We start from the raw sequence: 72,089 nt of genomic DNA on the forward strand, positions 1-72,089 counted from the left end.
AATGTTTACAACTTAGTTATAGTTATTAGTCTACAAGACATACAGGGCAGAGCCTTTGTACACACAGCAGAGGGGGGTTCTTGTTTTCTTTGGTGACTGAGGTTTCCCCAATCCTAATGACTGTAATTATTTTCTTCTTCAAAACACAAAAACAAAAGCAAATTAAAGCGGAATAAGGAAGATGTAGAAGAAGGGACACGAGGGCTTCACTTGTGCGGCTCCACTTTGTCACCGCATTATCTGATGGGACTAATTGGGTGGAAAAAAGTAAAAATGCATGTGCTAAATATAACCTCCCCCTCCTGTGTTGATGCTGAGCGCGTGTACTCTACTCCTCCAGTTGTCAACACAGGAATCTCTGCGATATATTTGTCCTTCATCATTTCCAGTAAAGTTGCTGCAGTTTCAGTTCTGGAGCAAACAAGTAGTTATAGCTGAAATCTCCTCTTCACCGAAAGAAAAGGCTCTAATCAATGAGGTGCTCAGAGTAGTGCTTCACACTGTGTAAAATTTGGTGCGTCACCTTGCCATAAAAATACGGCTGTAATCTGTAAAATAGAATACCTGCCAAGACTTTGACACTGTGTGAACCCAGCCTAACATTCCGCGATGTGAACTTAACATTAGTGTGAATGCGAGAGACCCGTTCACACTGCGGAATTTCAGCGGCGGACAATTCCGCAGTAGAAATTATTCCGCGCAAAAAGCACTGCACAGCCATCAATGGTGACAACTCAGTGCCCCGCGGCCCTAGCGCCGAAGTGTTTTTGGCGGTGGCCGCCAGAAGGAATCTCTGTTTGCTAAATTCAGCGAGCCGAGATACCGCAGTGTGACTGCACCCTAACTGTGTTTATACCTATATTTTTGTACATAGTGGCAGTATTATAGTAGTTATATTCTTGTATATAGGAGCAGTATTATAGTAGTTATATTCTTGTATATAGGAGCAGTATTATAGCAGTTATATTCTTGTATATAGGAGGCAGTATTATAGTAGTTATATTCTTGTATATAGAAGCAGTATTATAGTAGTTATATTCTTGTATATAGAAGCAGTATTATAGTAGTTATATTCTTGTATATAGAAGCAGTATTATAGTAGTTATATTCTTGTATATAGGAGCAGTATTATAGTAGTTATATTCTTGTATATAGGGGCAGTATTATAGTAATTATATTCTTGTATATAGGAGCAGTATTATAGTAGTTATATTCTTGTATATAGGAGGCAGTATTATAGTAGTTATATTCTTGTATATAGTAGCAGTATTATAGTAGTTATATTCTTGTATATAGGAGCAGTATTATAGTAGTTGTATTCTTGTATATAGGAGCAGTATTATAGTAGTTATATTCTTGTATATACGAGCAGTATTATAGTAGTTATATTCTTGTGTATAGGAGCAGTATTATAGTAGTTATATTCTTGTATATAGGAGCAGTATTATAGTAGTTATATTCTTGTGTATAGGAGCAGTATTATAGTAGTTATATTCTTGTATATACGAGCAGTATTATAGTAGTTATATTCTTGTGTATAGGAGCAGTATTATAGTAGTTATATTCTTGTATATAGGAGCAGTATTATAGTAGTTATATTCTTGTATATAGGAGACAGTATTATAGTAGTTATATTCTTGTATATAGGAGCAGTATTATAGTAGTTATATTCTTGTATATAGGAGACAGTATTATAGTAGTTATATTCTTGTATATAGGAGCAGTATTATAGTAGTTATATTTTTGTATATAGGAGCAGTATTATAGTAGTTATATTCTTGTATATAAGAGAGGTATTATAGTAGTTATATTCTTGTATATAAGAGGCAGTATTATAGTAGATATATTCTTGTATATAGGAGCAGTATTATAGCAGTTATATTCTTGTATATAGGAACAGTATTATAGTAGTTATATTCTTGTATATAGGAGACAGTATTATAGTAGTTATATTCTTGTATATAGGAGCAGTATTATAGTAGTTATATTCTTGTATATAGGAGCAGTATTAAGTAGTTATATTTTTGTATATAGGAGGCAGTGTTATAGTAGTTATATTCTTGTATATAGGAGCAGTATTATAGTAGTCATTTTCTTGTATATAGGAGCAGTATTATAGTAGTTATATTCTTGTATATAGGAGCAGTATTATAGTAGTTATATTCTTGTATATAGGAGCAGTATTATAGTAGTTATATTCTTGTATATAGGAGCAGTATTATAGTAGTTATATTCTTGTATATAGGAGCAGTATTATAGTAGATATATTCTTGTATATAGGAGCAGTATTATAGTAGTTATTTTCTTGTATATAGGAGCAGTATTATAGTAGTTATATTCTTGTATATAGGAGCAGTATTATAGTAGTTATATTCTTGTATATAGGGGCAGTATTATAGTAGTTATATTGTATATAGGAGCAGTATTATAGTAGTTATATTCTTGTATATGGGGCAGTATTATAGTAGATATATTCTTGTATATAGGAGCAGTATTATAGTAGTTATATTCTTGTATATAGGAGCAGTATTATAGTAGTTATATTCTTGTATATAGGAGCAGTATTAAGTAGTTATATTTTTGTATATAGGAGGCAGTGTTATAGTAGTTATATTCTTGTATATAGGAGCAGTATTATAGTAGTTATTTTCTTGTATATAGGAGCAGTATTATAGTAGTTATATTCTTGTATATAGGAGGCAGTATTATAGTAGTTATATTCTTGTATATAGGAGGCAGTATTATAGTAGTTATATTCTTGTATATAGGAGCAGTATTATAGTAGTTATATTCTTGTATATAGGAGCAGTATTATAGTAGTTATATTCTTGTATATAGGAGCAGTATTATAGTAGTTATATTCTTGTATATAGGAGGCAGTATTATAGTAGTTATATTCTTGTATATAGGAGCAGTATTATATTAGATATATTCTTGTATATAGGGGCAGTATTATAGTAGTTATATTGTACATAGGAGCAGTATTATAGTAGTTATATTCTTGTATATGGGGCAGTATTATAGTAGATATATTCTTGTATATAGGAGCAGTATTATAGTAGTTATATTCTTGTATATATGAGCAGTATTATAGTAGTTATATTCTTGTATATAGGAGGCAGTATTATAGTAGTTATATTCTTGTATATAGGAGCAGTATTATAGTAGTTATATTCTTGTATATAGGAGGCAGTATTATAGTAGTTATATTCTTGTATATAGGAGCAGTATTATAGTAGATATATCCTTGTATATAGGAGCAGTATTATAGGAGTTATATTCTTGTATATAGGAGCAGTATTATAGTAGTTATATTCTTGTATATAGGAGCAGTATTATAGTAGTTATATTCTTGTATATAGGAGCAGTATTATAGTAGATATATTCTTGTATATAGGAGCAGTATTATAGTAGTTATATTCTTGTATATAGGAGCAGTATTATAGTAGTTATATTCTTGTATATAGGAGCAGTATTATAGCAGTTATATTCTTGTATATAGGAGCAGTATTATAGTAGTTATATTCTTGTATATAGGAGGCAGTATTATAGTAGTTATATTCTTGTATATAGGAGCAGTATTATATTAGATATATTCTTGTATATAGGGGCAGTATTATAGTAGTTATATTGTACATAGGAGCAGTATTATAGTAGTTATATTCTTGTATATGGGGCAGTATTATAGTAGATATATTCTTGTATATAGGAGCAGTATTATAGTAGTTATATTCTTGTATATATGAGCAGTATTATAGTAGTTATATTCTTGTATATAGGAGGCAGTATTATAGTAGTTATATTCTTGTATATAGGAGCAGTATTATAGTAGTTATATTCTTGTATATAGGAGGCAGTATTATAGTAGTTATATTCTTGTATATAGGAGCAGTATTATAGTAGATATATCCTTGTATATAGGAGCAGTATTATAGTAGTTATATTCTTGTATATAGGAGCAGTATTATAGTAGTTATATTCTTGTATATAGGAGCAGTATTATAGTAGTTATATTCTTGTATATAGGAGCAGTATTATAGTAGATATATTCTTGTATATAGGAGCAGTATTATAGTAGTTATATTCTTGTATATAGGAGCAGTATTATAGTAGTTATATTCTTGTATATAGGAGCAGTATTATAGTAGTTATATTCTTGTATATAGGAGCAGTATTATAGTAGTTATATTCTTGTATATAGGAGCAGTATTATATTAGATATATTCTTGTATATAGGGGCAGTATTATAGTAGTTATATTGTACATAGGAGCAGTATTATAGTAGTTATATTCTTGTATATGGGGCAGTATTATAGTAGATATATTCTTGTATATAGGAGCAGTATTATAGTAGTTATATTCTTGTATATATGAGCAGTATTATAGTAGTTATATTCTTGTATATAGGAGGCAGTATTATAGTAGTTATATTCTTGTATATAGGAGCAGTATTATAGTAGTTATATTCTTGTATATAGGAGGCAGTATTATAGTAGTTATATTCTTGTATATAGGAGCAGTATTATGGTAGATATATCCTTGTATATAGGAGCAGTATTATAGTAGTTATATTCTTGTATATAGGAGCAGTATTATAGTAGTTATATTCTTGTATATAGGAGCAGTATTATAGTAGTTATATTCTTGTATATAGGAGCAGTATTATAGTAGATATATTCTTGTATATAGGAGCAGTATTATAGTAGTTATATTCTTGTATATAGGAGCAGTATTATAGTAGTTATATTCTTGTATATAGGAGCAGTATTATAGTAGTTATATTCTTGTATATAGGAGCAGTATTATAGTAGTTATATTCTTGTATATAGGAGCAGTATTATAGTAGTTATATTCTTGTATATAGGACCAGTATTATAGTAGTTATATTCTTGTATATAGGAGACAGTATTATAGGAGTTATATTCTTTTATATAGGAGCAGTATTATAGTAGTTTTATTCTTGTACATAGGAGCAGTATCATAGTAGGTGTAGTCTTCTAGTTAAGAAAATAAAAGTCAAAACTTTTGGAAAGATATGATGAATGAAGTGATTCTGATTCAGAAACATTGCTGTATACAGAAGTTTTAAGTTGCAAGAAAATAAGCGGTAGAATAATTGAAATTTTCAACACATTTGGAAATTTGACTCTCATTTTCTAATATGTTATGTTACTAATCCTTATGTACATACAATTATTATGTTTCTAGCACCTATATTTCTCTCACAAATACCTTCTGTTGCTCACTTGGTTTGTCATTCTGTGCTTAAGGAGGGGGCGTCTCCTTACTCACCATGCATTCACTTCCTCCCTGAGTCTGCTGTGCTGAGCTGGGTCACTTTATCCAATCACTGCAGGCTGCTCTGTAACCCCCTCCTCTCTGTTTTCATGCTGCAGTCTGATAGGACAGGAGTGAGCACAGAGGAGTACTAGTCCTGTCCTCATTTACTAGACTTTGTCCTAGCCTGTGCTTCAGCTGGGACAAAAATGATGCTGCAGCCAGACAGGATTATGTTCTGGATGGTATGGGGACCTCTAGTGGTCTTTTTTTATAAGCCATAATTTCTATAAAAAGGAGATAACATTTTCCTATGAAGTATTAGGTTAAGGCTAATGTTTTGCCAAGATGAAAATATATATATATTTTTTTTAATCTGACAGTGCCCAATTAAGGCTTCATACCCCTCAAATAAGATGAAAATTAATGTGATATATATATATATATATATATGTGTGTGTGTGTGTGTATATCCATTGTACCAACTCACAGTCTTGAACATATTACATTTTAATAGAACAAGCCGTCTCCACAAATATAAAGTTTCACTTTTTTTTTTTTATTGTTTCATAAACTATTTTGTTACTGAAATGTAATCGTCTTTTGTTCCTTTGGTCTCATTGAAATATAAAGTCAGACAGTGTAACCGTCAATAATAACCCTATTGTTCTACTGGAAATTAACTGGAAATATTTGGGAATTTTTCCGAGAAAAAAAGGGTCAAATTCATTTTGAGTTGTTTTCCGAAGTCAGTGCCAAAGTCTTCATTACCTCAAAGAATAATCCCCTCTGGAAATGAAATGTGAGTGATTGTAACCTCTTTTTTGTAGACTTAATCCGGCATCTGATTGTACAGAGATTCTGGATCAGTGATTCCGAGGTCCAGCAAAAAGCGAACCCATCTGAATATCCCTGTGGAGGAAATCAATTGTGTTTAGAGGTTTATTTATATTGTTTTATACAAGTATTAAACACAGAGCCTGATAGTGATTTCAGGCATGGTGCCCCATAATAATGTCAGCTACAGTGCCCTATAATAATGTCAGCTAAATGGCATCATAATAAATCAGCTACAGTGCCCCATAACAATGTCAGCTACAGTGCCCCATAACAATGTCAGCTACAGTTCCCCATAACAATGTCAGCTACAGTGCCCTATAACAATGTCAGCTACAGTGCCCCATAACAATGTTAGTTACAGTGCCCCATAATAATGTCAGCTACAGTGCCCCATAATAATGTCAGCTACAGTGCCCCATAATAATGTCAGCTACAGTGCCCCATAAATCAACTACAGTGCCCCTTAACAATGTCAACTACAGTGCCCCATAATAATGTCAGCTACAGTGCCCCATAAATCAGCTACAGTGCCCCATAACAATGTCAGCTACAGTGCCCCATAATAATGTCAGCTACAGTGCCCCATAATAATGTCAGCTACAGTGCCCCATAAATCAGCTACAGTGCCCCATAACAATGTCAGCTACAGTGCCCCATAATAATGTCAGCTACAGTGCCCCTTAATAAATCAGCTACAGTGCCCCATAATAAATCAGCTACAGTGCCCCATAACAATGTCAGCTACAGTGCCCCATAATAATGTCAGCTACAGTGCCCCATAATAAATCAGCTACAGTGCCACATAACAATGTCAGCTACAGTGCCCCATAATAATGTGAGCTACAGTGCCCCATAATAATGTCAGCTACAGTGCCCCATAATAAATCAGCTACAGTGCCCCATAATAAGTCAGCTAGTGCCCCATAATACATCAGCTACAGTGCCCCATAATAAATCAGCTACAGTGCCCTATAATAATGTCAGCTACAGTGCCCCATAATAAATCAGCTACAGTGCCCCATAACAATGTCAGCTACAGTGCCCCATAATAATGTCAGCTACAGTGCCCCATAATAAATCAGCTACAGTGCCCCATAATAAATCAGCTACAGTGCCCCATAATAAATCAGCTACAGTGCCCTATAATAATGTCAGCTAAAGTGCATCATAATAAATCAGCTACAGTTCCCCATAATAATGTCAGCTAAAGTGCATCATATTAAATCAGCTACAGTGCCCCATAATAATGTCAGCTACAGTGCCCCATAATAATGTCAGTTACAGTGCCCCATAATAATGTCAGCTAAAGTGCATTATAATAAATCAGCTATAGTGCCCCATAATAATGTCAGCTACAGTGCCCCATAATAATGTCAGTTACAGTGCCCCATAATGATGTCAGCTACAGTGCCCCATAATAATGTCAGCTACAGTGCCCCATAATAATGTCAGCCACAGTGCCCCATAATAATGTCAGCTACAGTGCCCCATAATAATGTCAGTTACAGTGCCCCATAATAATGTCAGTTACAGTGCCCCATAATAATGTCAGCTACAGTGCCCCATAATAATGTCAGCTACAGTGCATCATAATAATGTAAGCTACAGTGCCCCATAATAATGTCAGCTACAGTGCCCCATAATAATTACAGCTACACTGCCCCATAATAATGTCAGCTACACTGCCCCATAATAATGTCAGTTACAGTGCATCATAATGTCAGCTACAGTGCCCCATAAATCAGCTACAGTGCCCCATAACAATGTCAGCTACAGTGCCCCATAATAATGCCAGCTACAGTGCCCTATAATAATGTCAGCTATAGTGCCCCATAATAAATCAGCTAAAGTACATCATAATAAATCAGCTACAGTTCCCCATAACAATGTCAGCTACAGTGCATCATAATAATTTTAGTTACAGTGCCCCATAATAATAACAGCTTCGAGAGGAAAAAAAGTGGGACTGGAGGGTTATATGAATTGTTATTTCATGGGGAATACAAGTATTTCCTTAAAATAGTGAGGTCAGGAGGTCAGGAGGTCAAGAGAGGTGACAGATTCTATTTAAAGGGGTTTTCATGGGAATTTCCTTTATATATGGTGACAAAACCCCCTCAGGTGCCATTCCAAGGGCTCCTAGTCCCCCCTCAACACCGCTTCTTCCTAGTTCTGTCCCTACAATAACTACCCCACTCAGCCAATCAGTGACTGGGACAGGACTCCACTGCTGCCAGTCGTGGCTGAGCAGAGTCATTCCTCCCGTTCCGCCCATCCCTATTAATGGTAATCTGACAATGCTAGTTCCTAATGTCAATGCCCCCCATTCACCGACACATAGGAAATGCCCACTCAACTATTCATTGAGACAGGTGGCCGCTGTGACCAGGGATTGGCCGAATATGTTTCAGTACAGATAACAGAATCTTTGAGTAGCCAGGGAGGGACCACATAACGGCACCGCCAGGGGATCAGCGGGGATCAGCGGCTTAAAGGGGTTATCCAGGAAAAAAATTTTTTTTATATATCAACTTGATCCAGAAAGTTAAAGATAAGTAAATTACTTCTATACTTTTTTTTATCCTTTCAGTACTTATGAGCTTCTGAAGTTGAGTTGTTCTTTTCTGTCTAAGTGCTCTCTGATGACACGTGTCTCGGGAACCGCCAGTTTAGAAGAGGTTTGCTATGGGGATTTGCTTCTAAACTGGGCGGTTCCCGAGACACGTGTCATCAGAGAGCACTTAGACAGAAAAGAACAACTCAACTTCATCAGCTCATAAGTACTGAAAGGATTAAGATTTTTTTAATAGAAGTAATTTACAAATCTGTTTAACCTTCTGGAGCCAGTTGATATATAAAAAAAAGTTTTTTCCTGGATAACCCCTTTAAAGTAAGCTATGAAAATGTTTATCCGGAGAACCCCTTTACCTTTTTTGTAGCTTTAATATTGGCCTCACATCTCACACTGCTAAAGTAAGAAGAAATTTTATTTATTTTTTTTCGAAAGAAACTTTTAATTTGCATTCTGAATCTATCAGTCAGCTAAAGAACGGATTTTGCGAGTGGCGCCCATTATTTAATAGGTTCACCTCATGCGTGCGCCGCGCTCTTAACAATGCTCTTTGAAGTGGAGCCGGCTCATTCTCATTAATTTGCTGCAGGTTTAAAGGATTTGTATTCTTTTTGTAGATAGATTTTTACATATGTAACTCCTTAACCACCATCGTAGTCAGGAAAGATTCCTTCATCCGGCAAGTGATGGTGGAAAACAAAAAATTCTGACAATCTGGAACTTGTCACAGAAATAGCAAAAAGTTACCAAAAAGTCCAGAAAGGAGCTTCTGCTCTTAGATGTTATTGGCCATGGCAACAGAAGCAGAACCAAAGGAACTGTGTGTGGTGTCCCAAAGTGGGATATGTCCTGTCAGGTAAATGCTGCCTCAGGTGCTACCCTAACAACCCGACACTGCTCCGTGTGCTGTATTATATTGTGTTCCGATTTACAGTACCATGTTTTCTATGTATGTGTTATGTTGTCTTTATTCAATGTTATTGTGCCTTTAAGATGGTGTAATGCAGAGGAGCAATGTGATCTTTATGCCCAATTGGATGCCCCTGGCATTAAGGCATAGCTTAAGACTTCTAGGGGGGAGAAGTTAGTTTAGTTTTAGGAGCGGAGGAGAGCTCAGGTAGCAGTGCAGAGAGGGGTAAGGAGAAGTCTAAAAATCAACAGCCACGCATCTACAAGCATCCTATTGTACAGGACCTGTTTGGAAGTCTAGGATAGCAGAAGATAGAAAGCCACAGGCAACTCTTGGTCCAAAATACTAAAGTCTAAATCCTGGCAGCAGAAAATTCAATAGGATAGCTCTGTAGAGTGTGTTGTCTCAAGTTAATATTCAAAGTCTCCAGCAACTAAACTCAGTCAAGTCAAGTGTCAGATAAGAAAGTCTACTATAAGTCCCAGCAAGGCTTAAGTATTCCCTGCATTCCCCCTGCTATGATCTGCATTGCTAAGGATTGAAACATCTGTCCTGATCATCAGTAAATGCAGTTTTCTGTAACCCTGTGTCGGGGGATAATTATTACCTCATTGCTTTGCCCAGGAGGACTGCAACCTTGGAGCATGGCGAGTTACTCTACCCTGGCATCCCGAGTTACTGTTTTGTTACACCCCGCAACGCCCCTAAATGCCATTTTAGCTCAGCTTATCACAAGTGCTCATACTGACCCCCACTCCATGCCATGCCATGAAGTGCCTTAACCTAATAATGTCCATTCATCGAGACTGTCCAATCACCTCAGTATCTCCATTCTGCTATGGATGTATGATGGTGGTGTGGACACACGTGGATGTGAAATGTCTGTCATTTGGAACACATTCGCCTGAGAGATCAATGGTCTTGAAACCCCTCATGGGCCATGGGTAGTCAGTAAAACATGATCTAGTGGTGGGAACCATAATCTGGTCATCTCCATCCTCTCCTGACCATGCATACGGTTTCTCTAGGTAGCGATGAAAGTGTGTAACTGGGGAGGTTTATACCTAATGGCACTACTGGAGGAAAGCTAATTAGCATTTTTTTTTTACCCAGGAAACATTGCCTGCACGTGTCCATACACCAGGTAGATCTCTCCAATGAGAACCAGTAACCCCAAGAATTATTCATGTGTTGTAAGGATCCATAACAATCGTGAAAATGATGGGTGTGGTGATACTCACCTAGGATTTGTAGGGATCTTCTCTAGTGTCCAGTTATCGGACCCATTTTCAAAGCGGGTGAGTTCTTATTTCTCTATTTTAAAGGGATATTCCAACCACTAAAAATGTTACCCCCATCCATAAGATAATGGAAAATGGTCTGATCGGGGGTGGTCTGACGTCTGGTACCCCTTTGAGATCCCCTGATCGGTGACCTGGCTATCCTCGAAGAATGGAGCCATGGGCCAGTAACTTCCTCTTTGGCAGCTCCATGGAAAATAAATGGAGCATGTGCCGACTCATCTCTCCATTCAGGTAGAGTTGAGTCCCCATTTAGAGGATTGTGGGGGAGGGGGGTTTGGGGGGCTTGAGAGATCGGTATGCTCTATCCTGTTGATAGGGGCTTAGTTTTTAGTGGCTGGAGTACCTTATTAAAGGGATACTCTGGGTAACTGAACTTATTAGACACTTATCCCCTATCAATAGAAAAGGGGATAAGTGTCTGATCGTAGAGGGTCCAACAACTGGGACCCCCGTGATCTCCTCTATGGTGCCCCGACTATTTTACCATCCTCTGTGCACTCTGAACTCCACCTTTATGGACAAGAGCAAGTGACGGCCAGTTCAGCCAAGCATTGCCTGTGGCGGATCTTTGCTGCGACCATCAATTAAATAAGTGGTCCATCACTTGCGCTATTTCAGGAAGGTGGGGGCCGGAGCGTGCCATGGACGGTGTAAGTTGATGGGGTCCCAGGTAGTTGGACCTCCACAATCAGACACTTAGACCCTATCTTATGGATAGGGAATAAGTTTAGTCATCCAGAGTACCCCTTTATATACAGCAGTCCACGTAGTACCACATGGCCGCTTTCAATGTCATCAGCAATATGATGAACTATTGTGTTCTAAGGTTATAGGCTCCTGAGTGCTGAAATGCGTGGAGCCCAAAAAGATCCCATTTAGCATTTAGAGCAGAAATAGCTCAGATGAGACATAAGGTATAAAATATCTGGTTACATTTTATTCCACCTGTGACTATGAGGTAAGAATTCTTCTTCAGGGATTTTTACTTTCTTTCTATTTTTAGTCTTTTATTCAAAAGTATAAAAATGATTGCGGGAAAAATTGAGGCAAATAAAATACAGTCCAATGTATGCCCTTTTAGGACCTTATTAGTTTCTTTCAGCTTGGTAATTCAGCTCTGCTCTACTGACATTAATAGGGCTGAGCTGCAATACTGCACACAACCTGAGGACAGGTGTGGCGCTGTTTTGGAGGAAATCTGCCATATTTCTCCAGTTCCGTATAAATGTATTATCATAGAACAGCTTTGGCCCTTCAAGACTCTAAAAAAACAATTTATGACAATCCCCAAGGGCGAGACTACAGATGTTATTGTCTTAAGGGGAATACACACGTATTTGTGACTTAAAGGCACAAGGCTTCATATGAAATTCTGATTTATTTCACAAGATTCTTTTACACAAAGATGTTTAAAAAGAGAAGTTCAGATCTTCAATTGTTCCCAGATGTCTCCAGAGAGAGAATCATCAGATCAAAGGAATAAAACATCTTATATTTACAACGAACTGCGGAGACCGGGAGAGAAGGAGAAAGACCAATACTCATATCCAAGAGAAAAATTACTATAATAATAAAATAAAAAAATAAAAATTAATAATATACAAATAATATGTATAGTATTATAGTAGTTATATTCTTGTATATAGGAGGCAGTATTATAGTAGTTATATTCTTGTATATAGGAGCAGTATTATAGTAATTATATTCTTGTATATAGGAGTAGTATTATAGTAGTTATATTCTTGTATATAGGAGCAGTATTATAGTAGTTATATTCTTGTATACAGGAGGCAGTATTATAGTAGTTATATTCTCGTATATAGGAGCAGTATTATAGTAGTTATATTCTTGTATATAGGAGCAGTATTATAGTAGTTATATTCTTGTATATAGGAGCAGTATTATAGTAGTTATATTCTTGTATATAGGAGTAGTATTATAGTAGTTATATTCTTGTATATAGGAGCAGTATTATAGTAGTTATATTCTTGTATACAGGAGGCAGTATTATAGTAGTTATATTCTCGTATATAGGAGCAGTATTATAGAAGTTATATTCTTGTATATGGGAGCAGTATTATAGTAGTTATATTCTTGTATATAGGAGCAGTATTATAGTAGTTATATTCTTGTATATAGGAGCAGTATTATAGTAGTTATATTCTTGTATATAGGAGGCAGTATTATAGTAGTTATATTCTTGTATATAGGAGCAGTATTATAGTAGTTATATTCTTGTGTATAGGAGCAGTATTATTGTAGTTATATTCTTGTATATAGGAGGCAGTATTATAGTAGTTATATTCTTGTATATAGGAGCAGTATTATAGTAGTTATATTCTTGTATATAGGAGAAGTATTATAGTAGTTATATTCTTGTATATAGGAGGCAGTATTATAGTAGTTATATTCTTGTATATAGGAGGAAGTATTATAGTAGTTATATTCTTGTATATAGGAGCAGTATTATACAAGTTATATTCTTGTATATGGGAGCAGTATTATAGTAGTTATATTCTTGTATATAGGAGCAGTATTATAGTAGTTATATTCTTGTATATAGGAGGCAGTATTATAGTAGTTATATTCTTGTATATAGGAGCAGGATTATTGTAGATATATTCTTGTATATAGGAGAAGTATTATAGTAGTTATATTCTTGTATATAGTGGACAGTATTATAGTAGTTATATTCTTGTACATAGGAGCAGTATTATAGTAGTTATATTCTTGTATATAGGAGCAGTATTATAGTAGTTATATTCTTGTATATAGGAGAAGTATTATAGTAGTTATATTCTTGTATATAGTGGACAGTATTATAGTAGTTATATTCTTGTACATAGGAGCAGTATTATAGTAGTTATATTCTTGTATATAGGAGCAGTATTATTGTAGTTATATTCTTGTATATAGGAGGCAGTGTTATAGCAGTTATATTCTTGAACAGAGGGGCAGTATTACTGTAGTTATCAAGTAGAGAAAAAATATGCACAGTGATCTAAGGCTTCTCAGCAAAATTTATTGAACCAACTGTAAGTGACTGTACTTTATGATCATGAAGTGTAAGCCCGCTAGGCACGTCACAGCCACATGTAAGTAGCTGGTCTCTAACATCCCTAGCATAAAATGGGCCACACTGAGCGGCGACCACCACCACAACACCAGTGCCCACAGGGGGAACCATCCACTGGCATAGAAACCCCAGTGCCGCCTGACTGGGAGCACATGGTAAGTGAGTTTTTACACCTGTTCACACTGGGGCTGCGCTGTGCGGCATCCATTGCTGCTGCGGCCCCATGTCTGTGGGGGCGGTACAACCCAGGGACTGGTTTGGGCAGCATTGGGGCTGCTCTGCCAGTGGGTTGTTCCTCCTGTGGGCACTGGTGTTGCGGCAGTGGCGGTGCCATTTTATGCTAGTGATGTTAGGTACCTGCTACTTACAGGTGACGTGGCTAGCGGGCTGCACTTCATGAACATTAAAGGGGTACTCCACTGAAAAACATTTAGTAAATTACTTCTATTTAAAAATCTTAATCCTTCCAGTATCCGCTGCTGTATACTACAGAGGAAGTTCTTTTCTTTTAGAATTTCCTTTCTGTCTGACCACAGTGCTCTCTGCTGACACCTCTGTTCATTTTAGGAGCTGTGCAGAGTAGGAGCAAATCCTCATAGCAAACCTCTCCTGCTCTGGTCAGTTCCTGACATGGACAGAGGTGTCAGCAGAGAGCACTGTAGTCAGACTGGAAATAACTACCCAACTTACTGTGGAGCATACAGCAGCTGATAAGTACAGGAAGGATTAAGATTTTTAAATAGAAATAATATACAAATCAGTTTAACTTTCTGGCACCAGTTGATTTAAAAAATTTTTTTTCCTGTGGAGGACCCCTTTAAGTACACTAATGACCTGTAAATTATGCTGAGTAGCCTTAGATCAATGTGAATGTTGTAGATGGGCGACCATGTCTGTTTCTCTGCTTGAATTTTCATTATTGTAATTATGTTTTTGTTTATTGGAGGCAGTATTATAATATACAAAAAAGAAGATTGCAGCAGCACTCTTGCTCAAAAAATGGAGGCTCTTAGCGCACTTTGTGATCAAAACGTGTCCCCCATCCACCACACGGAGGTGGCCTCTTGTCGAATGGGACCCCAACACTCATTTCACTCACCTCTGCTGGGCATATGGCCTCTGACTGGGTGACATGCTGGATCCACTATCAATTTAAAAAAACCTCCTGTAAATCAGGGAGGGGTGCATGGCTACAGAGGGGGTCACTCCACCTAAATAGCACAGCAAAAAACAAAAGAAAAATAGCCAGCACTAGCTATTTTTCTTTTTGTTTTTGCAGTATAAGGGTACTTTCAGACAAGCGGATTTTCCGTGCGGATTTCGCTGCGGATCCGTCGCTGAAGGACCTCTGTATGCTGCCTTTATATGTGCCTGCTCGGAGCGGCAATATGCCGCTCCGAGCAGACACACTGCAATGTGCGAGTCGCCGCGTTCATGCGCAGTATACTCGCACATCCTGGCAGCTCTCGGCCTAGCTCATAGAGAAGGGGGGTGCAGCCGCGATGCGTGCGAGTACATCGCGCATGCGCGGCGAATCGCACATCACTTCAGTGTGTCTGCACGTAGCGGCGTATTGCCACCCTGAGCAGGCACATGTAAAGGCACCATACAGAGGTCCTTCAGTTGCGGATCTGCAGCGTAAAATACGATGTAAATCCGCTCGTCTAAACGTACCCTTAGAGTAGTTTTATTGTTGTAAATAAGAAGCAGTGTTATAGATAATATATTTTTGTATATGGGGGCAGTATTGTAGTTATATATTCGTGTAAATAGACGGCAGTATTATAGTTTTATCTTAGTATACCCCATCATAGACAGTAAAGATTTAGAGATTTTTCATAGCATACTCAAGCACCCCTATGTGCAAACATGAAAACATTTAAAACAAGACAACATACTGAGGCCAGAAATTGTATCAATAGAGATGGGGTGTAAGATTGAGCAAATATGGCTAGAAGAATGACCCCAAAACACCGGAGGACAATCACAAAATCCTGCTTGTAAAGCACAATAAACAAGATATGTCTCAGATATCTCAATGTGTTTCCCCGTTGTATAGTTGTTCACAATAATGGGGTTCATCAGGGGACCCAAACAGCAGGATAAACTGACATCAGTTATATGGCTACAACAGAAGGAGAGGAGACCTCATATCCGGGATCCCTCTTTTATGAACATTCCATCTTCACAGGGTCTGAGTGAGTGGTCCTTAACGAACCAAGGTTTTTATTTTGACTTTTTAACTTTTGTCTTATCTATAATTTGCAGTGGGGCAAAAAAGTATTTAGTCAGCCACCAATTGTGCAAGTTCTCCTACTTAAAAAGATGAGAGAGACCTGTAATTTTCATCAAACACGATGAGTTAAGTTTTTTCCAAAAAGTTCTATTTTGGTTTCATCTGACCATATGACATTCTCCCAATCCTCTTCTGGATCATCTAAATACTCTCTAGCAAACTTCAGACGGGCCCGGACATGTACTGGCTTAAAGGGGGTACTCCGGCCCTAAGACATCTTATCCCCTATCCAAAGGACAGGGGATAAGATGTCTGACCACGGGGGTCCCGCTGCTGGGGATCCCCGCAATCTTGCATTCTGCACCCACCTCTTTGAGCTGCACACCGCGTGCCGACGACAGGGCCGGAGTATCGTGACGTCATGACTCCGCCCGTAGACTTGCATAGCGGGGGCAAGGCGTGACATCACATGGGGCGGAGTCGTGACATCACAATACTCCGGCCCCATGGTCAGCACCCGGCAGCGCGGCGTGCAGCTCAAAGAGGTGGGTGGCGAATGCAAGATTGCGGGGGGTCCCCAGCAGTGGGATCCACGCGGTCATACATCTTATCCCCTATCCTTTAGATAGGGGATAAGATGTCTTAGGGCCGGAGTACCCCTTTAAGCAGGGGTACACGTCTGTTACTGCATGATTTGAGTCCCTGGTGGCACTTGTGTGTTACTTGTGGAAGCCTTTGTTACTTTGGTCCCAGCTCTCTGCAGGTCATTCACTAGGTCCCCCCGTGTGGTTCTGGGATTTTTGCTCACCATTCTTGTGATCATTTTGGCACCATGGGGTGAGATCTTGCGTGGAGCCCCAGATCAAGGGAGATTACTAATGCTCTTGTATGTCTCCCACAGTTGATTTCTTCACTCCAAGCTGCTTGCCTATTGCAGATTCAGTCTTCCCAGCCTGGTGCAGGTCTACAATTTTTGTTTCTGGTGTCCTTCGACAGCTCTTTGGTCTTGGCCATAGTGGAGTTTGGAGTGTGACTGTTTGAGGTTGTGGACAGGTGTCTTTTATACTGATAACAAGTTCAAACAGGAGCCATTAATACAGGTAACGAGTGGAGGACAGAGGAGACTCTTAAAGAAGAAGTTACAGGTCTGTGAGAGCCAGAAATCTTGCTTGTTTGTAGGTGACCAAATACTTATTTTCCACCATAATTTATAAATTCTATAAAAATCAGACAATGTGATTTTATGGATTTTTTTTCTCATTCTGTCACTCATAGTCGAGGTTATAACCTATGATGAAAATTACAGCCTCATCTTTATAAGTGGGAGAACTTGCACAATTGGTGGCTGACTAAATACTTTTTTGCCCCACTGTATGTCAATTTATCCTGCAGTTTGGGTCCCCTGATGAACCCACATTATTGTGAGCAACTATACAAGGAGGAAACATGTTGGGCCATATTTGATGCATTGTGTTTTATGAGCAGGAATTTGTGATTCTACTCCGGTGGTGTTTTGGGGTCATTCTCCCAGCCATCATTTTCACGTTTGCCCACAGTGGTGCTTGAGGAATTAATTTTTTAATTGAGTACACCCACTTTTGTATATGGGGATGATGGTGGGGATACAAGAACCCCAACCTACTAACATGTGGAGCCTTGTACTCTGGTTTTAGTTCTTACTGTTGACTTTGCTTTGTGTAAACAGACAAATTCCCAGAAATGTCATAAACCTTCTGTTGTTTTTGTGTCTTTGTTGTCTTTTTTTTCTTCAGTGTTTTTTAACATTATTGTTTGTTTTCCCACATATCACAAGCGCTTCACATACCTGTGAGATCCCATGTCATGAACACAACCTGACATTTTCAGCATCACATATTCCCATATACTATAAAATAAAATCACAAATCATACAAACACAACAAAATACATATGAGGTGTTGGGTGGAATTTATTATTTTGCATGCATCACATTGTTATACTCTAGTGTGCCATGCATCTTAAAGGGGTTATCCAGGAAAAACTTATATATAGATAGATAGATAGATAGATAGATATATCAACTGGCTCCAGAAAGTTAAACAGATTTGTAAATGACTTCTATAAAAAAAATGTAATCCTTTCAGTACTTATGAGCTGCTGAAGTTGAGTTGTTCTTTTCTGTCTAAGTGCTCTCTGATGATACCTGTCTCGGGAACTGTCCAGAGTAGAAGCAGATCCCCATAGCAAACCCCCTCTACTCTGTGTAGTTCCCGAGACAAGCAGAGATGTCAGCAGAGAGCACTGTTGCCAGACAGAAAAGAACAACTCAACTTCAGCAGCTGATAATTATTGGAAGGATTAAGATTTTTTTAATAGAAGTAAATTACAAATCTGTTTAACTTTCTGGAGCCAGTTGATAAAAAAAAAGTTTTTTTTCTGGAATACCCCTTTAATTACTAATATACCATACTAATAGAACTACAAATAGAAAAACTGGAAGTTAAAACCCACAAATATACTGAGCTATATAATACTATAAACTCCAACAGAAAGAGCTCAGGCCAAAAACTTAGCACAAAATAAGATAAACAAATCTTTATTAAAGGGGTACTCCAGGGGAAAACATTTTTTATTTTTCAAATCAACTGGTGCCAGAAAGTTAAACAATAAATTAAATTACTTCCATTAAAAAATCTTAATCCTTCCAGTACTTATCAGCTGCTGTATGCTCCACATGAAGTTCTGTAGTTCTTTCCAGTCTAACCCCAGTGCTCTTTGCTGACACCTCTGTCTGTTTCAGGAGCTGTCCGGAGCAGGAGAGATTTGCTATGGGGATTGGTTCCTGCTCTGGACAGTTCCTGAAATGGACAGAGGTGTCAGCAGAGAGCACTGTGATCAGACTGGAAAGAACTACACAACTACTTTTGGAGCATACAGCAGCTGATAAGTACTAGAAGAATCAAAGGGTACTCTACTGGAAAACATGATTTTAAATCAACAGGTGCCAGAAAGTTAAACAGATCTGTAAATTACTTCTATGAAAAAATCTTAATCCTTCCAGTACTTTTCAGCTGCTGTATGCTCCACAGGAAGTTATTTTCTTTTTCAATTTCCTTTCTGTCTGAACACAGTGCTCTCTGCTGACACCCCTGTCCATTTCAGGAACTGTCCAGAACAGGAGCAAATCCCCATAGCAAACCTATGCTGCTGTTCCTAAAATGGACAGAGGTGTCAGCAGAGAGCACTGTGTTCAGACAGAAAGGAAATTGAAAAAGAAAATAACTTCCTGTGGAGCATAACAGCAGCTGATAAGTACTGGAAGGATTAAGATTTTTTTTAATAGAAGTAATTTACAAATCTATTTAAAGGGGTACTCCGGTGGAAAACTTTTATTTATTTATTTATTTTTAATCAACTGGTGCCAGAAAGTTAAACAGCCTGTAAATTACTTCTATAAAAAAAATCTTAATCCTTCCAGCTGCTGAATACTACATAGTAAATTATTTTCTTTTTGGAACACAGAGCTCTCTGCTGACATCACGAGCACAGTGCTCTCTACTGACATCTCTGTCCATTTTAGGAACTGTCCAGAGCAGCATATGTTTTCTATGGGGATTTTCTCCTACTCTGGACAGTTCCTAAAATGGACAGAGGTGTCAGCAGAGAGCACTGTGCTCGTGATGTCAGCAGAGAGCTCTCTGTTCCAAAAAGAAAAGAATTTCCTCTGTAGTATTCAGCAGCTAATAAGTACTGGAAGGATTAAGATTTTTTAATAGAAGTAATTTACAAATCTGTTTAACTTTCTGGCACCAGTTGATTTAAAAAAAAAAAAAAAGTTTTTCTGTGGAGTACCCCTTTAAGATTTTTTAACAGAAGTAATTTACAAATTTGTAAATTTTCCACCAGAGTACCCCTTAAAGTATCCGTAAAATACATTAAAAAAATGTGTTAAATATTTATCATTAATGCACCATGATGTACACATAGATAGGGCAGGCAAATAAATGATGGCAGACAAAAGTGTAACATGAACCCACATAGAGGCCTCATACTTATAAAGACAGATAGGAAGTCCTACCCATAATACATAGTTAGAGCAAACAAATAAATATAGGAAGGAGAAGAACAACTGCCGACACAATATCTTACCACACCAAATATGTATCCCAACGTACATTTCATTCTATTAGGCTTCATCAGGGGACATACTAGAGCGAAACTTATTGTCACGATTCCGGCTGGCAGGAGGTGGATCCTCTGTGCCAGAGAGGGATTGGCGTGGACCGTGCTAGTGGACCGGTTCTAAGTCACTACTGGTGTTCACCAGAGCCCGCCGCAAAGCGGGATGGTCTTGCTGCGGCGGTAGTGACCAGGTCGTATCCACTAGCAACGGCTCAATCTCTCTGACTGCTGAAGATAGGCGCGGTACAAGGGAGTAGACAAAGCAAGGTCGGACGTAGCAGAAGGTCGGGGCAGGCAGCAAGAATCGTAGTCAATAAGGCAAGCAGGAGGTCAAGTACACGGTATGGATAATCACAGTAACGCTTTCATTAGGCTCTAAGGCAACAAGATCCGGCAGGGGAGTGCAGGGGCAGAGGTAAGATATAGTCTGGGAGCAGGTGGAAGCCAATTAAGCTAATTGGGCCAGGCACCAATCATTGGTGCACTGGCCCTTTAAGTCTCAGGGAGCTGGCGCGCGCGCGCCCTAGAGAGCGGAGCCGCGCGCGCCAGCACATGACAGCAGGGGACGGGAACGGGTAAGTGACCTGGGATGCGATTCGCGAGCGGGCGCGTCCCGCTGTGCGAATCGCATCCCCGACGGCCATGACAGTGCAGCGCTCCCGGTCAGCGGGACCGACCGGGGCGCTGCGGAGAGAGAGACGCCGTAAGCGCTCCAGGGAGGAGCGGGGACCCGGAGCGCTAGGCGTAACAGTACCCCCCCCCCTTAGGTCTCCCCTTCTCTTTGTCCGGTAACTGCCTCCCCTGGGATGAGGACACCGGGAAAGAATGGAGGGTTTCCTCAACGGCAGGCAGTACAGCAGGAGTGGGAATGGGGAGGGAGGGCAGAGGGCGAGGCCTGGCACGGGGCAGTGTGACACCAGGACGGGGGCCATGAGGAGGCACCGAGGCTTGCCTGACTGGACTGGGAGGGGGGGAGAGGCACTTCTTATTGCAGGACGGCAGACCGGTTACAGGGGGAACCGCAGGGTCACGGCAGGGAGTACTGGGAACCGGTTTAAGGCAGTCCTTGAAACAAGAGGAACCCCAGCTCTTGATCTCCCCTGTGGACCAATCCAGGGTTGGGGAATGGTGTTGAAGCCAGGGTAGTCCAAGGAGAATTTCGGAAGTGCAATTGGAGAGGACCAAAAACTCAATTTTTTCGTGATGAGGTCCGATGCACATTAGGAGGGGCTCCGTGCGGTAACGCACGGTGCAATCCAACCTGACTCCGTTGACCGCGGAAATGTAGAGTGGCTTGACGAGACGGGTCACCGGGATGCGGAATTTATTCACCAAGGACTCACGAATAAAATTCCCAGAGGCACCAGAGTCCAGGCAGGCCACGGCTGAGAGGGAGGAGTTGGCTGAAGGGAAAATCCGCACGGGCACCGTGAGACGTGGAGAAGCCGACTTAGACTCAAGAGACGCCACACCCATGAGAGCTGGGTGCGAGCGTGCGTTTCCCAGACGTGGAGGACGGATAGGGCAATCCACCAAAAAATGTTCGGTACTGGCACAGTACAGACAAAGATTAGCTTCCCTACGGCGATTCCTCTCCTCCTGGGTCAGGCGAGACCGATCCACTTGCATGGCCTCCTCGGCGGGAGGCCTAGGCATAGATTGCAACGGAGACTGTGGGAGAGGTGCCCAGAGATCTAAGTCTTTTTGCTGGCGGAGCTCTTGATGTCTCTCAGAAAAACGCATGTCAATGCGAGTGGCTAGATGAATGAGTTCATGCAGGTTAGCAGGAGTTTCTCGTGCGGCCAGAACATCTTTAATGTTGCTGGATAGGCCTTTTTTAAAGGTCGCGCAGAGGGCCTCATTATTCCAGGATAGTTCAGAAGCAAGAGTACGGAATTGTATGGCGTACTCGCCAACAGAAGAATTACCCTGGACCAGGTTCAGCAGGGCAGTCTCAGCAGAAGAGGCTTGGGCAGGTTCCTCAAAGACACTTCGAATTTCCGAGAAGAAGGAGTGTACAGAGGCAGTGACGGGGTCATCGCGGTCCCAGAGCGGTGTGGCCCATGACAGAGCTTTCCCAGACAGAAGGCTGACTACGAAAGCCACCTTAGACCTTTCAGTAGGAAACTGGTCCGACATCATCTCCAAGTGCAGGGAACATTGCGAAAGAAAGCCACGGCAAAACTTAGAGTCCCCATCAAATTTGTCCGGCAGGGACAAGCGGAGGCTAGGAGTGGCCACTCGCTGCGGAAGGGGTGCAGGAGCTGGCGGAGGAGATGGTTGCTGCTGTAGCAGAAGTTGCGACTGAAGTTGTTGCACTATGGTGGACACTTCCGACAGCTGGTGGGTTAGATGGGCGATCTGTCGGGCTTGCTGGGCGACCACCGTGGTGAGATCAGAGATGGAAGGCAGGGGAACCTCAGCGGGATCCATGGCCGGATCTACTGTCACGATTCTGGCTGGCAGGAGGTGGATCCTCTGTGCCAGAGAGGGATTGGCGTGGACCGTGCTAGTGGACCGGTTCTAAGTCACTACTGGTGTTCACCAGAGCCCGCCGCAAAGCGGGATGGTCTTGCTGCGGCGGTAGTGACCAGGTCGTATCCACTAGCAACGGCTCAACCTCTCTGACTGCTGAAGATAGGCGCGGTACAAGGGAGTAGACAAAGCAAGGTCGGACGTAGCAGAAGGTCGGGGCAGGCAGCAAGAATCGTAGTCAATAAGGCAAGCAGGAGGTCAAGTACACGGTATGGATAATCACAGTAACGCTTTCACTAGGCTCTAAGGCAACAAGATCCGGCAGGGGAGTGCAGGGGCAGAGGTAAGATATAGTCTGGGAGCAGGTGGAAGCCAATTAAGCTAATTGGGTCAGGCACCAATCATTGGTGCACTGGCCCTTTAAGTCTCAGGGAGCTGGCGCGCGCGCGCCCTAGAGAGCGGAGCCGCGCGCGCCAGCACATGACAGCAGGGGACGGGAACGGGTAAGTGACCTGGGATGCGATTCGCGAGCGGGCGCGTCCCGCTGTGCGAATCGCATCCCCGACGGCCATGACAGTGCAGCGCTCCCGGTCAGCGGGACCGACCGGGGCGCTGCGGAGAGAGAGACGCCGTAAGCGCTCCGGGGAGGAGCGGGGACCCGGAGCGCTAGGCGTAACACTTATTAGACTGATACCTGCACTAAGTTTTTGATGTTCAAAAAAGGGTGTGGCTAGAGACGTGTGTGTTTTCCCTAAAAAGTTTACTAAGGAAAAACTGGACAAGGATTTACCAATCAGCTTGAGCCCGAATAATAAACATTACCAAAAAAAAAAAAAATTTGTACTATACATTTACTGGCCATTTTTGTAGTTACATCTGTTCCTTTGCTTGTTAACACAATTAGATAACTAGCCAATCACATGGCAGCAACTCAATGCATTTAGGAATGTAGACGTGGTCAAGACAACTTGCTGAAGTTCAAACTAAGAAGAAGAATGGAGAAGAATTTTTTTTATTTGACTATGCTACAGGGGCTGTAAAGTTAGTGTAGTACATAATATAGTGTCTGTACCTGTGTGTGACGGTGGTCTCACCATTCTTCTGTGATTTTCACTCCAATATTTTTTTTTTACCAGCATACAAAATTACTGTTGTCTCAGATTTTTCCCAGGTTGCAATGCGGCCGTGAACTGACATCACTAGTCAGCTGATGACAGGGAGCCTGTCTGCTTCAATGGGTGGAGCGATCGCTTGGCAGGAGAGAGATCAATCTGCAACTAATGCAACAGCTGGAGGCACCTTGATTGAAAACCACACTGATTTGAACGTATGCAGCTCATTTATGTTTCAATGGGTGGGGTAGCTGATGTGTTGGAGGGAGGAAAATGGAATTATGGGATTTGTAGGCAAAAGAAGAAAACTCAAACAGGAAATACCAGTTCACAAAAAGCTAGTCACAGTGTTATGGTAATCTCACAACATAGCCATTTAGCCCCAGGACAAGCGCAGATCCTTCCTAAGCATGTGCATTACTGTCTCCCAGGTACGTACTAAAATCACCTTATGGTGGAGAACCCCTTTAAGAGACGTTGAACCTGGCATGGTTGTTGGTGCCAGAGTCTGAGTATTTCACAAACTGCTGATCTACTGGGATTTTCACGCACAACCATCTCTAGGGTTTACAGAGAATGTTGTCCGAAAAAGGGGAAATATCCAGTGAGCGTTAGTTGTGTGAAAATGACAATGTCTTGATGTCAGAAAAAAATGGGCAGACTGGTTCGAGATGACAGAAAGGCTACAGTAACTCAAATTATCACTAGTTACCACCAAAATATGCAAAATACCATCTCTGACCGCACCACATATCCAACAGTGAAGCGGATGGGCTACAGCAGCAGAAGACCACATTAGAGGTGACTCCTGTCAGCTAAGAACAAGAAACTGAGGCTACAATTCACCAAAACTGGACAATACGAGACTCGGAGAACATTTTCTGGTTGGATGATTCTCCATTTCAGACATTCAGATGGGTCAGAATTTGGTGTAAACAACATAAAGCCTGGATCCCTCCTGCCTTGTATCAGGGTCAGGCTGGTGGTGGTTTTATGGTGGAGGGGACATTATCTGGACACTTTGGGCTCCTTAGTACCAATTGATCCTGGTATAAACACCACAGTCTACCTGAGTATTGTTACTGACCATGTCCGTCCCTTTATGACCACTGTGTCCCCTGTATCTTCTGATGATACTTCCAGCAGGATAATGTCCCAAGTCACATGACATCATCTCATACAGGACAATGAGGTCACATGACATCATCTCATACAGGACAATGAGGTCACATGACATCATCTCATACAGGACAATGAGGTCACATGACATCATCTCATACAGGACAATGAGGTCACATGACATCATCTCATACAGGACAATGAGGTCACATGACATCATCTCATACAGGACAATGAGGTCACATGACATCATCTCATACAGGACAATGAGGTCACATGACCAGGGCCAGATTAAGACTGCCTGGAGGACGGATCACTTCATTATGACTCACAGGAGACGTCTTCTCTGTTGTCTTTCCTTTTCTTCTTCATCTGGCCCAGACGCCAGGTCTTCTTCCAGATCCATCTTACTCTGTAAAGTTTGACGCCCGGACATCATTGCTTCCTCACTCTGCCAGCCGCTCCTCATCCTCTGTATAAAGACAACAATCATTCTAACCCTTCAAGAGACTGTGCTTCCTAAATATAATACTGCCAAACCCTGTGTACCCTGTATATTATACTGCCAAACCCTGTGTACCCTGTATATTATACTGCCAAACCCTGTGTACCCTGTATATTATACTGCCAAACCCTGTGTACCCTGTATATTATACTGCCAAACCCTGTGTACCCTGTATATAATACTGCCAAACCCTGTGTACCCTGTATATTATACTGCCAAACCCTGTGTACCCTGTATATTATACTGCCAAACCCTGTGTACCCTGTATATTATACTGCCAAACCCTGTGTACCCTGTGTATTATACTGCCAAACCCTGTGTACTCTGTATATTATACTGCCAAACCCTGTGTACCCTTTATATTATACTGCCAAACCCTGTGTACCCTGTATATTATACTGCCAAACCCTGTGTACTCTGTATATTATACTGCCAAACCCTGTGTACTCTGTATATTATACTGCCAAACCCTGTGTACTCTGTATATTATACTGCCAAACCCTGTGTACTCTGTATATTATACTGCCAAACCCTGTGTACCCTGTATATTATACTGCCAAACCCTGTGTACCCTGTATATTATACTGCCAAACCCTGTGTCACGATTCGGCTGGCAGGAGGTGGATCCTCTGTGCCAGAGAGGGATTGGCGTGGACCGTGCTAGTGGACCGGTTCTAAGTTGCTACTGGTATTCACCAGAGCCCGCCGCAAAGCGGGATGGTCTTGCTGCGGCGGTAGCAACCAGGTCGTATCCACTAGCAACGGCTCAACCTCTCTGACTGCTGAAGATAGGCGCGGTACAAGGGAGTAGACAGAAGCAAGGTCGGACGTAGCAGAAGGTCGGGGCAGGCAGCAAGGATCGTAGTCAGGGGCAACGGCAGGAGGTCTGGAACACAGGCTAGGAACACACAAGGAAACGCTTTCACTGGCACAATGGCAACAAGATCCGGCGAGGGAGTGAAGGGGAAGTGAGGTATAAATAGGGAGTGCACAGGTGAACACACTAATTAAGCCAACTGCGCCAATCAGTGGCGCAGTGGCCCTTTAAATCGCAGAGACCCGGCGCGCGCGCGCCCTAAGGAGCGGGGCCGCGCGCGCCGGGACAGGACCGACGGAGAGCGAGTCAGGTACGGGAGCCGGGGTGCGCATCGCGAGCGGGCGCCACCCGCATCGCGAATCGCATCCCGGCTGGGAGAGGTATCGCAGCGCACCCTGTCAGCAGGTCTGACCGGGGCGCTGCAATTGCGAGGATGTTGCGAGCGCTCCGGGGAAGAGCGGGGACCCGGAGCGCTCGGCGTAACACCCTGTGTACCCTGTATATTATACTGCCAAACCCTGTGTACCCTGTATATTATACTGCCAAACCCTGTGTACCCTGTATATTATACTGCCAAACCCTGTGTACCCTGTATATTATACTGCCAAACCCTGTGTACCCTGTATATTATACTGCCAAACCCTGTGCACCCTGTATATTATACTGCCAAACCCTGTGTACTCTGTATATTATACTGCCAAAAACTGTGTACCCTGTATATAATACTGCCAAACCCTGTGTACTCTGTATATTATACTGCCAAACCCTGTGTACCCTGTATATTATACTGCCAAACCCTGTGTACCCTGTATATAATACTGCCAAACCCTCTGTACTCTGTATATTATACTGCCAAACCCTGTGTACCCTGTATATTATACTGCCAAACCCTGTGTACTCTGTATATTATACTGCCAAACCCTGTGTACTCTGTATATTATACTGCCAAACCCTGTGTTCCCTGTATATTATACTGCCAAACCCTGTGTACCCTGTATATAATACTGCCAAACCCTGTGTACTCTGTATATTATTCTGCCAAACCCTGTGTACTCTGTATATTATACTGCCAAACCCTGTGTACCCTGTATATTATACTGCCAAACCCTGTGTACCCTGCATATTATACTGCCAAACCCTGTGTACCCTGTATATTATACTGCCAAACCCTGTGTACTCTGTATATTATACTGCCAAACCCTGTGTACCCTGTATATAATACTGCCAAACCCTGTGTACCCTGTATATTATGCTGCCAAACCCTGTGTACCCTGTATATAATACTGCCAAACCCTGTGTACTCTGTATATTATTCTGCCAAACCCTGTGTACTCTGTATATTATACTGCCAAACCCTGTGTACCCTGTATATTATACTGCCAAACCCTGTGTACCCTGTATATTATACTGCCAAACCCTGTGTACCCTGTATATTATACTGCCAAACCCTGTGTACCCTGTATATAATACTGCCAAACCCTGTGTACTATGTATATTATACTGCCAAACCCTGTGTACTCTGTATATTATACTGCCAAACCCTCTGTACCCTGTATATTATACTGCCAAACCCTGTGTACCCTGTATATAATACTGCCAAACCCTCTGTACTCTGTATATTATACTGCCAAACCCTGTGTACCCTGTATATTATACTGCCAAACCCTGTGTACCCTGTATATAATACTGCCAAACCCTGTGTACTCTGTATATTATACTGCCAAACCCTGTGTACTCTGTATATTATACTGCCAAACCCTGTGTACTCTGTATATTATACTGCCAAACCCTGTGTACCCTGTATATTATACTGCCAAACCCTGTGTACCCTGTATATAATACTGCCAAACCCTGTGTACCCTGTATATTATACTGCCAAACATCCTGCCCTCTACAAATAATACTACCACACACTGTGTCTTCCGTAGTGTGCACAGAGCAGCAGCGTCCCATTGAAAACAAGCAAAATTCTGCTGGCGGAGGTTCGTAGTGTGGACGAGCCCTAATTCCCCCAGACCCCACTGCATCCCCCCCCCAGACCCCTAAGTCCTCCTCCAGACTCCTGCTTCCAGAGGCCCCTAAGGCTAGGTTTCCCCATTTTTTTACCAGCAAAAACACAGAAAACTGCTACTGCTTTTTCCTGTGTTATGGTAATTTTTTGGCATTTTTTTCTTGTGCTTTTGCCTTCTCTGGAAACTTAGCCTTAGTCCTCCCCTGGTCCTTAAAGGGGTACTCCACCCCTAGACATCTTATGTCTAGGGGTGGAGTACCCCTTTAAGTCCCCCCCCTTCAACACTCCTGGTCCTTCTCCACTATTCCACTTTTCTGCATCCCCTACCCCCCCTCAGTCCCCTTCACACTCCTCTGCCCCCTTTACCAAATCCACACTTACCTTACATCACCCCCCCCCCCACCCCAAACAAAATCACTTCAGCCCCCCATGCCCTCCTGGTCCTTCTCCACTTCACTTTTCTCCACCAACCCCACCCCCAGTTCCCCCACATTAGTCCATATGGGGGAACTGTGTGATGTCATCATGTCTATATGGAGGAATTGTGTGATGTCATCATGTCCATATGGAGGAACTGTGTGATGTCATCATGTCCATATGGAGGAACTGTGTGATGTCATCAAGTCTATATGGAGGAAATGTGTGAAGTCATCTTGACCATATGGAGGAACTGTGTGATGTCATCATGTCCATATGGAGGAACTGTGTGATGTCATCAAGTCTATATGGAGGAACTGTGTGATGTCATCATGTCCATATGGAGGAACTGTGTGATGTCATCATGTCATATGGAGAAACTGTGTGATGTCATCATGTCTATATAGGAGAACTGTGTGATGTCATCATGTCTATAGGGAAGAACTGTGCGATGTCATCATGTCATATGGAGGAAATGTGTGATGTCATATTGTCTATATGGGGGAATTGTGTGATGTCATCATGTCTATAGGGAAGAACTGTGTGATGTCATCATGTCTATATGGAGGAACTGTGTGATGTCATCATGTCCATATGGAGGAACTGTGTGATGTCATCATGTCATATGGAGAAACTGTGTGATGTCATCATGTCTATATGGGGGAACTGTGTGATGTCATCATGTCATATGGAGAAACTGTGTGATGTAATCATATCTATATGGAGGAACTGTGTGATGTCATCATGTCCATATGGGGGAACTGTGTGATGTCATCATGTCTATAGGGAAGAACTGTGTGATGTCATCATGTCTATATGGAAGAACTGTGTGATGTCATCATGTCCATATGGAGGAACTGTGTGATGTCATCATGTCCATATGGAGGAACTGTGTGATGTCATCATGTCATATGGAGAAACTGTGTGATGTAATCTCATCATGTCCATATGGAGGAACTGTGTGATGTCATCATGTCCATATAGAGGAACTGTGTGATGTCATCATGTCATATGGAGAAACTGTGTGATGTAATCATCTCTATATGGAGGAACTGTGTGATGTCATCATGTCTACATAGAGGAACTGTGTGATGTCATCATGTCCATATGGAGGAACTATGTGATGTCATCATGTTCATATGGGGGAACTGTGTGATGTCATCATGTCTATATGGAGGAACTGTGTGATGTCATCATGTCCATATGGAGGAACTGTGTGATGTCATCATGTTCATATGGGGGAACTGTGTGATGTCATCATGTCTATATGGAGGAACTGTGTGATGTCATCATGTCCATATGGAGGAACTGTGTGATGTCATCATGTCCATATGGAGGAACTGTGTGATGTCATCATGTCTATATGGAGGAACTGTGTGATGTCGTCATGTTCATATGGAGGAACTGTGTGATGTCATCATGTCCATATGGAGAAACTGTGTGATGTCATCATGTCCATATGGATGAACTGTGTGATGTCATCATCTCCATATGGAGAGACTGTGTGATGTCATCATGTCCATATGGAGGAACTGTGTGATGTCATCATGTCCATATGGAGGAACTGTGTGATTTCATCATGTCCATATGGATGAATTGTGTGATGTCATCATGTCCATATGGAGAAACTGTGTGATGTCATCATGTCCATATGGATGAACTGTGTGATGTCATCATGTCCATATAGAGGAACTGTGTGATGTCATCATGTCTATAGGGAAGAACTGTGTGATGTCATCATGTCTATATGGAAGAACTGTGTGATGTCATCATGTCCATATGGAGGAACTGTGTGATGTCATCATGTCCATATGGAGGAACTGTGTGATGTCATCATGTCCATATGGAGGAACTGTGTGATGTCATCATGTCCATATCGAGGAACTGTGCGATGTCATCATGTCATATGGAGAAACTGTGTGATGTAATCATCTCTATATGGAGGAACTGTGTGATGTCATCATGTCTATATGGAGGAACTGTGTGATGTCATCATGTCCATATGGAGGAACTGTGTGATGTCATCATGTCATATGGAGAAACTGTGTGATGTAATCATCTCTATATGGAGAAACTGTGTGATGTCATCATGCCCATATGGAGGAACTGGGTGATGTCATCATGTCCATATGGAGGAACTGTGTGATGTCATCATGTCTACATGGAGGAACTGTGTGATGTCATCATGTCCATATGGAGGAACTGTGTGATCTCATCATGTCCATATGGAGGAACTGTGTGATGTCATCATGTCCATATGGAGGAACTGTGTGATGTCATCATGTCCATATGTTGAGACTGTGTGATGTCATCATGTCCATATGGAGGAACTGTGTGATGTCATCATGTTCATATGGGGGAACTGTGTGATGTCATCATGTCCATATGGAGAAACTGTGTCATGTCATCATGTCCATATGGATGAACTGTGTGATGTCATCATATCTATATGGAGGAACTGTGTGATGTCATCATTTCCATATGGAGGAACTGTGTGATGTCATCATGTCTATATGGGGGAACTGTGTGATGTCATCATGTCCATATAGAGAGACTGTGTGATGTAATCATGTCCATATGGAGGAACTGTGTGATGTCATCATGTCATATGGAGAAACTGTGTGATGTCATCATGTCTATATGGAGGAACTGTGTGATGTCATCATGTCCATATGGAGGAACTGTGTGATGTCATTATGTCCATATGGAGGAACTGTGTGATGTCGTCATGTCCATATGGAGGAACTGTGTGATGTCATCATGTCCATATGGAGAAACTGTGTGATGTCATCATGTCCATATGGATGAACTGTGTGATGTCATCATATCTATATGGAGGAACTGTGTGATGTCATCATTTCCATATGGAGGAACTGTGTGATGTCATCATGTCTATATGGGGGAACTGTGTGATGTCATCATGTCCATATAGAGAGACTGTGTGATGTCATCATGTCCATATGGAGGAACTGTGTGATGTCATCATGTCCATATGGAGGAACTGTGTGATGTCTTCATGTCTATATGGAGGAACTGTGCGATGTCATCATGTCCATATGGAGGAACTGTGTGATGTCATCATGTCCATATGGAGGAACTGTGTGATGTCATCATCTCCATATGGAGAGACTGTGTGATGTCATCATGTCCATATGGAGGAACTGTGTGATGTCATCATGTCCATAAGGAGGATCTGTGTGATGTCATCATGTCCATATGGAGGAACTGTGTGATGTCATCATGTCCATATGGAGGAACTGTGTGATGTCATCATGTCCATATGGATGAACTGTGTGATGTCGTCATGTCCATATGGAGGAACTGTGTGATGTCATCATGTCCATATGGAGGAACTGTGTGATGTCATCATGTCCATATGGATGAACTGTGTGATGTCGTCATGTCCATATGGAGGAACTGTGTGATGTAATCATGTCTATATGGAGGAACTGTGTGATGTCATCATGTCCATATAGAGGAACTGTGTGATGTCATCATGTCCATATGGAGAACTGTGTGATGTCATCATGTCCATATAGAGGAACTGTGTGATGTCATCATGTCCATATGGAGAACTGTGTGATGTCATCATGTCCATATGGAGGAACTGTGTGATGTCATCATGTCTATATGGACAAACTGTGTGATGTCATCATGTCCATATGGAGAAACTATGTGATGTCATCATGTCCATATGGAGGAACTGTGTGATGTCATCATGTCCATATGGAGGAACTGTGTGATGTCATCATGTCTATATGGAGGAACTGTGTGATGTCATCATGTCCATATGGAGGAACAGTGTGATGTCATAATGTCCAAATGGGGGAACTGTGTGATGTCATCATGTCCATATAGAGAGACTGTGTGATGTCATCATGTCCATATGGAGGAACTGTGTGATGTCATCATGTCCATATGGAGCAAAATCTCTGAGGAATGTTTCCAGCACCTTGTAGAAAGTATAAAGAAGATTCGACCAGGTACTAGGAAGGTGTACCTAATAAAGTGGCCAGTGAGTGTATTTAAGTAAAAAGGCAGCTATGGGTCTGGCTGCTATGTAGGCAGCCATATTGGCTGCTACCCAGCTTTCCCAAGAAGAGAAAAAAGTAAGAAGCATCTGAATAGAATGTTTAACTCCCCAAAAAAATCTCAAGGATTCATATTAACTGGATTTTTTTCTTTAATCTTAGGGGGAAACGCTCTTGTAATGTAATGATGTAAGTCGGTTCCCAGAATTGTGCAGATTCCAGAGCTCCAGATAAATGTATTTCCAAGTGTAAAATGATAATAGAAAACCCTTCGTAATCCCGCAGTACAATAGCTGGAAATATGCCCTTAAGTACGGCACTTACAGCATTGTATATCCTGTGCGGAAAGTTTAGCCGTTATCTGTTGTGTTTGGCAACGGCCGTGAAGCTGGTGAATAGCGAGTGGACGGCCGGGGGGCACCGCGCCGTGATGGATGATTTATACTGGATACGCAAAACACTCAGGACTGTCTATTCCTCTGGAAACAATCTGAAAAACCCAGGTCTAAGCTGGCGAGAAGCCGCGGGGGGATGATGGCGCCACAGGTGGTCATTATTTGGATTGTAATCAAGCTTCAGTAAATCTTTGGCGCTGCAGAGCCGCGTCCATCTGCTCATTCAATTAACTCCGTTGTTTCTTTGGAAGGATTGGGGGGAAAAATCTACAGGATAAATGCATCTCGTGTCCCCCTGCCAGGCCCTTCCGAAACACGAAGAACATTGACATAATTACTGGCGATTGACATGAAAGGCGCCCAGTGATCCTTACCGTCCCTCCACGCACGACCTGCGAGACATGTTTGGGATGCAGATGTGCAGGGGGTTCTCTAATACTAGATAAATGATGAACATTGTAGAAATAAATGCACTGAAATATTACAGATCCTTCAAATTTCCCTTCATGGGCCTCGTTCACTCTGCGGAATTTACAAGTGAAATCCGGCGGAAAAATTCTACCTTTAAAATTCCTTTTTTTTCAATGGATTCTTTTCTGCTGAGCAATGCACATGGTGGAAAGATCTGCTGCAGAGATCTCGATTCCAGCCTCCGCAGAAAGAATTGACATGTCAATTATTTCTGCGGAATCCAATCGGAAATGGGGACGGCGCATTTCTGGGCAATCCTAAGCGCTGGCATGATCTGACATTGAGCTGACATTGAGGGAGATTTATTAAAACCTGTGTAAAGGAAAGAGCGGTGCAGTTGCCCATAGCAACCAATCAGCTCGCTTCTTTAATTTTTTAAGATACCTGTGAAAAATAAAAGACGCGATCTGGTTGCCATGGACAACTGCACCGCTCTTCCTCTACACATGTTATGGTAAATCTCCCCCATTCTGTAAAAATTCTGCCGTGTGGCCGTACAAGGGTCCACGTAAAACTGCCAAGCAGTGCTGGTGATATGGTAGGATGCAGGAAAATGTATACGTTCAAAATTCTCATCTTCTAACCCCTATAACTTTTTTATTTTTCTGCGTACGGTCCGGTATATGGGCTAATTTTTTTGCGCTGTGTTCTGAAGTTTTTATCGGTACCATTTTTGTATTGATCGGACTTTTTGATCGCTTTTTATTCATTTTTTCATGATATAAAAAGTGACCAAAAATACATTATTTTGGACTTAATTGACCGCGCGGTTTAAGTAACAATATATTTCTATAATTTGGACATTTCCGCATGCGGCGATACCACATATGTAGGGGGGTGATTCAAACTTTTATTAGGGAAGGGGTTAAATTACCTTTGTTAACTTTTTTTTTTCCACTTTTTTTTGCAGTGCTATAGCTCCCATAGGGACCTATAACACTGCACACACTGATCATTGTTATCCCATAGGGACCTATAACACTGCACACATTGATCTCTTATACTGATCATTGTTATCCCATAGGGACCTATAACACTGCACACACTGATCTCTTATACTGATCATTGTTATCCCATAGGGACCTATAACACTGCACACACGGATCTCTTATACTGATCATTGTTATCCCATAGGGACCTATAACACTGCACACACTGATCTCTTACCCTGATCATTGTTATCCCATAGGGACCTATAACACTGCACACACTGATCTCTTATACTGATCAGTGTTATCCCATAGGGACCTATAACACTGCACACACTGATCTCTTACCCCGATCATTGTTATCCCATAGGGACCTATAACACTGCACACACTGATCTCTTATACTGATCAGTGTTATCCCATAGGGACCTATAACACTGCACACACTGATCTCTTATACTGCTCAGTGTTATCCCATAGGGACCTATAACACTGCACACATTGATCTCTTATACTGATCATTGTTATCCCATAGGGACCTATAACACTGCACACACTGATCTCTTATACTGATCATTGTTATCCCATAGGGACCTATAACACTGCACACACGGATCTCTTATACTGATCAGTGTTATCCCATAGGGACCTATAACACTGCACACACTGATCTCTTATACTGATCAGTGTTATCCTATAGGGACCTATAACACTGCACACACTGATCTCTTATACTGATCATTATTATCCCATAGGGACCTATAACACTGCACACACTGATCTCTTATACTGATCATTGTTATCCCATAGGGACCTATAACACTGCACACACGGATCTCTTATACTGATCATTGTTATCCCATAGGGACCTATAACACTGCACACACTGATCTCTTACCCTGATCCCTGCAAAGCCATAGCTTTGCATGGATCAGCGAGATAGGGGCTCGATTACTCAAGCCTGTAGCTCAGGCTTGGTGCAATCAAACGCCGATCGGACGCGACGGAGCAAGGTAAGGGGGTCTCCGCTCGCGTCCTAGCTGATCAGGACATCACGATTTTTATAGCGATGTCTCCCGATCAGCCTGACTGAGTTGCTAGGAAGTCGTTTACTTTCCTTTTTAGACGCAGCGATCAACTTTGAACACTACGATCGGTGCCGCACGCTATCAGCCCAGGGTCCCGGCTACAGTTAGAGGCCGGGACCGACCCGGTGTGATGCGGGGTGACGGTGTGACCCCATTTTAAACACCGGGACCGGAGGAGGGGCGTACAGGTACGCCCTTCATCCTGAAAGAGTTATATTATGTGTCACTTCATAGGCACCCAAAACATAGTATAGCGATCATTGCGCCAAACAGTGCCCATATAAGTATAATGGAGGAGATCTATCAAAATCTGTCTAGAGGAAAAGTTGCCGAGTTGCCCATAGCAACCAATCAGATCGCTTCTTTCCTTTTTGAAAAGGCCTCTGAAAGTGAAAGAAGCGATCTGATTGGTTGCTAAGGGCAACTCAGGACCTTTTCCTCTGGACAGGTTTTGAGAAATCTCCCCCAATGACCATATATATCACTTACATTCTCCAAATAGTGCCTTAATACAATGTCCAAATTAGCTATAAATTATCTTGAGAGCTATGGCGGAGGAGTACAGATGGCTAAGTAATGGGGCATTTCACCCAATATGAAAAAATGGAAACTTTTAACAAATTGAACAATATCCGCACATTATATGGTGATTTCTTTGTGTTTTTCCAGCCTTAGGGTCTATTCACACGTACAGTATTCTGCGCAGATTTATTTATTTATTTTATTTATTTATATAGCGCCTAGAGATTCCGCAGCGCTTCCGCAGCGCACCGCAGATTTGATGCGCAGGATTTTCTGCTGCAGATCTCAATGTAACCTGCGCATCAAATCTGCGCAGAATACTGTACATGTGAATAGACCCTTAAAGGGGTACTCCGGTGGAAAACAATGTTTTTCTAATCAAATGGTGTCAAAAAGTTATACAGGTTTGTAAATTACTTCTACTAAAAAAAAAAATCTTTATCCTTCCAGTACTTATTAGCTGCTGTATACTACACAGGAAGTTGTGTAGTTCTTTCCAGTCTGACCACAGTGCTCTCTGCTGACACCTCTGTCCGTGTCAGGAACTGTCCGGAGCAGGAGAGGTTTGTTTTGGGGAGTTGCTAATACTTATGTAGTGGCAAAACTACAACTCACAGCCGTTGGCTGTCCGGGCATGCTGGGAGTTGTAGTTTTGCAACAGCTGGAGACAGTCTGGGGAAAAAAACAGCTCCAGAGAAAGTCGCGTAGTTCTTTATAGCCTGAACACAGTGCTCTCTGCTGCCACCTCTGTCCGTGTCAGGAACTGTCCGGAGCAGGAGAGGTTTGTTTTGGGGAATTGCTAATACTTATGTAGTGGCAAAACTACAACTCACAGCATGCCCGGACAGCCGATGGCTGTCCGGGCATGCTGGGAGTTGTAGTTTTGCAACAGCTGGAGACACTCTGGAAAAAAAAAAGCTCCAGAGAAAGTTGCATAGTTCTTTCTAGCCTGAACACAGTGCTCTCTGCTGCCACCTCTGTCCGTGTCAGGAACTGTTCAGAGCAGGAGAGGTTTGATATGGGGATGTGCTCCTACTCTGGACAGTTCCTAAAATGAACAGAGGTGTCAGCAGAGAGCACTGTGATCAGACAGGAAAGAGATTAAAAAAGAAAAGAACTTCCTGTGGAGCATACAGCAGCTGATAAGTACTGGAAGGATTAAGATTTTTATAAAGAAGTAATTTACAAATCAGTAGAACTTTCTGGCACCAGTTGATTTGAAAACATTTTTCTGATATAAACAACAAAAAAACTTGTTGAGCATTGTCCTTGTAATTCATAGTAGACTAAGTATCTATACGTGTACCTGGTTGCCTCTGCTCACGTCCATGCCGGTGCTGAAATTACTGTATTCTCACGCTGGTTAACACGTGTAATCTGATTATTGTCTCTGAAAGCGGCTAAATGATTCAGCAGATGATGTAATGCAGCTTTCTCGCTGTCACTGAAGCACTTTCTGGAGGGGAGAAGTCGATGATTACACTAAGACGGTAAAATACAATCCCGTGAATACACATCTGAAAGTGGATGGCGCAGTCCATAATCTTGGCTTTTACTTGTGATCATGTCTGGTATATCCTGTACTTTGTCTATGTAACCTCGTCAGACATCGTACGAAAATATTTCCTCCTATGTGCAAGAATGTAACTACTATAATACTGCCCCATATGTACAAAAATTTTATTACTATAATACTGCTCCTTATATACAAGAATATAACTACTATAATACTGCTCCTATATACAAGAATATAACTACTATAATACTGCTCCTATATACAAGAATATAACTACTATAATACTGCTCCTATATACAAGAATATAACTACCATAGTACTGCTACTATATATAAGAATACAAGTACTATAATACCGTTCCTATATACAAGAATATAATTACTATAATACTGCCTCCTATGTACAAGAATATAACTACTATAATACTGCTCCTATATACAAGAATATAACTACTATAATACTGCCTCCTATGTACAAGAATATAAATACTATAATACCGCTCCTATATACAAGAATATAACTACTATAATACTTCTCCTATATACAAGAATATAGCTACTATAATACTGCCTCCTATATACAAGAATATAACTACTATAATACTGCTCCTATATACAAGAATATAACTACTATAATACTGCTCCTATATACAAGAATATATCTACCATAATACTAATACTGCTCCTATATATACAAGAATATAATTACTATAATACTGCCTCCTATGTACAAGACTATAACTACTATAATACTGCTCCTATATACAAGAATATAACGACTATAATACTGCTCCTATATACAAGAATATAACTACTATAATACTGCCTCCTATGTACAAGAATATAAATACTATAATACTGCTCCTATATACAAGAATATAACTACTATAATACTTCTCCTATATACAAGAATATAGCTACTATAATACTGCCTCCTATATACAAGAATATAACTACTATAATACTGCTCCTATATACAAGAATATAACTACTATAATACTGCTCCTATATACAAGAATACAACTACTATAATACTGCTCCTATATACAAGAATATAACTACTATAATACTGCTCCTTTATACAATAATATAACTACTATAATACTTCTCCTATATACAAGAATATATCTACCATAATACTAATACTGCTCCTATATATACAAGAATATAACTACTATAATACTGCCCCTATATACAAGAATATAACTACTATAATACTGCTCCTATATACAAGAATATAACTACTATAATACTGTCTCCTATATACAAGAATATAACTTCTATAATACTGCCCCTATATACAAGAATATAACTACAATAATACTGCTCCTATATACAAGAATATAACTACTATAATACTGCTCCTATATACAAGAATATAACTACAATAATACTGCTCCTATATACAAGAATATAACTACTATAATACTGCCCCTATATACAAGAATATAACTACAATAATACTGCTCCTATATACAAGAATATAACTACTATAATACTGCTCCTATATACAAGAATATAACTACTATAATACAGCTCCTATATACAAGAATATAACTACTATAATACTGCTCCCTATATATAAGAATATAACTACTATAATACTGTTGTTACGCCGAGCGCTCCGGGTCCCCGCTCCTCCCCGGAGCGCTCGCTACACTTCCCTCACTGCAGCGCCCCGGTCGGTTCCACGGACCCGGGGCGCTGCGTTACCACCTCCGGCCGGGATGCGATTCGCGATGCGGGTAGCGCCCGCTCGCGATGCGCACCCCGGCTCCCGTACCTTACTCGCTCCCCGTCAGTTCTGTCCCGGCGCGCGCGGCCCCGCTCCCTAGGGCGCGCGCGCGCCGGGTCTTTGCGATTTAAAGGGCCACTGCACCGCTGATTGGTGCAGTGGTTCCAATTAGTGTTTACACCTGTGCACTTCCCTATATCACCTCACTTCCCCTTCACTCCCTCGCCGGATCTTGTTGCCCTAGTGCCAGTGAAAGCGTTCCTTGTGTGTTCCTTGCCTGTGATTCCAGACCTTCTGCCGTTGCCCCTGACTACGATCCTTGCTGCCTGCCCCGACCTTCTGCTACGTCCGACCTTGCTTCTGTCTACTCCCTTGTACCGCGCCTATCTTCAGCAGCCAGAGAGGTTGAGCCGTTGCTAGGGGATACGACCTGGTCACTACCGCCGCAGCAAGACCATCCCGCTTTGCGGCGGGCTCTGGTGAAAACCAGTAGTGACTTAGAACCGATCCTCTAGCACGGTCCACGCCAATCCCTCTCTGGCACAGAGGATCCACTACCTGCCAGCCGGCATCGTGACAGTAGATCCGGCCATGGATCCCGCTGAAGTTCCTCTGCCAGTTGTCGCTGACCTCACCACGGTGGTCGCCCAGCAGTCACAACAGATTGCGCAACAAGGCCAACAGCTGTCTCAACTGACTGTTATGCTACAACAGTTACTACCACAGCTCCAGCAATCATCTCCTCCGCCAGCTCCTGTACCTCCTCCGCAGCGAGTGGCCGCTTCTGGAATACGACTATCCTTGCCGGATAAATTTGATGGGGACTCTAAGTTTTGCCGTGGCTTTCTTTCCCAATGTTCATTACACTTGGAGATGATGTCGGACCAGTTCCCCACTGAAAGGTCTAAGGTGGCTTTCGTAGTCAGCCTGCTGTCTGGAAAAGCCCTGGCTTGGGCCACACCGCTCTGGGACCGCAATGACCCCGTCACTGCCTCTGTACACTCCTTCTTCTCGGAAATTCGAAGTGTCTTTGAGGAACCTGCCCGAGCCTCTTCTGCTGAGACTGCCCTGTTGAACCTGGTCCAGGGTAATTCTTCCGTTGGCGAGTATGCCGTACAGTTCCGTACCCTTGCTTCAGAATTATCCTGGAATAATGAGGCACTCTGCGCGACCTTTAAAAAAGGCCTATCCAGCAACATTAAAGATGTTCTGGCCGCACGAGAAATCCCTGCTAACCTACATGAACTCATCCATCTTGCCACTCGCATTGACATGCGTTTTTCCGAACGGCGTCAGGAGCTCCGCCAGGATATGGACTCTGTTCGCACGAGGCGTTTCTTCTCCCCGGCTCCTCTCTCCTCTGGTCCCCTGCAATCTGTTCCTGTGCCTCCCGCCGTGGAGGCTATGCAGGTCGACCGGTCTCGCCTGACACCCCAAGAGAGGACACGACGCCGCATGGAGAATCTCTGCCTGTACTGTGCTAGTACCGAACACTTCCTGAAGGATTGTCCTATCCGTCCTCCCCGCCTGGAAAGACGTCCGCTGACTCCGCACAAAGGTGAGACAGTCCTTGATGTCTACTCTGCTTCTCCACGTCTTACTGTGCCTGTGCGGATGTCTGCCTCTGCCTTCTCCTTCTCTGCTGTGGCCTTCTTGGACTCTGGATCTGCAGGAAATTTCATCTTAGCCTCTCTCGTCAACAGGTTCAACATCCCGGTGACCAGTCTCGCCAGACCCCTCTACATCAATTGTGTAAACAATGAAAGATTGGACTGTACTATACGTTTCCGCACGGAGCCCCTTCTAATGTGCATCGGATCTCATCACGAGAGGATTGAACTGTTGGTCCTCCCCAATTGCACTTCTGAAATCCTTCTTGGACTTCCCTGGCTTCAACTCCATTCCCCAATCCTGGATTGGTCCACTGGGGAGATCAAGAGTTGGGGGCCCTCTTGTTCCAAGGACTGCTTAAAACCGGTTCCCAGTAAACCTTGCCGTGTCCCTGTGCTTCCTCATGTAACCGGTCTCCCTAAGGCCTATATGGACTTTGCGGACGTTTTTTGCAAAAAACAAGCTGAGACTCTACCTCCTCACAGGCCTTATGATTGTCCCATTGACCTCCTCCCGGGCACTACTCCACCCCGGGGCAGAATCTATCCTCTGTCCGTCCCAGAGACTCTTGCCATGTCTGAATACGTCCAAGAAAATTTAAAAAAGGGCTTTATCCGTAAATCCTCCTCTCCTGCCGGAGCCGGATTTTTCTTTGTGTCCAAAAAAGATGGCTCTCTACGTCCTTGCATTGACTACCGCGGTCTTAATAAAATCACGGTTAAGAACCGCTACCCCCTACCCCTCATCTCTGAACTCTTTGATCGTCTCCAAGGTGCCCATATTTTTACCAAACTGGACTTAAGAGGTGCTTATAATCTCATCCGCATCAGAGAGGGGGATGAATGGAAAACGGCATTTAACACCAGAGATGGACACTTTGAGTATCTGGTCATGCCCTTTGGTCTATGCAACGCCCCTGCCGTCTTCCAAGACTTTGTTAATGAAATTTTTCGTGATCTACTATACTCCTGTGTTGTTGTATATCTGGACGATATCCTGATTTTTTCTGCCAATCTTGAAGAACACCGCCAGCATGTCCGTATGGTTCTTCAGAGACTTCGTGATAATCAACTCTATGCCAAAATAGAGAAATGTCTGTTTGAATGCCAATCTCTTCCTTTTCTAGGATACTTGGTCTCTGGCCAGGGACTACAAATGGACCCAGATAAACTCTCTGCCGTCTTAGATTGGCCACGCCCCTCCGGACTCCGTGCCATCCAACGTTTTTTGGGGTTCGCCAATTATTACAGGCAATTTATTCCACATTTTTCTACCATTGTGGCTCCTATTGTGGCTTTAACAAAAAAAAATGCCGATCCCAAGTCTTGGCCTCCTCAAGCGGAAGACGCCTTTAAACGACTCAAGTCTGCCTTTTCTTCGGCTCCCGTGCTCTCCAGACCTGACCCATCTAAACCCTTCCTATTGGAGGTTGATGCCTCCTCAGTGGGAGCTGGAGCTGTCCTTCTACAAAAAAACTCTTCCGGGCATGCTGTTACTTGTGGTTTTTTTTCCAGGACCTTCTCTCCGGCGGAGAGGAACTACTCCATCGGGGATCGAGAGCTTCTAGCCATTAAATTAGCACTTGAGGAATGGAGGCATCTGCTGGAGGGATCAAGATTTCCAGTTATTATTTACACCGATCACAAGAACCTCTCCTACCTCCAGTCTGCCCAACGGCTGAATCCTCGTCAGGCCAGGTGGTCTCTGTTCTTTGCCCGATTTAATTTTGAAATTCACTTTCGGCCTGCTGATAAAAACATTAGGGCCGATGCTCTCTCTCGTTCCTCAGATGCCTCTGAAATTGAACTCTCTCCTCAACACATCATTCCTCCTGACTGCCTGATTTCCACTTCTCCAGCCTCCATCAGGCAAACTCCTCCAGGAAAGACCTTTGTTTCTCCACGCCAACGCCTTGGGATCCTCAAATGGGGTCACTCCTCCCATCTCGCAGGTCATGCGGGCATCAAGAAATCTGTGCAACTCATCTCTCGCTTCTATTGGTGGCCGACTCTAGAGACTGATGTGGTGGACTTTGTGCGAGCCTGCACTATCTGTGCCCGGGATAAGACTCCTCGCCAGAAGCCCGCTGGTTTTCTTCATCCTCTACCTGTCCCCGAACAACCTTGGTCTCTGATTGGTATGGATTTTATTACTGACTTACCCCCATCCCATGGCAACACTGTTATTTGGGTGGTCGTTGATCGATTCTCCAAAATGGCACATTTCATCCCTCTTCCTGGTCTTCCTTCAGCGCCTCAGTTGGCTAAACAATTTTTTGTACACATTTTTCGTCTTCACGGGTTGCCTACACAGATCGTCTCGGATAGAGGCGTCCAATTTGTGTCTAAATTCTGGAGGGCTCTCTGTAAACAACTCAAGATTAAATTAAATTTTTCTTCTGCATACCATCCTCAATCCAATGGACAAGTAGAGAGAATTAACCAGATCTTGGGTGACTATTTACGACATTTTGTTTCCTCCCGCCAGGATGACTGGGCAGATCTTCTACCTTGGGCCGAATTCTCGTATAATTTCAGAATCTCTGAATCTTCCTCCAAATCTCCGTTTTTCGTGGTGTACGGCCGTCACCCTCTTCCCCCCCTCCCTACCCCCTTGCCCTCTGGTCTGCCCGCTGTGGATGAAATTTCTCGTGATCTTTCCACCATATGGAAAGAGACCCAAAATTCTCTCTTACAGGCTTCTTCTCGCATGAAGAGATTCGCAGATAAGAAAAGAAGAGCCCCTCCCATTTTTTCCCCTGGAGACAAGGTATGGCTCTCCGCTAAATATGTCCGTTTCCGTGTCCCGAGCTATAAGTTGGGACCACGCTATCTTGGTCCTTTTAAAGTTTTGTGTCAAATTAATCCTGTCTCTTACAAACTTCTTCTTCCTCCTTCTCTTCGTATCCCTAATGCCTTTCACGTCTCTCTTCTTAAACCTCTCATCCTCAACCGTTTTTCTCCTAAATCTGTTCCTCCCACTCCTGTTTCCGGCTCCTCGGACATCTTCTCTGTCAAAGAGATTTTGGCCTCTAAAAAGGTCAGGGGAAGAACTTTTTTTTTAGTGGATTGGGAGGGTTGTGGTCCAGAAGAGAGGTCCTGGGAACCTGAGGACAATATCCTGGACAAAAGTCTGATCCTCAGGTTCTCAGGCCCCAAGAAGAGGGGGAGACCCAAGGGGGGGGGTACTGTTACGCCGAGCGCTCCGGGTCCCCGCTCCTCCCCGGAGCGCTCGCTACACTTCCCTCACTGCAGCGCCCCGGTCGGTTCCACGGACCCGGGGCGCTGCGTTACCACCTCCGGCCGGGATGCGATTCGCGATGCGGGTAGCGCCCGCTCGCGATGCGCACCCCGGCTCCCGTACCTTACTCGCTCCCCGTCAGTTCTGTCCCGGCGCGCGCGGCCCCGCTCCCTAGGGCGCGCGCGCGCCGGGTCTTTGCGATTTAAAGGGCCACTGCACCGCTGATTGGTGCAGTGGTTCCAATTAGTGTTTACACCTGTGCACTTCCCTATATCACCTCACTTCCCCTTCACTCCCTCGCCGGATCTTGTTGCCCTAGTGCCAGTGAAAGCGTTCCTTGTGTGTTCCTTGCCTGTGATTCCAGACCTTCTGCCGTTGCCCCTGACTACGATCCTTGCTGCCTGCCCCGACCTTCTGCTACGTCCGACCTTGCTTCTGTCTACTCCCTTGTACCGCGCCTATCTTCAGCAGCCAGAGAGGTTGAGCCGTTGCTAGGGGATACGACCTGGTCACTACCGCCGCAGCAAGACCATCCCGCTTTGCGGCGGGCTCTGGTGAAAACCAGTAGTGACTTAGAACCGATCCTCTAGCACGGTCCACGCCAATCCCTCTCTGGCACAGAGGATCCACTACCTGCCAGCCGGCATCGTGACAACTGTCTCCTATATACAAGAATATAACTACTATAATACTGCTCCTATATACAAGAATATAACTACTATAATACTGCCCCTATATACAAGAATATAACTACTATAATACTGCTCCTATATACAAGAATTTAACTACTATAATACTGCTCCTATATACAAGAATATAACTACTATAATACTGCTCCTATATACAAGAATATAACTACTATAATACTGTTCCTATATACAAGAATATAACTACTATAATACTGATCCTATGTACAAGAATATAACTACTATAATACTGCTCCTATATACAAGAATATAACTACTATAATACTGCTCCTATATACAAGAATATAACTACTATAATACTGCTCCTATATACAAGAATATAACTACTATAATACTGCTCCTATATACAAGAATATAACTACTATAATACTGCTCCTATATAAGAATATATCTACTATAATACTGCTCCCTATATATAAGAGTATAACCTCACATGTGTACACTGGGTGTGCAGTATTAATAATATTTGCTTTTTCTCTCCCTCTTTGATGCTGACACGGTTTTCTTCTTGAGAACATATGACATATTTCCATGTTGAGGTCAATTACGGGCAAATCCATTGTTGTTACAACGTCCAGAACTTCTGTAGAGAATAAATATTTGGTTTGTGCCAAGTTTACACCGACCTGAACTCCGTTTATCGCCTCTTGTGTGATCCTGTGCAGGTGGTTCATGGCCCGGTATCCTGTGCTGCCTCTGTTTTCCCTGTAATAAGAAGGGTCATGGATCTGGTATATGAAATGTGTTGAGGATATTGAATATTAAATATATTTTTGGAGAAATGTTTTTATTCACAGGGTTAGATGTGTTCTATATCTATTCACGTTTTGTGCTTATAAAGGGGTTAGAGCTTGGAGACAAGATGCAGCCAAGCCTCTTAAGGCAGAAGAGGATGATGGGTCATTTCAGGAGTGAGGAGCCTGGAAGTTGCTGAGACAACGCCACACTGAAAATGAGAGGACTATACAACTTCTTGTCACTAGAGTGGGAGGAGCCAGAAAGATAGAGATAACACCACACTGATAATGAGATGACTACAGAACTTCTTGTCGGGATAAAGAGAGAATTAAGGGAGCTGCAGAGACAACACTACATTAACAATGAGAGGACTACACAACTTCCTGTCAGGAGAGTGGGAGGAACCAGGGATTTTCTGAGACAATGCCACACTGACAATGAGAGTACTGTTAAACTTCTCATCAGAAGCGCAGCAAGAAGCTGGGGAGCTGCTGAGATAAAACCACACTGACAATGAGAAGGCTACACAACTTACTGCCAGGACAAAGGGAGGAGCCAGGGAGGTGGAGACAACACCAGACTGAAAATGAGAGGACTATACAACTTCTTGTCACTAGAGTGGGAGGAGCCAGAAAGATAGAGATAACACCACACTGATAATGAGATGACTACACAATTTCTTGTCGGAAATAAGAGAGAATAATGGGAGCTGCGGAGACAACACTACATTAACAAAGAGAGTACTACACAACTTCCTGTCAGGAGATTGGGAGGAGCCAGGGATTTACGGAGACAACTCCACACTGACAATGAGAGTACTATCAAACTTCTCATCAGAAGCGCAGTGAAAAGCTGGGGAGCTGCTGAGATAAAACCACACTGACAATGAGAAGGCTACACAACTTCCTGCCAGGAGCAAAGGAGGAGCCAGGGAGGTGGAGACAACACCACACTGACAATAATAAGACTACACAACTTCCCTTCACAATAGAGGGAGGAGCCAGGGAGCAGCTGAGACAACACCACATTGACAGAGGCCTACACAACTTCCTGTTAGGCGAGATGGAGGAGTTGCTGAGCTTGAAACAACAGCACACTGGCAAAGAGAGGACTACACAATTTCCTGTCAGGGGTAAATCACACATGCTGGAGACAGTACAGTAAGTGATCATTTACATTAATAATGATAATATACATATATTGTAAAGTATACATTTCATTGAGACAAATCCATTACAAACACAAACAAGATACATAAAACACTTAAAAGATAATAAATACAAGGGAGGAGGTAATAATAACAATAATTAAACAATACAAAAAAGCTCTGGATGGGACTTAGAAGTGTGTGCAGTAATGTATAAATAAAATAGAAATAGAAGGTGTATGACTGTTGAGGGGGAGAAGGTGCATACAAATCTCGATATCTTTGCCTCAAACCATTGCTGCCTCGCCTGATAGCACCTAATCTGGTTTTGTTCCGGGCAGGGAGGAGAAGACCAAACGGTCAAGCTACTCTCCTGTATACATTACGCACATTCTCGTAATCGGCCCTTAGTCCTTCTCGGTGTAGACGCCGAGAAGGCGTTCGATAGAGTTAGCTGGTCCTATATGAGAGCAGTCCTCCTCAAGTTTGGTCTCCCCTCCCCCTCCCGCTTTCATAGATGCAATATTCTCCCTGTACTTGGACCCTTATGCCTCCCTGCGCATAAATGATTCACTCTACCCTTCGTTCTCAATAGCGAATGGCACCCGGCAGGGATGTCCCTTGTCCCCCTCCTTGTTCATCCTGGTGATGGAGACTCTTCTCCAAAAAATCAGACAGACGCCGGAGATCAGGGGGTTTGAAACTCCGGAGGGGGAGCTCAAAACGCTAGCTTTCGCTGACGACTTGCTTTTCCTTTTACCAGATCCGTTGAGGGGGCTTCCCTGCCTGGTGTCATTGTTCTCAGAATTCGGCATTATTTCTAATTTTAAAGTTAATGTGAACAAGTCAGAACTGCTAAATATCACACTGCCCCCACGAAATGTTGCCAAACTGCAAAGTAATACCCCTTTCCCATGGGCCTGCTCTTCCTTAAAATATCTGGGAATTCATATAACCCCATCTATCCATCAGCTTTATAATGCTAATTTCAAACCACTACTCACGGAGGTCCAACAGCTTCTGGCTGAATATGACAATCCCCTTATTTCATGGATCGGTAGACGCAATGTCTTGCAGACATACGTGGTTCCGAAAATCACATACAAGCTAAACATGCTGCCCATAGCGCTCCCTACCTCTTTCTTCCTAACCTTACGCAGATCATTTTCACGTTATTTATGGAAGAACAAAAGACCCCGCCTGGCGAGATCCCTGCTAGCTAGGCCCTCTAAAAAAGGAGGCTTGGGAATGCCAGAGATCCATGATCTCTATAGAGCCATACAGTTGAGAAGGTGGATCTCCTGTCACAGGTCATCTCGCTCCTCCACCGCTACGCAGCAATTTAGAGAAGCACAATGGTCCCAATGGGCGTATGGACAGGATTTCCTACATCATCTATGGGTTCCCAAAAGACGAGTGTTTTCCCATTCCCATCCCCATCTTCTCTTTCTAGGTGTCTTCACGGTGTGGGCTTCCCTAACTTCTGTCCTGTCTCCTCCGATCTCTCCTCTGCTACCTGCCTCTCATTCCGGTGATTCTAGATCGCATGACCCCCACATACAGCTCTCTCTGGTCCAAATTGGATGGTTTCACAATAAGCCAGATTTTCGACAACGGGAGGGTTCCGGATACGGAGGAAATCACCTCGCTACTGCCAACGGTGAAGCTGTCTTTCCTCCAGGTATCCCATCTCAGATCCTGTTTTGAGGTGTTCTGGAATGAGGCAGCTCCGCTGAAAGCATTGACTGATTTCGAGGCTGAATTATTGTCCCGCCGAGAGGATGGTATAAACTTTCGTACTCAAGGAAACGGTGTGCCTCTTTCGGCTCCTCCCCAACCCCTGGCTACCTCTCTTCTTGGGCGAAGGAGTTGAATATAGTTTTCTCAGATAATGACGTAGAATATATCCTAAAGCACTCACAGGGTTTCTCTAGATGCATAAGATTGAGGAAAATACACTTTAAACTTTTGTCCAGATGGTACAAGACTCCGGAATTCTTATATGCACATGGATTGTCCCCTTGTAAACTGTGCTGGAGATGCAACACGCAAACTGGCAACCATACGCATATCTGGTGGACCTGCCCTGCCCTGACTCCGTTCTGGACGGGGATCGAATCAAAGATAAATGAGATACTTTCCTCTACCCTTAAACTCCAACCAGGAGATGGTGTTGATTGGCACGCCTTCACCCTCTTATCAGCCCCACAAAAACAAACTCTTAGCGCATCTCTTGTCAGCTGCCAAATCATTAATAGTGTTGCTCGCGAATATTCGCAATTCGAATATTATTCGCGAATATCGCATATTCGCAAATTCGCGAATTTCGCGAATATAGCGCTATATATTCGTAATTACGAATATTCGTTTTTTTTTTTTTTCACAGTACACATCACAGTGATCATCCCTCTCTGCTTCCAGCTTGTGTGGTGTAAAGAAGGCTGTAATACTACTGTGCGAGACTGGCGCGCGAAGATTCGCATATGCGAAGATTAGCATATGCTAATTTTCGCATATACGAATTTTCGTGTATGCTAATTTTGTACATGCTAATTTTCGCATACGCGTATTTTCGCATGTGCGAAAATAAAACGAGGATATAACGAATATGCGAATATTCGCGAATATATGACGAATATTCGTCCATATATTCGCGAATATTCACGAATTCGAATATGGCCTATGCCGCTCAACACTAATCATTAATACCCTTAAAGTGGCTTAATTCCACCCCGTCTACAATCCCTGAATGGGAGTCGAAGGTCCACCAGATCTGCCGATTTGAGGAGATGACGAGCAGGGTCGACCGGACGCATGATCTCTTCCTGACTACCTGGTCCCCCTGGCTGTCATACAATAGAGGTTCATAATATGCCACCCCATAGTTTGGTATGACACCAAATATACACCACCACCTCAAGGATACTACCACAGTAAGGCTTGTATGGAATTGTATTCAATTGTGGGTCATTTTATATGCACCACAACGATGACGCCGCAAAGCCCCCCCCCACCCCCATGGGGTTCTTTTCTGATCACCCTCTCTACCCCCCCTCTCCACTTCTACTTCTTCCTCCCCCCCCCCCCCCTCTGATCCACTCCCCCTTCTCACTTTTTCCCTCTCCCCCCCCCCCCCCCCCCCCCCCCCGTTTCCCACATCCCCAGACTGCACTTTTGTGCTGATCATTATCATAACTGTTTAGGTTATTTTGTTTATACTGTTAGACACTACACTTCCTTGTAACTTTCTTACGATGGACTCTTATGTGTTCATGGATGTTTGTATTGAAAAACCAATAAACGTTTATTTGAAAAAAGAAAAAAAAATCTCGATATCTTTCTAGAAAAATATATATAGTATTACCGTGTGATCAATAAACAAAATGGATTGGAACATAAGCATGTAATAGCTATAGGGTGCAAACCTGGTAGATACGGTTCATGGTAGGCTGCTGGGTATTAACGTGGAAATAAATAGCCTAAACCTACAAAAGAGGATGAAAAAAGTGGGTTTTAATGATAATATTTCTAGAAGCAGTATGAAGCTTAAGGGTATGTTACACAGAGTCTTGTTCTGGTATGGAGCGGAGCTCTGTGTATGTGACGCGTGCTTGATGAATAGTGTTGCTCGCGAATATTCGCAATGTGAATTTTATTCGCGAATTCGCGAATATTCGCGAGTATAGCACTATATATTCGTAATTACGAATATTGTTTCTTTTTTTTTCACAGTACACATCACAGTGATCATCCGATCACATCACAGTGATCATTCGCATATGCGAATTGTCGCTTATGCCAATTTTCGCACATGCAAATTTTCATTTATGATGATTTTAGCATATGCAAATTTTCGTATATGCGAAAATATAACGCGAATATTACGAATATGCAAATTGATCGAATATATGACGAATATTCGTCCATATGTTCGCGAAATATCACAAATTCGAATATGGCCTATGCCGCTCAACGCTATTGATGAACTCAATACAATAAAATGAACAGCAATATGCAGTAAGCCACTAAGAGTTAACAAGCCGCACCGCACCGGTGTACTTGCCCGAATATGTCCATGTGCCGTCCTGTAGTGGCTGTGACTTGATGGGTGAATCCTGTAGTCCTACTGTGTTCACCTTAGTGAGAGGTGCAGAATGAAAATGAGGAGATTGCGGGAGAACGCCCCGGCCGGTGGCGTCTCTACCGCAGCGTCTCCGGCTTGAGAGTCTTTTGTCAGTTGTTTCCGGCTCCAGTGACGTCTCTATGGAGTGCGTTGAGGACCAAAAAGCAATCCAACGCGTTTCTGAGACAACGGTCTGTGCAAAGGAAAAGCTGGCCAGTTGCCCATAGCAACCAATAAAATGGATTTTTTTTTTCAGAGGCCTTTAGGAAAATGAAAGAAGCGATCTGATTGGTTGTTACGGGCAACTGGTCAACTTGGGTCAACTCGGGTTTGGATCAATCTTGCCCTATAAACCCCAAACATTGTTTTACACCAGTGGTCTCAAACTGTGGCCCTCCAGATATTGCAAAACTTCAACTCTCAGCATGCCCGGACAGCCGTTGGCTGTCCGGGCATGCTGGGAGTTGAAGTTTTGCAACATCTGGAGGGCCACAGTTTGAGACCACTGCTATACAGTAACTAAGTCCTATGACCAACTAGATAACTATGCATAGAATAAATGGAAAATCATAGTCGAGTTTTGGCGTACTCGGCAGGACAGAGACTTTCCTATGGTTAGAGTTGAAGTTTTGCAACATCTGGAGGGCAACAGTTTGAGATCACTGCTATACAGTAACTACAGTAAGTTCTGGTTACCAGCTAGTTAACTATACATAGAAGAAATGGAAAATCATAATCGTGTTTTGGCGTAAACCGGCAGGACCGAGGTTTCCTATTGTTAGAGTTAAAGTTTTGCAACATCTGGAGGGACACAGTTTGAGACCACTGCTATACAGTAACTAAGTTCTGGTGGCCAATTAGTTAACTATACATAGAAGAAATGGAAAATCATAATCGTGTTTTGGCGTAAACCGGCAGGACCGAGGTTTCCTATGGTTAGAGTTAAAGTTTTGCAACATCTGGAGGGACACAGTTTGAGACCACTGCGACCTACACCCTTCTTCAGGAGCCCACTGAAATTGAAGGGCAGTCTGGGCAAAGAACAGACATCCGGGGTCCTCCGAGGCTACATATTGTAGCAATTGTCAGCTTTGGTTTATTGATAAAGGTTCCAAATGGGTCGGCAAAGGGATAATCAGTGTCAAAGAGAATATCGTCCTCTAATAAGTGTTTTTTAATTCTCGTGTTTTGGAGGAAACACACGAAAAAAAAATTGCAGTTTGACGAGAAAAACAGGATAATGATTGTTTTGTGAGTATATTTAGTGTCGGTACAATTACGAAGAACTTGGCAGAGCTCCTGGATGAAGGTATGAAGAACATAACAAGGAGCTCGGCTGGATCGAAGCCACCGGCATCAAAGAGTGCGAAGGAGAAGGTGTCTGTACATGTGTATTATGTAACTCTGTAAGATGGGGGAAGATCTGTCTGAGAACGAAGCCAGGAATATGTTCAAGGGTTACATCAGGTTCAGATGGGATGCAGAGAAATGTATACCATCTATATACTGGCAGGATGTGAGGGCACAGGAGACACAGACTAAACACACTGTACACACCAAAGAGGCTCATACTGCAATTTACTATGTACAAAAACCAACTATGTGTTAGAATATAACAACAAAAATACTGCCTACTATGCACATTAGGAGGCAGTACTGCCCCCTATACAAGACTATAACTACTATAATACTGCCCCTATATACAAGAATATAACTACTATAATACTGCCCCATATACAAGACTATAACTACTATAATACTGCCCCTATATACAATAATATAACTACTATAATACTGCTCCTATATACAGGAATATAACTACTATAATATTGCTCCTATATACAAGAATATAACTACTATAATACTGCTCCTATATACAAGAATATAACTACTATAATACTGCTCCTATATACAAGAATATAACTGCTATAATACTGCTCCTATATACAAGAATATAACTACTATAATACTGCTCCTATATACAAGAATATAACTACTATAATACTGCTCCTATATACAAGAATATAACTACTATAATACTGCTCCTATATACAAGAATATAACTACTATAATACTGCCCCATATACAAGACTATAACTACTATAATACTGCCCCTATATACAAGAATATAACTACTATAATACTGCCCCATATACAAGACTATAACTACTATAATACTGCCCCTATATACAATAATATAACTACTATAATACTGCTCCTATATACAGGAATATAACTACTATAATATTGCTCCTATATACAAGAATATAACTACTATAATACTGCTCCTATATACAAGAATATAACTACTATAATACTGCTCCTATATACAAGAATATAACTACTATAATACTGCTACTATATACAAGAATATAACTACTATAATACTGCTCCTATATACAAGAATATAACTACTATAATACTGCTCCTATATACAGGAATATAACTACTATAATACTGCTCCTATATACAAGAATATAACTACTATAATAGCAAATAGAGAAAAAGGTTGCTTCTGCACTCACCCTACTTGCGCTGCTTCACTGTGTCAATGAGTTAGTCCATGTACGGCCGGCCGCTGTACGGGAGATGATACGGAGAGATCGCTACAGCCGGAGCTGAGCGGTGACAGCTACGAGCTCGTTTCGCGGTTAAAACCGATTCTTCGGGCCTCACCTCGTGTCTGTCTGAGCGCATCCTTTATCTGGGCGCTCCTATGACGTCATCCTCGGTAGGAGGAGACTAGTGTTACCTGTTCAGGTACGTGATTGACATTCACAAAAAATGTTTTCAAAGTGAATAAAAACAAAGAAGTTGCAATAAGAATATAAAAATGTGTAAGGGGGGAGTGAAATAGATTCAAACAAAAGGGGGAGTTTTTATGTACACGTGGATTGCAGAATTGGTTTGTGTCAGTGTACGGGGCGTAATTCACTGGAGCTCACAGAAATACTGTAAGCTCATTGCGATCATTAAGCCCCAAAATGCCCATGGCATCGGTCTTAATGATCCAATGTGCCTCTCGCTGTCGGAGGACTTTCTCTCTGGCTGTGCCCCCGGTGGCTATTTTTTCTAAGCCGCAGAAAATCAGTGTTTTTTCATCACTGTTGTGGTGAGCCTTCATATGCTCGATTAGTCTGGCCGAGCCGATCCCTGTTTTAAGGGACCGTTTGTGCTCCCTGAATCTGGAAAAAAGGCAGCATTTGGTGGATCCTATGTAGTACCTTTTACAGGGACATAGGATCGCATATATGACCCATTCTGATCTGCAGAAAATAAAGTCATGTATAGAAATGTCACAGTTTCCCAATTTGATGTAGGCGCCTCTGTACATCTGGGGGCAGTGAATACATGTCCCACATTTGTAGTTTCCTTTTAATTCATTTTTCGCCATCCAGTTCTCGCCAAGTTTTTTGCTGGAGAAAGAGGAGGAGACTAATTGGTTTTTCAGACTTTCACTCCTGCGGAAAGTGACCAGCGGTTTTTTCATTGCGGCTTTTTGTAGGACAGGATCTCTTTCGAGAATGTGCCAATTATTGAGGAGAGCTTTTCTGATGACAGTGGCGAGAGGGTTATATTGAAAAGAAAAAACAAATCTCTGCTTTTCAATGAATCCGAATTCAATGAGTTTGTACAGTACCTTAACAATCATAACAGGATGAACATGTTCTTCACTGTTACGCCGAGCGCTCCGGGTCCCCGCTCCTCCCCGGAGCGCTCGCTACACTCCTCTCACTGCAGCGCTCCGGTCGGTTCCACGGACCCGGGGCGCTGCGATACCGCCTCTGGCCGGGATGCGATTCGCGATGCGGGTAGCGCCCGCTCGCGATGCGCACCCCGGCTCCCGTACCTGACTCGCTCTCCGTCAGTTCTGTCCCGGCGCGCGCGACCCCGCTCCCTAGGGCGCGCGCGCGCCGGGTCTTTGCGATTTAAAGGGCCACTGCGCCGCTGATTGGCGCAGTGGTTCCAATTAGTGTTTACACCTGTGCACTTCCCTATATCACCTCACTTCCCCTTCACTCCCTCGCCGGATCTTGTTGCCTTAGTGCCAGTGAAAGCGTTTCCTTGTGTGTTCCTAGCCTGTGTTCCAGACCTTCTGCCGTTGCCCCTGACTACGATCCTTGCTGCCTGCCCCGACCTTCTGCTACGTCCGACCTTGCTTCTGTCTACTCCCTTGTACCGCGCCTATCTTCAGCAGCCAGAGAGGTTGAGCCGTTGCTAGGGGATACGACCTGGTCACTACCGCCGCAGCAAGACCATCCCGCTTTGCGGCGGGCTCTGGTGAAAACCAGTAGTGACTTAGAACCGATCCTCTAGCACGGTCCACGCCAATCCCTCTCTGGCACAGAGGATCCACTACCTGCCAGCCGGCATCGTGACAGTAGATCCGGCCATGGATCCCGCTGAAGTTCCTCTGCCAGTTGTCGCTGACCTCACCACGGTGGTCGCCCAGCAGTCACAACAGATTGCGCAACAAGGCCAACAGCTGTCTCAACTGACTGTTATGCTACAACAGTTACTACCACAGCTCCAGCAACCATCTCCTCCGCCAGCTCCTGTACCTCCCCCGCAGCGAGTGGCCGCTTCTGGACTACGACTATCCTTGCCGGATAAATTTGATGGGGACTCTAAGTTTTGCCGTGGCTTCCTTTCCCAATGTTCATTACACTTGGAGATGATGTCGGACCAGTTCCCCACTGAAAGGTCTAAGGTGGCTTTCGTAGTCAGCCTGCTGTCTGGAAAAGCCCTGGCTTGGGCCACACCGCTCTGGGACCGCAATGACCCCGTCACTGCCTCTGTACACTCCTTCTTCTCGGAAATTCGAAGTGTCTTTGAGGAACCTGCCCGAGCCTCTTCTGCTGAGACTGCCCTGTTGAACCTGGTCCAGGGTAATTCTTCCGTTGGCGAGTATGCCGTACAATTCCGTACTCTTGCTTCTGAATTATCCTGGAACAATGAGGCCCTCTGCGCGACCTTTAAAAAAGGCCTATCCAGCAACATTAAAGATGTTCTGGCCGCACGAGAAATGCCTGCTAATCTTCATGAACTTATTCACCTAGCCACTCGCATTGACATGCGTTTTTCCGAAAGGCGTCAGGAGCTCCGCCAAGATATGGACTCTGTTCGCACGAGGCGTTTCTTCTCCTCGGCTCCTCTCTCCTCTGGTTCCCTGCAATCTGTTCCTGTGCCTCCCGCCGTGGAGGCTATGCAGGTCGACCGGTCTCGCCTGACATCTCAAGAGAGGACACGACGCCGCATGGAGAACCTCTGCCTGTACTGTGCTAGTACCGAACACTTCCTGAGGGATTGTCCTATCCGCCCTCCCCGCCTGGAAAGACGTACCCTGACTCCGCACAAAGGTGAGACAATCCTTGATGTCCACTCTGCTTCTCCACGTCTTACTGTGCCTGTGCAGATGTCTGCCTCTGCCTTCTCCTTCTCTTCTGTGGCCTTCTTGGACTCTGGATCTGCAGGAAATTTTATTTTGGCCTCCCTCGTCAACAGGTTCAACATCCCAGTGACCAGTCTCACCAGACCCCTTTACATCAATTGTATAAACAATGAAAGATTGGACTGTTCCATACGTTTCCGCACGGAGCCCCTTCTAATGAGCATCGGATCTCATCACGAGAGGATTGAACTTTTGGTCCTCCCCAATTGCACCTCGGAAATTCTCCTTGGACTTCCCTGGCTTCAACTTCATTCCCCAACCCTGGATTGGTCCACTGGGGAGATCAAGAGTTGGGGGCCCTCTTGTTCCAAGGACTGTCTAAAACCGGTTCCCAGTAACCCTTGCCGTAACTCTCTGCTTCCTCCAGTAACCGGTCTCCCTAAGGCCTATATGGACTTCGCGGATGTTTTCTGCAAAAAACAAGCGGAGACTCTACCTCCTCACAGGCCTTATGATTGTCCTATCGACCTCCTCCCGGGCACTACTCCACCCCGGGGCAGAATTTATCCTCTCTCTGCCCCAGAGACTCTTGCCATGTCTGAATACGTCCAGGAGAATCTAAAAAAGGGCTTTATCCGTAAATCCTCCTCTCCTGCCGGAGCCGGATTTTTCTTTGTGTCCAAAAAAGATGGCTCTCTACGTCCTTGCATTGACTACCGCGGACTTAATAAAATCACGGTTAAGAACCGCTACCCCTTACCCCTCATCTCTGAACTCTTTGATCGCCTCCAAGGTGCCCACATCTTTACTAAATTGGACTTAAGAGGCGCCTATAACCTCATCCGCATCAGAGAGGGGGATGAGTGGAAAACAGCATTTAACACCAGAGATGGACACTTTGAGTATCTGGTCATGCCCTTTGGCCTGTGCAACGCCCCTGCTGTCTTCCAAGACTTTGTTAATGAAATTTTTCGTGATCTGCTATACTCCTGTGTTGTTGTATATCTTGATGATATCCTAATTTTTTCGGCCAATCTAGAAGAACACCGCCAGCATGTCCGTATGGTTCTTCAGAGACTTCGTGACAATCAACTCTATGCTAAAATTGAGAAATGTCTGTTTGAATGCCAATCTCTTCCTTTTCTAGGATACTTGGTCTCTGGCCAGGGACTACAAATGGATCCAGATAAACTCTCTGCCGTCTTAGATTGGCCACGCCCCTCCGGACTCCGTGCCATCCAACGTTTTTTGGGGTTCGCCAATTATTACAGGCAATTTATTCCACATTTTTCTACCATTGTGGCTCCTATTGTGGCTTTAACAAAAAAAAATGCCGATCCCAAGTCTTGGCCTCCTCAAGCGGAAGACGCCTTTAAACGACTCAAGTCTGCCTTCTCTTCGGCTCCCGTGCTCTCCAGACCTGACCCATCTAAACCCTTCCTATTGGAGGTTGATGCCTCCTCAGTGGGAGCTGGAGCTGTCCTTCTACAAAAAAACTCTTCCGGGCATGCTGTTACTTGTGGTTTTTTTTCTAGGACCTTCTCTCCGGCGGAGAGGAACTACTCCATCGGGGATCGAGAGCTTCTAGCCATTAAATTAGCACTTGAGGAATGGAGGCATCTGCTGGAGGGATCAAGATTTCCAGTTATTATTTACACCGATCACAAGAACCTCTCATACCTCGAGTCTGCCCAACGGCTGAATCCTCGTCAGGCCAGGTGGTCTCTGTTCTTTGCCCGATTTAATTTTGAAATTCACTTTCGGCCTGCTGATAAGAACATTAGGGCCGATGTTCTCTCTCGTTCCTCAGATGCTTCTGAAATTGAACTCTCTCCTCAACACATCATTCCTCCTGACTGCCTGATTTCCACTTCTCCAGCCTCCATCAGGCAAACTCCTCCAGGAAAGACCTTTGTTTCTCCACGCCAACGCCTCGGAATCCTCAAATGGGGTCACTCCTCCCATCTCGCAGGTCATGCGGGCATCAAGAAATCTGTGCAACTCATCTCTCGCTTCTATTGGTGGCCGACTCTAGAGACTGATGTGGTGGACTTTGTGCGAGCCTGCACTATCTGTGCCCGGGATAAGACTCCTCGCCAGAAGCCCGCTGGTTTTCTTCTTCCTCTGCCTGTTCCCGAACAACCTTGGTCTCTGATTGGTATGGATTTTATTACTGACTTACCCCCATCCCATGGCAACACTGTTATTTGGGTGGTCGTTGATCGATTCTCCAAAATGGCACATTTCATCCCTCTTCCTGGTCTTCCTTCAGCGCCTCAGTTGGCTAAACAATTTTTTGTACACATTTTTCGTCTTCACGGGTTGCCTACGCAGATCGTCTCGGATAGAGGCGTCCAATTTGTGTCTAAATTCTGGAGGGCTCTCTGTAAACAACTCAAGATTAAATTAAATTTTTCTTCTGCATACCATCCTCAATCCAATGGACAAGTAGAAAGAATTAACCAGATCTTGGGGGACTATTTACGACATTTTGTTTCCTCCCGCCAGGATGACTGGGCAGATCTTCTACCTTGGGCCGAATTCTCGTATAATTTCAGAATCTCTGAATCTTCCTCCAAATCCCCGTTTTTCGTGGTGTACGGCCGTCACCCTCTTCCCCCCCTCCCTACCCCCTTGCCCTCTGGTTTGCCCGCTGTGGATGAAATTTCTCGTGATCTTTCCACCATATGGAGACAGACCCAAAATTCTCTCTTACAGGCTTCTTCACGCATGAAGAGATTCGCGGATAAGAAAAGAAGAGCTCCTCCCATTTTTTCCCCTGGAGACAAGGTATGGCTCTCCGCCAAATATGTCCGCTTCCGTGTCCCTAGCTATAAGTTGGGACCACGCTATCTTGGTCCTTTCAAGATTTTGCGCCAGATTAATCCTGTCTCTTACAAACTTCTTCTTCCTCCTTCTCTTCGTATTCCTAATGCCTTTCATGTTTCTCTTCTTAAGCCACTTATCATTAACCGTTTCTCTCCCAAATCTGTTCCCCCCACTCCTGTCTCCGGCTCCTCGGACATCTTCTCCGTCAAAGAAATTTTAGCATCTAAAAAGGTCAGAGGGAAAACCTTCTTTTTAGTGGATTGGGAGGGTTGTGGTCCTGAAGAGAGGTCCTGGGAACCTGAGGACAATATCCTGGACAAAAGTCTGGTCCTCAGGTTCTCAGGCTCCAAGAAGAGGGGGAGACCCAAGGGGGGGGGGTACTGTTACGCCGAGCGCTCCGGGTCCCCGCTCCTCCCCGGAGCGCTCGCTACACTCCTCTCACTGCAGCGCTCCGGTCGGTTCCACGGACCCGGGGCGCTGCGATACCGCCTCTGGCCGGGATGCGATTCGCGATGCGGGTAGCGCCCGCTCGCGATGCGCACCCCGGCTCCCGTACCTGACTCGCTCTCCGTCAGTTCTGTCCCGGCGCGCGCGACCCCGCTCCCTAGGGCGCGCGCGCGCCGGGTCTTTGCGATTTAAAGGGCCACTGCGCCGCTGATTGGCGCAGTGGTTCCAATTAGTGTTTACACCTGTGCACTTCCCTATATCACCTCACTTCCCCTTCACTCCCTCGCCGGATCTTGTTGCCTTAGTGCCAGTGAAAGCGTTTCCTTGTGTGTTCCTAGCCTGTGTTCCAGACCTTCTGCCGTTGCCCCTGACTACGATCCTTGCTGCCTGCCCCGACCTTCTGCTACGTCCGACCTTGCTTCTGTCTACTCCCTTGTACCGCGCCTATCTTCAGCAGCCAGAGAGGTTGAGCCGTTGCTAGGGGATACGACCTGGTCACTACCGCCGCAGCAAGACCATCCCGCTTTGCGGCGGGCTCTGGTGAAAACCAGTAGTGACTTAGAACCGATCCTCTAGCACGGTCCACGCCAATCCCTCTCTGGCACAGAGGATCCACTACCTGCCAGCCGGCATCGTGACATTCACCAGTAAATTTTCAGCCGAAAAAATTTAATTTCTGGACGTAGAGATCCACATTAGAGATGGCAACATAACAACTACAGGATACAGAAAGGAGACAGCCACCAACTCGTATCTCCACTACCAAAGCTATCATCCTCAGCACACAAAAAATGCTCTACCATACAGCCAATACCTCCGGATAAAAAAGATTAATAGTACAGAAGAAGGTTTCATAAAACAAGCTGACGAACTCACCAGCAGATTCCAAGAAAGAGGTTATCCTCCCAGGTTACTAAAAGAAGCTCTGGAGAGAGTGAAAAAGATCCCCCGCAGTGACTTGATCAACAAAAAATATAAGAAAAATAAAAAACATGCCACGTCTGCTAAAACGGAAAAAGACATTGAAGAGCAGAGATTTGTTTTTTCTTTTCAATATAACCCTCTCGCCACTGTCATCAGAAAAGCTCTCCTCAATAATTGGCACATTCTCGAAAGAGATCCTGTCCTACAAAAAGCCGCAATGAAAAAACCGCTGGTCACTTTCCGCAGGAGTGAAAGTCTGAAAAACCAATTAGTCTCCTCCTCTTTCTCCAGCAAAAAACTTGGCGAGAACTGGATGGCGAAAAATGAATTAAAAGGAAACTACAAATGTGAGACATGTATTCACTGCCCCCAGATGTACAGAGGCGCCTACATAAAATTGGGAAACTGTGACATTTCTATACATGACTTTATTTTCTGCAGATCAGAATGGGTCATATATGCGATCCTATGTCCCTGTAAAAGGTATTACATAGGGTCCACCAAACGCTGCCTTTTTTCTAGATTCAGGGAGCACAAACGGTCCCTTAAAACAGGGATCGGCTCGGCCAGACTAATCGAGCATATGAAGGCTCACCACAAAAGTGATGAAAAAACACTGATTTTCTGCGGCTTAGAAAAAATAGCCACCGGGGGCACAGCCAGAGAGAAAGTCCTCCGACAGCGAGAGGCACATTGGATCATTAAGACCGATGCCATGGGCATTTTGGGGCTTAATGATCGCAATGAGCTTACAGTATTTCTGTGAGCTCCAGTGTATTACGCCCCGTACACTGACACAAACCAATTCTGCAATCCATGTGTACATATAATTTCCCCTTTTGTTTGAATTTATCTCACTTCCCCCTTATACATTTTTATATTCTTCTTGCAACTTCTTTGTTTTTATTCACTTTGAAAACATTTTTTGTGAATGTCAATCACGTACCTGAACAGGTAACACTAGTCTCCTCCTACCGAGGATGACGTCATAGGAGCGCCCAGATAAAGGATGCGCTCAGACAGACACGAGGTGAGGCCCGAAGAAGCGGTTTTAACCGCGAAACGAGCTCGTAGCTGTCACCGCTCAGCTTCGGCTGCAGCGATCTCTCTGTATCATCTCCCGTACAGCGGCCGGCCGTACATGGACTAACTCATTGACACAGTGAAGCAGCGCAAGTAGGGTGAGTGCAGAAGCAACCTTTTTCTCTATTTGCTATTTTGGACATTGTTTTCTCCTGCTTTTTTGCACCACCCCGCTCCATACCTCCGACATCCCCTGTCACAGTGTACACACTCCCGGATATTGTGGGTGACCGCGGTGCGGTCCTATCTCTCTATCTCCCCTCCACATAACTACTATAATACTGCTACTATATACAAGAATATAACTACTATAATACTGCTCCTATGTACAAGAATATAATTACTATAATACTGCTCCTATGTACAAGAATATAATTACTATAATACTGCTCCTATATACAAGAATATAACTACTATAATACTGCTCCTGTATACAAGAATATAACTACTATAATACTGCCCCTATATACAAGAATATAACTACTATAATACTGCTCCTATATAAAAGAATATAACTACTATATTACTGCTCCTATATACAAGAATATAACTACTATAATACTGCTCCTATATACAAGAATATAACTACTATAATACTGCTCCTATATACAAGAATATAACTACTATAATACTGCTCCTATATACAAGAATATAACTACTATAATACTGCTCCTATATACAAGAATATAACTACTATAATACTGCTCCTATATACAAGTATATAACTACTATAATACTGCTCCTATATACAAGAATATAACTACTATAATACTGCTCCTATATACAAGAATATAGCTACTATAATACTGCCCCTATATACAAGAATATAACTACTATAATACTGCTCCTATATACAAGAATATAACTACTATAATACTGCTCCTATATACAAGAATATAACTACTATAATACTGCCCCCTATATACAAGAATATAACTACTATAATACTGCCCCTATATACAAGAATATAACTACTATAATACTGCTCCTATATACAAGAATATAACTACTATAATACTGCCTGCTATATACAAGAATATAACTACTATAATACTGCCCCTATATACAAGAATATAACTACTATAATACTGCTCCTATATACAAGAATATAACTACTATAATATTGCACCTATATACAAGAATATAACTACTATAATACTGCCTCCTAGCTGTGAGGTTGTGTCTGTGGTTCTCCTGATGTCTGGAGCAAGCCCAGGGAGGGGCCACCCTGGGCGGGGAAGCTCCCCAAGCAAGGCCCAGGCTTCTCGGCCTACACTGGAGGGAATCTCCTACACTCATTCTGATATGGATGGAAATCCTAAAGTGGATTTTGTACACAGAAGTCCTCAGTATGGAAGCACTGCCAGTGCTAAGAAAGAAGATAAAGACTTGGATGTGAGTAAAGTAAAACAAGAAGAAGAAAGTGTGTATGAGACAAGTGATGGTTCACAGTCGGCCGGTCAAGGCTCACAGTATGGGGAACAATCTAAAGATTCCAAGAAAGAAGCCTCTGTAAGAGACCACAGGTCTGCAGTTCAAGGCCATGTTGGTGCACAGGAGGTGAGGGGATCACAGGCAGCAGGTGTGCAGCTCCACTCTCCAGCACAGAGACAGAGGAGGACATCTCTGGAGAGACAGACCTTACAGGAGAACCTGCAGAAACGAGATGTGGTCTCCAGCATGACCCGCTCAGGCCGCACCAGATCCCAGGCTGGAGGTTACACTGGTGAGGGGTCTATGGAGGTGACTCCTGGAAAAACTGTGGTAAAGTCTGCTGGTGTTTGTAAAGTTGTTCCTGCTTCAGACTCTGATACAGCAGCTCATGGGTCTGATACATTCAAAGAGCCCAAGAGACTGTCCAGATCCCAACAACAGGGCAATGAGACCGCCCGGGCACCAGAGCTACAGCTGGCGGAGGAGATCCCTGCTCTGGTGAGGAGGATGGAGGAGCTCAAGCACCTGAAGGGTATGCTGCAGATGCAGATAGACTCTGTATACATGCTGAAGACTGCTAATCCCCAGTATAAAGCTCTGCATGATAAGAGACTGTACACACTCAGCATAGAGCTCGCTGACATTGTGAAGGAGATGGACTGTATCCTGGAAAAGTTGGGGCCACTGGCAGAGTCTTATAGGAACCAGGAAAGATTCTCCCAATACCATCTGAACTTTGATGCAGAGCCCAGACCTGATATGGAACCGGACATCACCCCGGATGAGCCCCAGCAGGTGACAAGACCCCTGATACAGCCGGCACGGTTCTCTTTCCAAGATGGCGAGAAACAACAGCCACAGGAATCTGCAGTTGGGCCTGAGCAGGAGCAGAGACCATCAGAGGCACCACAAGTCCCAGAAGTCCCAGTTCGTCAGCAAGACATTGGACATTTTGAAGGTGATGGGGTAATGGAGCAGAGCTCTAATGTTGGGGCACGGACTGGGGGTGCGGACTGTGGTGATGTTGGGGCACGGACTGGTGGTGCGGACTGTGATGTTCCTGAGGGGTCGGTGGCTGGAGGGGGTGCACAATCTGTGTGGGATGTATTATCTGATAATGACATAGAGGTGGATGGGGAAGTTGATGTGGTACACAATACTGTGCATGATTTCCCCCCTTTACCCACAAGTACTTCAGCTGTAGCAGGGCCCCCTAGAGTAGACCCCAACCCTGTAAGACAGGACACAGGTACCCGCAGGGTTCCTCCTAGAAATGCCTGGAGCCGTGGTGCTCCATCCTTCACCTCCAGCGCCAATTACACAGGCCAGGCATTTAAAAGGAGGAATGTGGTGAGATTTCGGCACAGAGGTGCCAAGGAGGACCTTCCGGATAGGAGGTTTGTGGTGAGGGAGCTCCTGTGCCACCAGATGGGGTTTGTGCCAGCGGACATCTTGGCGGTAATAAATCTTCCAGATAGACAGGGCTATGATGTCAGCTTTAAGCTCATGTCTAATCTGGATAGGTTCTGGTCCAACTTCCCCAGGTTCAGAGACACAGAGGGTTGGAATAAATTCAGTTTTATTCCCATATCCAAGCCAGATACCGTCATCATAAACATCATCTTCTGGAATGAAGCTGTTCCTCCCCAGGACATTGTGGTGTGGCTCCGCAGACATTGTGACCTGGTGTCTGATCTCACCAAGAACAGAGATGATGACGGTATCTGGACTGGAGGGTGGAAGGTCCTGGTGAAGCTGCGCCAACATGGTAATATCACACAACACCTACCCAACTCCTTCTTCATTGGGAGGGAAAAGGGCGTCTGCTTCTACCCCGGTCAGCCCAGAAAGTGTTTTAAATGTGGCAAACCTGGGCATCTGGCAAACGCCTGTACAGTAACAAAATGTAATTTGTGTGGTGAGACTGGTCATCTAAGTGGCGATTGCCAAAACATCAGGTGCAATCTCTGTGGTGAGATCGGTCACCCTCACAGAGACTGTCCCAATGCCTGGCACAACATCTGTCGGGAGCTTCCTGATGAGGACCTAGTGGCGGGGGCAGAGGCTGTAGAGGAGGAGGCTTTGATGACTGGTTCTATAATAACAAGACAGGAGGTCCAGCCAGACAAGCATAACACTGCACCAACACCTCAGCAGTCAGAGATAGCACAGGGGGACATGGAGGTTGTGCCACAGGACCAGCAGCAGCCGGGGGTATCCTCTTCTGTGTCTCCATCTTTATCTGAAGAGAATAAGACCCAGCAAATAAAAAGAAGGAAAAAAGACACGTCCTCCCGTAGGCCCGAGAATGGCTATAGTACTGGGCAAAGTGTAAAAAAAAAGATTAATAATGGGGCAGGAGTGATGGTGGTGTCGAACAGATTTGAGGTTTTGTCAGAATCTGATGGAGATTTAGATATTGAATTTAAAAAAATAGAAGACGACTGTGACGGTGACACGAGGGACCAACCCCCAATAAAAAGAAAACCACAGACTGCAAAATCTAATGTAGAGTCAGACATGGAGACAGGAGGTGGACAACAGGACTCAGATTCTGACTTATGATGATGGGGATCAGGTCTCTGCTCTTTTCCTTGTGCTATCTTATCATGGCTGGGTTTACTTTAAAACTTATTTCAAGTAATGCAAACAGTATTAAAGTGAGGAGGACACGACACATAGTCTATGAGCATCTACAATTTCTGGACGCAGATGTCATCTTTTTGCAGGAGACGCGCCTGACTACATTGGGACACTTACGTGAGGCTGAGAGGGAATGGACATCTGGACCTTGTTTCTGGTCACTGGCTGTGGAACCTTATGCCGGGGTGGCCATACTGTTTAACACCATGGATGTGACTGTACATAGGATGACAGAGGTCATCATGGGAAGGTGTCTAATCCTGGAGATCACTATCCATGGTAGAAGGCTTCGGCTCATAAATATCTATGGCCCACAGACAGTGACAGAAAGGGTCCAGTTGTTTGAAGAGGTCAAGCCGTATATGTTTACGTCTGTTCCTGTAGTCATGGCCGGGGATTTCAATGTCACTAGAACATCAGGTGACAGGTCCTCAGGTAGAGCGGTGGCCAGGGACTCCAGAGTCCTGAATAACATGATTTTACAGGCTGGTATGTGTGATGTGTTCACATGGGGTGGTAGAAAGCCAAAACTCACGTACTCATGTTCTGGCAGGAGCAGTAGAATTGACATGGCGTTTGTGAGTCCTGCAGAAATGGTCAGTGAGATGTGTGAGAAAGTCGTCCCATATTCAGACCATATGGCCTTGGTTTTCTGTCTAGGAGCCGCTAAGCATCCAGATATTGGTAGGGGATTATGGAAGCTAAACTCCAGTATCTTGGAGGATGACTATGTCCAGAAATGTGTTCATTCCCTTATGCAGAGCCAGATAGAGAGGGTGGACTTCTATGATGATATGGCCGCCTGGTGGGAGGATGTCAAGGATGAGATCAGAACCCTTTTAAAGAGACTGTCCTTTAAAAAGGGGAAGAGTAAGTATGGCCAGTATCTCAAGCTGCGCAAAGAATTGGAGTCACTATATTCGGCGGGTGGGGACCAACAAAGGATAGACCGGCTGAAATCTGAGATAAGGCAGTATCAGTACAGCAGGTATACCTCCCTGGTTCTTGAACGTGATTATGGGTCCTTAGGGTCTCCTGATCCCTTTGAGAATTGCCGGGAGCGGGTGGCAAATAAATCTGTCACCGGTCTCACTGACTCCCAGGGTGTTTTGCAGGCATCTCGGGAGGGTATCCTGGGGGTGGTGAGATCGTACTATGCTGACTTGTTTCAGAGGAAGGTTTTGGATAGAGACAAGATGACCCAATTCTTGGAGGCGACTCCGCTCCCTGATACTAATGATTTGGACTTTTCTCCTTTGACAGCAGAATTGACGGTGGCGGAGGTTAAAGAGGCCATTGATAAGTTACATGTGAAGAAGGCACCAGGTCCAGATGGGATAACAGCAGAATTCTATAAGACATTCAGAGACCTCTTGGCTCCAATCCTCGTGGATGTTTACACAAATTGTCTAGAAAGTCACCTGATGCCTCCATCCATGAGAGTGTCCTCGCTGATTCTGCTGTCTAAAGGTAAAGAGCCGAGTGACATCAAGAACTGGAGGCCAATTGCCCTCTTGAATGTCGACAGGAAAATTCTGGCAAAAATTCTGTTTTCTAGGTTAGTTTGTCTGTCCCCGGCACTGTTGGCAGGCTGTCAGTATGGCACAGTAAAAGGGCGGAACATCTCTGGGGCAGTGATCTCCATAAGGGAGATGTTCGAGAGATGTAAAGCCCTGAGGTGTGGGAGATATGTTGTCAGTCTTGACCAGGCTAAAGCCTTTGACAGAGTAGATCACGAGTATCTATGGGCCACTTTGTCAAAGTACGGTATTCCGGGACAATTCATCGATTGGCTGAAGACTTTGTATTGTGAGGCCGAGAGCTTTCCTCTGATCAATGGTTGGCAGGGTGACACCTTCAGGGTTGAGGCGGGGGTGAGACAAGGTTGCCCACTGAGCCCGCTGCTGTATGTATTCGCCTTAGACCCGTTTCTGAGGTCACTGCAGGAGTGTGGTTTTCAGGGGGTGCCGGTCCCCCACTGCCTGCCCCTGAGTGTTGTTGCCTATGCGGATGATGTGACTGTAGTGATATCTGAGCCTCGTGAGGTGGAGATGTTGTCTGCAGCCATCAGAAGTTACTCGGAGGCCTCAGGGTCTCTGGTCAACCTTGAGAAGAGTCAAGCTCTCTGGATATCTGATTCTGATCCAGACTTTGATCTGCCCCAATTTGTGAGAGCCTCCACCTATATTAAAATCTTAGGGGTCAAATTTGGGAGGGACGATAATGCCAAACTAAATTGGGAAGAGAAGTTGGAAATCGGAAATGCAAAGGTTCAGCGGTGGAAGAACTGGAGGCTGACCTATAGAGAAAGGGTTACAATGTTGAAGACTTACCTGGTCCCCGTCTTCTTATATGTCTCTGTTGTTTTTCCTTTGCCAGAATGTTTCTCCGCTCGGCTCTTTAGCCTGTTCTTCCAAATGTTTTGGGGGAACAGGTTGAACCCAATAAAAAGAGGGGTCACCTACCTACAGAGGAGAGAGGGTGGGTTGGATATGCTGAATCCAAGGGTGTTCTTTGACTCCATGTTTCTAAAAGTTAATTTTGGTTGCCTGGACTCAAACAACAGCTCCCTGTGGGCGAATAGTATCAGGGACTGGATATTGCCTTTTGCAGAGTCTTGGGTGCGAGGCGGCAGTCTCAAGAGGGGGAGATGGACGCGTGACTACCTCCCCCCGTACCTGGAATACGGACTCAGATGTCTGAAGAGATGGCGCATTGAGAAGTCCTATATAGAGAGCAAGTCCCGTAAGGACCTTTATGTCAGGGTGTGTAAGTCCTTCTTCTGTTTGCAGCCAGCTCTGAGGGACTGTACGACTGCCATGTTACAGGTCAGCCTGCGGCTTCTGAATAGTGTGAGGCTACCGAAAAAACTCCATGACATCGCCTGGCTGTCCTTACACGGGAAACTGTTTGTCAGGGGAAATTTAAGATACCTAAGTGTGTCTGATCGCCAGTGTCCCCTATGGTGTCAGGAGGAGGAGACAATGGCGCATTTTATATCTGAGTGCTGGGGAGGGCGACACATATGGCAGACGATATCCGGAAAGTTAAAGATCCCGAGACTACAGACCCTAAAATACCCGGAAATCATTTACGGTGTACCATCTACTGTGAGTGACATTGACCAGGAGACCTTATACATCATCATATCTGTCATAAAGTATTATCACTGGCACACCAGGACCAGAGTCTCCATGTACAGCGAACCCTTCCATGATAGGAGAGCAGTAGACCTGATCCTGACAGAACTGAGGTGGATAAAATGTTTGGAGGTCAGGAAGGATGAAAAAAATCGTTCATTATGGAGGAATGTGTATATATAGATTGATTCGCCTTTATGGCATATATATATATATATATATATATATATATATATATATATATATATATCATTTTTTTTTCTCCATTAGAAGCAATGGACTCTTTCTAAGTTATTATTAAGTTTATTTTGTATTACAAGTGTATGATTTGATATTTGATTATTGTTTTGTTGTTATTTTTTGGGTCGAATAGACTGTAACATTTCTGTTTGTTTTTTACTAATAAAAATTGCCTCCTATATACAAGAAAGTAACTACTATAATACTGCTCCTATATACAAGAATATAACTACTATAATACTGCTCCTATATACAAGAATATAACTACTATAATACTGCTCCTATATACAAGAATATAACTACTATAATACTGCTCCTATATACAAGAATATAACTACTATAATACTGCTCCTATATACAGGAATATAACTACCATAATACTGCTCCTATATACAAGAATATAACTACTTTAATACTGCTCCTATATCCAAGAATATAACTACTATAATACTGCCCCTATATACAAGAATATAACTACTATAATACTGCTCCTATATACAAGAATATAACTACTATAATACTGCTCCTATATACAAGAATATAACTACTATAATACTGCTCCTATATACAAGAATATAACTACTATAATACTGCTCCTATATACAAGAATATAACTACTATAATACTGCTCCTATATACAAGAATATAACTACTATAATACTGCTCCTATATACAAGAATATAACTACTATAATACTTCTCCTATATACAAGAATATAACTACTATAATACTGCCTCCTATATACAAGAATATAACTACTATAATACTGCTCCTATATAAAAGAATATAACTACTATAATACTGTTCCTATATACAAGAATATAACTACTATAATACTGCCCCTATATACAAGAATATAACTACTATAATACTGCCTCCTATATACAAGAATATAACTACTATAATACTGCTCCTATATACAAGTATATAACTACTATAATACTGCTCCTATATACAAGAATATAACTACTATAATACTGCTCCTATATACAAGTATATAACTACTATAATACTGCTCCTATATACAATAATATAACTACTATAATACTGCTCCTATATACAAGAATATAGCTACTATAATACTGCTCCTATATACAAGAATATAACTACTATAATACTGCTCCTATATACAAGAATATAACTACTATAATACTGCTCCTATATACAAGAATATAACTACTATAATACTGCTCCTATATACAAGAATATAACTACTATAATACTGCTCCTTTATACAAGAATATAACTACTATAATACTGCTCCTATATACAAGAATATAACTACTATAATACTGCTCCCTATATACAAGAATATAACTACTATAATACTGCTCCTATATACAAGAATATAACTACTATAATACTTCTCCTATATACAAGAATATAACTACTATAATACTGCCTCCTATATACAAGAATATAACTACTATAATACTGCTCCTATATACAAGAATATATCTACTATAATACTGCTCCTATATAAAAGAATATAACTACTATAATACTGCTCCTATATACAAGAATATAACTACTATAATACTGCCCCTATATACAAGAATATAACTACTATAATACTGCCTCCTATATACAAGAATATAACTACTATAATACTGCTCCTATATACAAGTATATAACTACTATAATACTGCTCATATATACAAGAATATAACTACTATAATACTGCTCCTATATACAAGTATATAACTACTATAATACTGCTCCTATATACAATAATATAACTACTATAATACTGCTCCTATATACAAGAATATAGCTACTATAATACTGCTCCTATATACAAGAATATAACTACTATAATACTGCTCCTATATACAAGAATATAACTACTATAATACTGCTCCTATATACAAGAATATAACTACTATAATACTGCCCCTATATACAAGAATATAACTACTATAATGCTGCTCCTATATACAAGAATATAACTACTATAATATTGCACCTATATACAAGAATATAACTACTATAATACTGCCTCCTATATACAAGAATGTAACTACTATAATACTGCTCCTATATACAAGAATATAACTATTATAATACTGCTCCTATATACAAGAATATAACTACTATAATACTTCTCCTATATACAAGAATATAAATACTATAATACTGCTTCTATATACAAGAATATAACTACTATAATAATGCTCCTATATACAAGAATATAACTACTATATTACTGCTCCTATATACAGGAATATAACTACCATAATACTGCTCCTATATACAAGAATATAACTACTTTAATACTGCTCCTATATCCAAGAATATAACTACTATAATACTGCCCCTATATACAAGAATATAACTACTATAATACTGCTCCTATATACAAGAATATAACTACTATAATACTGCACCAATATACAAGAATATAACTACTATAATACTGCCTCCTATATACAAGAATATAACTACTATAATACTGCTCCTATATACAAGAATATAACTACTATAATACTGCTCCTATATACAAGAATATAAGTACTATAATACTGCTCCTATATACAAGAATATAACTACTATAATACTGCTCCCTATATACAAGAATATAACTACTATAATACTGCTCCTATATACAAGAATATAACTACTATAATACTGCTCCTATATACAAGAATATAACTACTATAATACTGCTCCCTATATACAAGAATATAACTACTATAATACTGCTCCTATATACAAGAATATAACTACTATAATACTGCTCCTATATACAAGAATATAACTACTATAATACTGCTCCCTATATACAAGAATATAACTACTATAATACTGCTCCTATATACAAGAATATAACTACTATAATACTGCTCCTATATACAAGAATATAACTACTATAA

This window comes from Hyla sarda, chromosome 5 (assembly GCF_029499605.1).
Source record: "Hyla sarda isolate aHylSar1 chromosome 5, aHylSar1.hap1, whole genome shotgun sequence".
NCBI lineage: Eukaryota > Metazoa > Chordata > Amphibia > Anura > Hylidae > Hyla > Hyla sarda.